Below are 72,089 nucleotides of genomic sequence, written 5' to 3' on the forward strand. Positions count from 1 at the left end.
TCTCTTCTTGCTTACTTGTGCTTGTTGTTGCCTCTTGAACCTTGAGAGAACACTCCCAAGAGCCTTCAAGAATTGGCGGTGAAGATCGGAGAAAGTCACTGAAGATCGTTGTAAGCTCGTAGGAAACAAATCGCAAAAGATCTGCAGAGAAAACGCTCCGCCCAGGCTTTAAATAGTGCTCTCAATCGATCCAATTCATCCCCAATCGATTGCCATGTCAGCACCGCTTCATCGCAGTCGTCCATCACCTGCATCCTGTGCAACGATCACTTCCCAATCGATCGACCGATCGATTCAGAACCTTTCTGTGCTCTCACGATCGTGCGAGAGCTTCTGCTGCCCAATTGATCGATCGATCGATTGGCAACTCCCAATCGATTGTCCGATCGATCGGGAACGCCTCTGTGCTCACGATTTCACATCCCAATCGATCGACCGATTGATTGGGCCTTCCCACAATCACAGCACAGTCCGAATCGATCACTCGATCGATTCGGACCCTGTTCAATCGATCACCCGATCGATTGAACACTCTAAACTTGACTCAAACTCAAGTCCAAAGCCCCAAACCCAATTTCTGATCAACCGTGACCTGTTGGGTCTCCATGCCTAGCATTTGGTCACACCCGACCAACCTCGAACTAGCCTTCTAGCCTCCTCCATCAGCCTTGCGTCCCTCGGATATCTCCTCATCCTTCATGGCTTGCCTTCAGGAGCTTCCTACGGCCTCATCCTAGTTGTTGGGTCTTCCTTGCCAAATCATACCAGGACTTACCTTGCCAAGACCATATGCTTGGACTTACACCCTTTGCCAAGATCACACTTGGACTTTCCAATTGCCTGGCTCCTCACCAGGACTTTCTCCTTTGCCAAGATCACAATTGGACTTTCCAACTGCCTGGCTCCTCACCAAGACTTTCCAATTGTCTGTCTCCTCACCAGGACTTTCTCCTTTGCCAAGATCACACTTGGACTTTCCAATTGCCTAGCTCCTCATCAGGACTTTCCACTTGCCTAGCTCCTCACCAGGACTTTCCAATTTCCTGGCTCCTCACCAAGACTTTCCCGTTGCCTGGCTCCTCACCAGGACTTTCCCTTGCCTAGCTCCTCACTAGGACTTTCCAAATGTCTGGCTCCTCACCAGGACTTTCCCGTTGCCTGGCTCCTCACCAAGACTTTCCCTTGCCTAGCTCCTCACTAGGACTTTCTAAATGCTTAACATCCAGTTAGGACTTTCCCAGTCAAGTCTCCTGTCAAGCTTGACCTACTTGACTTGTATTCTCATCAACCTGGTCAACCCTTTGTCCATCTCCATAACCGGACGATTGCTCCAGCAATCTCCTTATATTGTCAAACATCAAAAACTCAAATCCTAACTCAAGCTCGACTCGACTCAAGCTTAGTCAAACTGGTCAACCTTGACCTAGGAAAATTACCCCAACAATCTCCCTCTTTTTGATGTTTGACAATACCTCTAAGTTAGGCTAAATCCCATAGCCTTAACCTCTTTTTTATCACAAGGCTAAATCTCATAACCTTAACCTCTTCTTTATCACAAGGTTAAATCTCATATCCTTAACCCTTTCATGACAAGGCATGAATGAAGGTTTCCTTCATTTTCTCCCTTTCCTAGAAGGAAAACTCCCCCTACTTGGGATGAAGGCCTAACTTAACCTTCCATTCTCCCCCTTTGTCACACATCAAACCAGAAAACACACTCTTTGCCATAAGAGTTAACTCTACGTTGTTTACAACCTCACATGTTGTTAACAACCCCACAATGAAGATCTCATACTCTTCATTACCGCCAAAGCTCCCCCTTGAGCTCTACTTCACTTCAAAATGCTCATCCCAGAGCATGCATTAACTTCCCAATGAAAATCACATTCATTGTATTCAATGCTCCCCCTTGAGCAGTAATCTTCTCCTTAATGCTCATCCAAAAGCATTTTTCACTTTACCAATGAAGGTCCGATCCCCTTCATTAATCCAATGCTCCCCCTTGAGAAGTAGCCTACTCCACAACGCTCATCCGAGAGCATTTATCATCCTAGCAATGAAGATAACCAATCTTCCATTGTTCCTAATACTCGACCCTGAGTATTATCCATCACGAAGGTTTAACCCCCTTCCAGGGTCCTTAAAAGTAAATTTCATGCATTCAAGGAGTAACTCCCCCTAAAAACATGATCAAACTTCTGTCATTGCACCAACAATAATTTGGAGTTCCTAAACAATTAGGAAAACCAAAACTTGAAGTTTTGAGGTTCAAAATTCAATAATGAAATTAAACCCCAACCTAAACTTCACCTAAATCTACCTTAACCAATCCATACTTGCTTTCATCATGAAAGCTCCCCCGAAATATATACAAGTGTATTCCAAAGGGTTAGGAATGGTTAATAACCCTTGAAAATCAAAACTTAAAGTTTTGAGGTTCTAAAATTCAAAATTGAAACTAAACCCCATCCTAAACTTCACTTTGATTTATCTTAACTAATCCATACTTGTTTTCATCAAGAAAACTCTCCCAAAATATATACAAATATATTCCAAGGGGTTAGGAATGATTATTGGGACTCAAAGTGATTTGAAGTGCAGAAATCAGGCTTTTCCAGCCAAAATCAGACTTTCTAATCAATTGAAGTTGGGACTCAATAGATTGAAATCACTTCAATCGATCCATTGATCGATTCCGCAAGCTACTGCTTGCAAAGATTCCCTTTGAATCGATCGACTGATTGATCCATCCTGGGTCAATCGATCGGCTGATCGATTCACAGACCTTCTGTTCATGGGAATTGGCTTCCCAATCGATCGACTAATCGATTGAACCACCCCAATCGATTGGCTAATCGATTGGGTTTCTGATTTCCTGAAATTTAATTTCAGTGAAATTCAGAAACTCCCCAAAAATTTTACACAACTCTAAAAATCATGAAACTTCATGTAGACATTATTTAGAATATACTTTATCAAGGAAAAATAGTTTTCTATGAAAATACTACCTAATTTCAAAGATTGACACAAACTTGAAAAGTCTTGAAAACTTCAATGTTTTCTCCTAGTTTGTGTCTAATTTTCTAATGATGATTACTATCAAAAGATAGTCTTCACCAAGGTTTTCCAAAAGTATTTTAAAATCATTTTCAAAACCAATATCCAACCATATTCTTTGGACTCAATGCACATGACTTGTACATTAGCTTTCCCAATGATTGGAAATCACATGACTATGTGCTTTGATGAATCTAAAACTCAACAAGATGTACTAAATCAACATCTTGAGTTTTGTTCGCCATCCTAACATCTCACTTGCATCTAATGTGTATCAAAACACATACAAGTCACTTTATGATCCTTTGTGAGATGTATATTTGGGTTTTCCCTAAACTAAGGGATCATGCATCTCTATCTAGGCATTGTGAAAATCATGATTATCCATCTAGGATATCACTTGATATGATCCCACTTGTTGGGACACTTCCATTCATAATAAATGTCTTTTGTCCTTAATTACAAGGAAATTGACATAATTCATGATGATTAATGGCATACATCAAAATAAGCAATTTTCAAAATAAAATGATGTTATAGCTACATGATGTATGTATGGCATGACATGACATTTTTTTGTGTTTTTCATAATAAAAATGAATGTAATGCATGATGCCATGACATATTATAAGCAATCAATCATGGCATTTTAGCATAAATAAAATATACCTAGATAGGCTATCTAAGTATCCTGAATCCTATGCTAAACCTTAAAGTTTAATCCTAGATTGCCCATGATTTCCCACAAAAATGTCAAAACCCAATTTTGTCATTTCTTTTCCCTTTCTAAATTTATGTCATTTTAAATTAAACAAATTTCTCAAAGTATAGCACATTTTACTCTTTCAAAAAGTAAATGAAATCAAATTAAGGCTTATATTCGCCTTTAACCTTCTAAGAAAATGTCAAAACCCCAACTTGGCATTTCTTATCCTTTTCTAAATGTGTCAATTTAAATTAAGTTCAAATACTCAAAGTTTGACACATTTTACTCTTCCAAAGAGTAAACATCTTACATTAGGACCTATATTTTCCTTTAATTACCCTACGAAAATATCAAAACCCCAATTTGGTATTTCTTATGTTTTCCCAATTGTGCCAAGTTAAATTAAATCCAATTTTCTTAGGTTTTGGTACATTTTAATCCTTCTAAGGATTAATCTTTGAGACTTAAGACTTAGATTTACTCTTAGTTCTTAAAGAAGTTATCCAAGTCCCAACTTGACATTTCTTTTGCTTTCCCAAGTGTGCCAATTTATCCTAATTTCAAATCCTCAACACTTGGCACCTTTTTGCCCTTCAAGGCTTAACCCCATTTGATTAAAGCATGGTTTTCTCTTAATTCCTTAAGAAAGTATCAAAATTCTAACTCAATTTTTCTTATACTTTTCTTAAGTATGTCAATTTAGATTAAGTTCAGCTCTTCAAATTTTGGCACATATATCACTCTTTCAAAGAGTAACCCAATAATCTTTTTCATTTTCAAAAGTTAACACTAACCTTGAAAATGCTCTCAAGTGTCAACTTTACCAAAGTTGGGTTAACTACCTTTCCAATTGAAGTTGACACTCTCTAAACCCATTTAGGGTGTAGAAAATATGCTCCTAGGAACCCAAAACCTACTGGTGCTCCTTGGATGCTCTAGGTACTCACTAGGGATGACTTCCCTAGATACCTTCCTAAGGACCTTTCTAGGCTTCTTAGAAGCCTTGGTCACTTCTATTAGGTCACTTCTAGGAATAACATTCCTTGTAACCTTCTTTGTGACTTTGTTTGGCCTTTTTGGAGCCTTAGTCACCTTTACTAGATCAACGTTAGGGCTGACCTCCCTTGTGACCTTCTTTGTGACTTTGTTAGACTTTTTAGAAGTCTTAGTCACATTAGTCTTGCCAAAAGTACTTTTAGGGATTCCTTCCCTAGTATCCTTGACTTGACCTCTACACCTAGGGTTGACCCCATAGCTATATGGAATCCTATGAAAGGTAGTCACATCCTTTTTAGCCTTAGGCTTATATCTCAAACCTCTATGGCCATTGAATGGCTCTTACCTAGTTCTCCCTAGATTTTGCTTATTTTGACCTCTAAGCATGTTTTCCATTCTTGCTAGGGTCCTTTCTAAATTATCAAGTCTTATCCTCAAGACTTGATTTTCACTCCATAAATCCCTAGATTTTGATTTTTCGTTGAGTCCTTGAGCATTTCTATTTTTATGGATATATCTATAATCCTTAGAGTTATTGCGTAAGTAATTATCTACCTTCCTATCCTTAGGTGTTATAAATCTAGCATGAGGAGGAATATATTTTCCTTTAACACTATCATGCTTCCTACTTTCATGATAATTTACATTAACATGATAAGAATTATTTCTAACATGCATTTTATCATGACTAAGAGGAATTGTACTACTAAAGTTTACCTTGGGTTTGCTCTTAATAGCTCCCCCTTGACTCATGCTTCCTCCTTTGACTTTAGTTGTTTTCTTCCCTTTTGGACATTGGCTTCGATAATGTTCATTTTGGTTGCACAAGAAACACACAATGTGTTCCTTGCTCTTTTTTGTTGTGGGGATTGTCTCTTTGGGCTTCTCCTTACCCTTGGGTGCTACTTGGCCCTTCTTCTTGGCCAATTTGGGACACTTACTCTTGTAGTGCCCATGCTCCCTACACTCAAAACAAGTGATATGATTTTTATTATTTACAATGCAAATTTATATACCTTTGCTTGTAGGGGTAGCACTCAATCCTCCATTTGATTTATCTTGTGTTGTGGAGGTGGCATCATCTTCTAATTCTTCTTCTCTTGAGAGTGTGGGTTGTAACAACCCAAATTTCCTCATTATGAGTCCTAATAGTGCTTAAAAATAATTAGAAATATTCTAGAGATTTTTAGGAATTTTTAGAGTATTTTTATGTAATTTTTGGAGTTTGTTTGGTATTTTTACAAAAGGAAGAAGTTTCAAATAAATAAGAGGTTCGGCCGAGGTTCGAACCCGCGACCTCCGACCCGGTCCAAGACTTAAGCGAACCGCGATAGCCAAGCATTCAACAGGTGTTTCGTGAACAAATCAATAACGAATTGGTCTTAAGCCATAACAGAATCGGAAAATACCCTAGTTATAAAAAGGGATAAGTTAGGAGAAGGTTTTATTTTTTTTTCTCTCATGACCTAAGCCCCCTTCTCCCGAGTTCGAGCGGCGTCCCTGTTTGGGCGGAAACGAAGAAGAAGCTAGGCTTCATCTCCGGCAGCCGGCCAAGGACCCATCTGAAGGTTTCTTCACATCCTCACATTCCTATCGGTGAGAAGAACGCGTAGGCGCGAGGAGTTGTCGGAAACTTGAGCTTCTCCGAAACCCTAGGGGCTTTCTTCTTCGGTGGTGAGTCCAAGAACGCAAGGGTAAGTTGCTTCACACCAGCGGTAGGAGTGGTTTCAGATCTTTTTCTCCTTGAATTCAAAGCATGTTGTAAGATTTTTAGTTTTGAAATTTCTGCCGTGAGTTTCAAAGGAAGAACATGAAAAGGATAAGTATGTGGAGTATTTTGCTTCTTTTAGTTTTCTACCATGAGTTTCAAAGGAAGAACATGAAAAGGATAAGTATATGGAGTATTTTGCTTCTTTTAGTTTTCTGTCGTGGCACTGAACAGGAGAAATTATTTGTGGTTTCGGTTTGTATGGAAACTAGGAATTTTTCGGTTTTTCTTTTGTTGCCGTGGCACATAGCATGAAGAAGAAATGATGTTTTACTTCTCAGTAGTAAATCTTTGTAGCATTGAGCATGAAGAATTGATACTTTCTCTTTAGTTCCTAGTAGCAAATTCTTCCTCTAGTTGCATTTTGTATAACTGCTATATACATATGATGATATGCATGTGTACAGATTTAATGTATTTTTTTTTAGCATGAAGAATTGATATGCATGTGTACAGAATTGAGCATGAGGAATTGATTTGCATTTTGGTTCGGTTTGGTTATGCTTCCTTGCTACATTCATTCAAGTGTACAGATTTAAGTCTCTTTATTCTAACATGTGGCTTAGATATGCTTCCTTGTTACCACTCATTCTAAGATCCAGATTTGAGTTCCTTTATTCTTGCACGTGGTTTAGATATGCTTCTTTGCTACCATTCATTTAAGCATACAGATTTAAGTTTCCTTGTTACCTCGATATGCATGAATGATTTTACTTATAAGCATGCAGTTTTTGATATCTCAGTTTGTACGAGCCATTCTTTTATTAGAAGTACTAATAAGAACAAGTACTTTATTTGAAGAGGCTCGTACTGGACTTTCGAGATTGTCGTTAAACAAATCCAGGTGACCAATTCCGAAGTCTTGGCCCTGGTAAGACCGAGGTCTTTACCCTCGTTGGACTGGTGGCTCGCTACCTCAGTTCTATTAGGGAGCGCGCAATAGTACTAAGCCTGGGCCCAAGAAAAGATTATTATTTTAAAGTATAAAAGTATAAGATTTTAAACAAGTGAAATAAGCTTCACATGAGTTTAAAGTTCAGCAAGTTTAGTTTATGATATGCTAGCATGTTGTTTAGATTTTCATACTGTTGTTAGATGAGCATGAGCAGCTTTACATGTTTAGCATTTCAGTATGTTTGATTTCTCTATCATCAGATGAGCATGTGTAGTAGTTCCGTTAAAGCATTCAGTTTCAGATTTATTCTTATTCACGTGCATATTCGAGTTTTTGTGAGTTAGATAGTGCTTACTAAGCAATTTTGCTTATAGTTGCATTTTCCTCTTATTGCAGATAAAGGAAAGGAAAAGCTAAAGCAAAGGAAGACGACAAGGAGGTGCAGATGGATGTGTGATGCCTGGACTATAGAAGCCTTGGGACTCAGTTTAGAAATTTATTAAGATTACTTTGTATTTAGACTATTGAAATTGTTTATTCATGTTGATGATTTTATTATCAGAGTGACTTTATGTAATTAGAATCCTTTCTTTTAATTGCCATGTACAATAGTTCCATTGTTTGAATTGTAGTATTATTGCATGCATGTTCTGATTATTAGATATGTTTTTAGCATGTATACACAGATTGATATGTTTTAGTTGGTATCTATGCTGAAGTAGAATGTAGAGATAAGCTATTCATGTTTCCGCTGTCACTAATTGCATGTCTAGAGAGTTTTATATATTGATAATTACACGTGAACAACTCTAAATAAGTATAGTTAGTAGTCCAGTAGCGCTCCACCCTCACAGACTAGTAGTGAGGAGGGTGGGGTGTTACAAGTTGGTATCAGAGCAGTTCCTATTCTCCAGCATCACACATCAGCACCAACCTTGCCGTTTTCAAGTAAGAAAGTATTTAAAATTCTTTCATTAGTATGCTTTTCCTTATTATTTACAGTAAAGAGAAAGTTTAGAAGTATTTGATTATATGTGCAGATTTCTTTTGTGTTCTATGCATGATTGTGTGTTACCTAGTTAGTTTCACTTATAGATGCATATGGAAAAAAAATACCCTATCAGTATTTTGAGTTTAAGAAAAGTATAAGAAAGATAAAGAAAAGAAAGAAAAAGGGCAAGGCCTTAAGTAGATCCCAAAGTCAAGACTTTAGGGATTTTGGCACACAATGTGTTTATTAAAATGCCAAGGCATTTAAAGAAGAAGTAATTAAGATATTTTACTTTGAAAGGCCAGAAATAGCACTTAACGTGAGTAGTGGGACTCACCGACAACAGACTGGTGAAGAGCTGGTCAGCAGGGTATTAGTCGCTGAGCATTATCGGAACAGCATCAAGGCACAACAAATGCAATTCAAGCTAGTCAAGATGGAGGACAAGACAACAGGGAGTCAGAAACCCCAGGCAAGCAAGCAGAACTGGAAGGGCAAAGATAACAAGAGGAAACGGTGGAATACAGGAGGAAGCCAAAAGGGAGGTTCTACAGACGAGCAGGCCAAGTTCCCTCCCTCCCCTAAATGTGGGAGACTACATCCAGGAGCCTGTCTTTTGGGTATAACTGGAAGTTATTCGTGCGGTCAAGAAGGACATCTGGCTAAAGTGTGTCCTAACAAGTTTAAGGTGTTGGATCGAGATCGCGCTAGAGGGGGGGGGGGGTGAATAGCGCTCGCGGCTATTTTTGTCGTATCGGAAACGTAAAACTACCAAAGTAAATATACGCAGCGGAAGTAAAGAATGCAATCACAGAAAGACACAGATAGTTTTACTTCGTTCGGAGCCTAGGTCGACTCCTACTCGAAGGCCCGCGATCCTTGATCGCTTTCGGTGGGCAACACTTATAAGTACGAAAAAGAGTACAAGATTTACAATCAGTACAGTAATTAAAAACAAGTTTACCGACGACAGAATCGTAGACTCGAAGCTCCTGGTCGTCGTGGACTTGTAACAGCACTTCAGGGTCGTTGAATGAGCAGCACGCAGCACAAGGATTGCTTGGAAGTTCTATTTTGAAGCTGCTGGTCGAGACCCCTTATAAAGGGGGTTCAAGGCGCCTTATTCACCAAGGCGCCTTGAACGAGCCGAGTCACCCGCGTGGATCAGCACGGACCTGGTCGAACTCTATCTGGTTTAAGGCGCCTTCAGCCTATCCAAGGCGCCTTCAACCTCCGGTTCAAGGCGCCTTGAACCCTATTCAAGGCGCCTCCAGTCTGCTGCGCTGGCCTCTTCCTGGCTCGCACCCGAGGCGCCTCCAAGCTCCATGGAGGCGCCTCGGACACTGTTCATCCGAGTCCTTCTTTGTGATTTTGGTACCTGCAAGTATGTTAATCCAAAGATACCTGCAACACAAAGTTAACACAACATAATAGTATGAATATGAAACTATGACAGTCTCCGGACTGTCCGGGTCTGACTTCGGGTTTCTAACCGGAAACCCTAGGTCGACCCGACGCCTACTATTCCCTCTACGGGGAACGCGTCCTCACCTACTCCTCTCAGGAGATTTTACCTGTTGCCAGTGCGATCCTCCAGATCGACTGGACTTTTGCTCGGCACTCGATGCTCCCGGACTTTCTGCTGAACATCCGCTTCACCGGCCAGTTCAGACTTTCACCTGGTTTTCCACCTAGGGTTACCACCCCCTAGGACTTTTGCCTGAAGCCATCGACCTGCCAAGACTTTCCGCATAGGGTTACCACCCCCTATGACCTAGGGTTACCACCCCCTAGGGTTTTACCTTGCCTAACCGCAGTTAGGACTTTCCTGAAACACTCAGCAAAAGCTGTCAGATAACAAAGCACCTTAACTTTGAATCCTTTTCCATTATCAAAACTTAGGTTCGATCGTCGGATGCTTCCCGCACCAACAATCTCCCCCTTTTTGATTATGGCAACACGTAATTCAAAGTTAAGAAAAACAACATATGTAATAACTGCATAAAGTTAACCAAGCTTAAGTAAATAAACTTCAAATGCAATAGAGGTTAAGCTGGAAACTTTGAACTTTGACATATTAGACTCCCCCTTAATAAAAGCCCTCCTTTTATCAAATACTTTGAATTTAACTTTAATTTACCTACTCTCTGCTTTTATTAAATACTTTGATTTTTCCATTAACTTTAAATCTACTCTCCCCCTTTGCCATATATCAAAAAATAAACTAGTTTGAAAGTAGATTTGTATTTTTCTGAAGGAAAATTTTCAAAAGAGGGAAAAAGAACAAAAAACGATTTAGCTTTTTGAGTTTTGGGATTTTCTAAATTTGAAAATACTTAGCTATATATTCAGCTTCAAAATGATTTGTATTGAGAAAATATTTTGCCAAATGCAATCAAACTAAGTGTAGTAAACTTATTCTTAAAATTTAACTAAGTTTGAAGATATGAGTATTTGAATTTTCAATAAAAAAAATTTTGCTTAGAAGTTATAAAATTTGAGGTCACTTTAAAATGTTATAATTAGTTTACTAGATTTGAAAAATAGTTGAATATTCAATTTCATGGTCAAGTTTTTGAAAAAACTGTAAATGAGTTTTGAATACTCATTGTGAACAACATATTTATTTTTAGGGCAGAGGGAGTAGTAGGAGTTTGTTTTCAGTCCAAGCATGAGTCAAATTAAATTATTAAGTTTAAATTGATTAAGTATCAGAGCCCTAAAATAATCAGGTAAAGAAATTTGATTAGAACCGTAAAGTATAATCATGCTTAAATTGAAACACATTTTTCCAACTGTCTAACCTTTAGCTACTTGCTGATTGCCTAGAGGGCAGTAGCTTTCACATGGTTAGTCAAATTAAGTCCATTTGGTCCAGTTAGATTTGTCTAGAGCTGGAAGACTTAACTTGATTAATATTTATGATGTGTTTAACGCCCAGACTCATATTGATGCACAAATATAAGCATTCCTGAGTCCAGGCTGTACCCTATGCATCTCACGCCATTCTAAGTTTTTCAAACACAAGCAAGGTAGACCTAGGTGTTTGTGAGATGCTCTGGCTTTAATCTAGGGGAACATGATTTCTAGGGGAAAACTTAGGCTAGTTCCAAATGTTGAAAATTCTAAGAAATTAGAATTTTGAAATAAGTATTTTCCTAGAAATTTAAAAGCAAATGATAACCAAACATTGTCTATTCTACCCGAGACATTCCTATTTGTCTTCTAAGTGAGCTGAACTCAAGTTCAGGTACGGGTTTTGTGAAGATGTCAGCTAGATTTGATTTTGACTCAACATAGTTGAGTATAATATCACCCTTAGCTACATGATCTCTTACAAAATGGTGCTTCACTTCTATATGTTTAGTCCTTGAGTGATGAATTGGGTTTTTTGTTAAATTTATGGAACTTATATTATCAATTGAGATTTTTGTGTTATGATAGTTCAGTTGATAGTCTTTAAGAGTGTGCATCATCCAAAGCAATTGAGATGTGCATTCACCTAAACCATTTTGTTGGGGGGGTTCTAGGACATGAAAATTCATGTTGATATCCATTTATTTTACAAAATTGGGTAAATTTATGATTTTCAAATTCCCCTCCGTGATCACTTCTTATCCTTTTAATTCCAGTCGGAGTAGCCAAGAAGGTCAAAGGTGCAAGTTCTAGGGTACCAGAGTCCTATATTTAGAGTACCTTTAATGTACCTAAGTATTCTTTTAACATAGGTTAAATGTGACTCTTTTGCACAAGACTGGTATCTTGCGCACATACCAACTGCAAATAATATGTCGGGTCGGCTTGCAGTTAGGTAAAGCAGGCTTCCTATGGCACTCCTATAGTACTTTGGGTCTACTGGTTTGCCTTCAGGGTCAGAGTCTATGTTAATGTTGGTTGCCATGGGTGTATTTATTATTTTTGAATTTTCCATGCAGAATTTTTTAATTAATTCCTTTGCATATTTAGTTTGATAAATATATATTCCATCTTTAGTTTGTTTTATTTGTAGGCCTAAGAAAAAATTAAGTTCACCAACCATGCTCATTTCGAATTCATTTTCCATTAATTTAGTGAATTCTTTTAAAAATTTAGAGTTATTTGATCTAAAAATTATATCATCAACGTAGATTTGAGCTATGAAGATGTCTTTGTCTACAGTTTTTACAAATAGAGTTGGATCTATTTGACCTTGGTTGAAACCTTTGGATATTAAGTGATTTGACAATCGTTCATACCATGCCCTAGGGGCTTGTTTAAGTCCGTACAAGGCCTTTTTTAACCTAAATACATGATTAGGATATCCTAAGTCCTCAAATCCTGGGGGTTGGCTTACATATACTTCCTCCTTAATAAATCCATTTAAGAATGCTGACTTGACATCCATTTGGTATAGTTTAAATCCTTTGTTTGCTGCATAGGCTAACAACATTCTAATGGATTCTAGTCTAGCTACTGGGGCATAGGTTTCATCATAGTCCAAACCTTCAACTTGGCTGAATCCTTTAGCTACAAGCCTAGCCTTATTTCTAATTATTTCGCCTTGATCATCTAGCTTGTTTCTAAATACCTATTTTGTATCGATTATTGATTTATTTGAGGGTTTAGATACAAGTTCCCAGACTTGATTTCTCTCAAATTGGGCTAACTCTTCCTGCATAGCTATGATCCAGTCCGGGTCAGGTAGTGCTTCTTCTATTGTTTTTGGTTCAATTTTAGAAATTAGGGCAATTTGACTGTGAATTCTGTAGGAGGATCTAGTTCTTACCCCTAGATTTGGATCACCCAAAATTTGATCAGATGGGTGAGAGGTACTGACCCTAGTTAGTCTTGTAAGTGGGTCAGGGGCTGGTTCCTCTGGTTTATGAAGACTTGGTTGAATTTCATCATCTTCTATATTTCTTGGATCAATATCAACATTCTCATTTATATTTGGTAGATTATTTTCTTCATCAAATATTATATTAGTTGTTTCTTCAACTTTTAGGGTGTTTTGATTGTAGACTCTATAGGCTCGACTGTTTGAGGAGTATCCTAAAAATATTCCTTTGTTAGATTTGGGTGTGAATTTTCTTAAATAATCTTTAGTGTTTAAAATGTGAACTTTACATCCAAATACTTTTAAATAATGTAAGTTAGGAATTTTATGATAATATAGTTCATAAGGGGTTTTCTTGTGAAATTTGTTGATCAAAATTCGGTTTTGAATATGATTTGCAGTATTTATTGCTTCTGCCCAGAATTGGTGATTTAAGTTATATTCATTTAACATGGTTCTAGCGGCTTCTTGTAGGGTTCTATTTTTACGTTCCACCAGACCATTTTGTTGGGGGGTTCTAGGACATGAAAATTCATGTTGATATCCATTTATTTTACAAAATTGGGTAAATTTATGATTTTCAAATTCCCCTCCGTGATCACTTCTTATTCTTTTAATTTTAGTATCTTTTTCATTTTCTATTAATTTACAAAAGTTACTAAATATTTCATAGGTTTCATCTTTAGTTTTTAGGAATTTTACCCATGAAAATCTAGAGTAGTCATCAATTATTACTAAGCAATACTGGTTCTTGCTTAGTGACTTAGCTCCATGTGAATCAAATAAGTCAAGGTGAAGGAGCTCAAGTAAGGAGCTGGTTCTTTCAAGATTTGTTGATTTGTGTGTTGACTTAGTTTGTTTTCCTTGTTGACAAGCATTACAGATTGAATTTTCAATGAATTTTAGGTTTGGTAAACCTTTAACTAGACCATTTTGACTCATTTTTGAAATGAGTCTAGTGTGAGTGTGACACAATCTTCTGTGCCACAAAGCAGTTTCCTCTTCTTGTGTTAGAAAACACTTTGTTGAGGATGTTGGTAGATTAATGGAATACATATTATTTATCCTAAGTCCCTTAAGTAAGATTTCAGGATTTTCAATGTTTTTAACTAAACACCTGGTTTTGTCAAAAGTTACTAAGTATCCGTTATCACACAATTGACTTATACTTAGTAAATTAAACTTGAAATTTTCAACTAAAAGGACTTTTCGAATAATAAAATCGGAGTTGAGTTCGATATTACCTCTTCCGATTACCTTAAGTTGACCTTCGTTACCGAATGCAACTGATCCTAAGTTGTTGTATGTGAGTTTAGTAAACTTCAATTTATCTCCAGTCATGTGTCTGGAGCAGCCACTATCCAACATCCATTGATCCAATTCCTACATAGGAAGTGGTTGAATTGTTTTAATGGATTGCACGATAGTTAAGTTGAAGTAAACTTGTTAGAGATAAATTTTGAAGGAGTTTTGAAATTGAAAATAATTTTGAAATTGAGTTTTAAAATTAAGTTTTAAAATAATTTTGAAATTGAGTTTTAGAATAATTTTGAAATTGAGTTTTTTAAAATAACTTTTGAAATTAAGTTTTAAAATAATTTTGAAATTGAGTTTTAAAATAATTTTGAAATTGAGTTTTTAAAATAACTTTTGAAATTAAGTTTTAAAATAATTTTGAAATTGAGTTTTTTAAATAACTTTTAAAATAATTTTGAAATTAAGTTTTTGAAATAATTTTGAAATTGAGTTTTAGAATAATTTTGAAATTGAGTTTTAAAATAATTTTGATATTAAGTTTTTAAAATAATTTTGAAATTGAGTTTTAGAATAATTTTGAAATTAAGTTTTAAAATTAAGTTTTAAAATAATTTTGAAATTAAGTTTTTTTTTTAAAATAATTTTGAAATTGAGTTTTAAAATTAAGTTTTAAAATAATTTTGAAATTGAGTTTTAAAATAATTTTGAAATTAAGTTTTAAAATAATTTTGAAAAGATTTTTCAAATTGTTTCAGTTTTGAAAATAATTCAAGTTAAAATAACTTGATTTAAGTTAAGTCAATTTAAATAATTTAAATTCCTAATCATCTCACCCGATCTAAAATTGTCAATCAGGGAACCCTATAATTGTTGTGAGATGAATTATAATTCAACTTTAAGGTTTGGGTTAACTTTGTGTTAGATTCAGGTTTGGCTTTGGGTTCAACAAGTAAGCATTCTTTGGATAAACTTCTGGGCTATGGTGAGTCACAAGGAGCTCATTAAAGTAACCATGCCTTCGAGGTTTTCCAAATAGTCCTACCCATTGATCTTAATACCAATCCTTGGTCTAACTAGTCAGGATTCATTTAAGGGTAGCTTCGGTCAGTTCCACTTGGCCAATTGCACCAGTTGAAGCCATATCTTCCTAGACATGCGATGCCCAAGCTTCCCTAACGTACTATCATCCAAAATTTCACCAGTATCGTGGATCAAGTTAAACCTAGCCTGTTTTAATCTAACCTTAATTACCCTGCCGGGTAATCTACTCTTGTTTACCCATCTCGGGTAGATTAGGTTTAGTTACCCTGCCGGGTAGTTTAGTTGGGGGTGCCAGCGAGTCTGGATCCTCCATTTTTATTTTCAGTGTTAACTAAATTTCGACTCTTGAATATCTTAACTTGATTTTAACTTTGAGTTTTGAATTGATAATTTAATTTTGAATTTTGAATTTAATTTTTGGTGTTAAATTTCGAATTTTGAATTTAATTTTTAATTTTGAATTTCGAATTTTGAGTTTAATTTTAGTTTTAAATTTTGAATTTTGAATTTAATTTATAATTTTGAATTTCGAATTTTGAATTTTAATTTTTAATTTTAAATTTCGAATTTTGAGTTTAATTTTAGTTTTAAATTTTGAATTTTGAATTTAATTTTTAATTTTAAATTTTGAATTTTAAATTTTTAGGATTGTTTTTCGTTTTGCTCCCCCTGAATCATGGCCTCGATATGGTCTATCGAGGTAGTATATTTGATCCTTTGGAACCCAGTATTGGTCAGGTCTAACTTGATTGACCAAGTTAGACTTGGAGACCCATGCTTGGACTGATTTAACACTTTGTTTGTTTATTAATGAAAAATAAGATCTATATTTACTTTTGTATCCCAGCCCAGTTCTGTTGTAGACGGCTCTTTGTGTCCCAAGAATCAAGTCCAAATTCTTGGAGCCCAAAGTAAACCGTTCTAAGGTATTTTCTAAATTTTTAACCCGATTTGTTAGACTTGAATTTTCTTCCTCAAGTTTTTGAACTTGAGTTGGAAATTCAGTCTGACTCTGGTCAGGTAAGGGTTTAGCCACTTCTTTAAGGACACTTACTTCCTTTAGAAGTGACTTAACCTTCAGGTTTGACTTAGCTAATTTGCGCAATAAATAGCTAACTAAAGTGTTCAACCGGGAGATACTTACAGCGGGGTCTGGTCCTTCGGAAACGGATACGGATCCGTGGCTTTGCTCGGACTCTGCCTCAGACTCGCTCTCGCATCCGGATTCGACGACTTGGTCCCGGGCCATTAATGCAAGTAGACTCGTTTGTTCGAGCTCGTTGTCGTCGTCCTCCGATGAAGATTCGTCCCATGTTGCCTTAAGGACCTTTTTCCTTCTTTGCTTTTTGACCTCCTTCAGGTTAGGGCAGTTGGTTTTGATGTGCCCTTTTTGGTTACACCCGTAGCATGTAACTTCAAACTTCATCTTTGTATTTTGTGGGCCTTCCTTTGATTTCACTGCCTTCTTTAGATCTCTTTTGTCGAATCCTTTCGTCTTGTAGAGCTTCTTCACGAGATTTACCAGCTCGGTTGTAATGTCACCTTCTTCATCATCAGAGTCTGGTTCAGCTTCCGATCTGGTTCGGTTCTCGTCGAGGTCTCGGTTCCCGGGTTCGGCTTGTACCTGCAACCAACGCAATACCTTTCTCAGTTGGCTGTGCATTAGTTCAAATTCACTAAAAAGTTCATCTAGTTTTAAAGAAGATAAATCCTTGGAAACTTTGTAGGCATCTACCATTGATGCCCACAATGTATTCCTTGGAAACGAGTTTAGGGCATACCTTATTACGTCCCGATTTTCTATCTTCTGGCCAATTCCGTGAAGAGAGTTAAGGATGTCTTGTATTCTTGCGTGAAGAGAACTCGCTGTTTCGCCTTCCTGCATTTTTAGATTATATAATTTATTAAGTAAAAGATCTCTTTTACTTACCTTGGTGTCGTCAGTGCCTTCGTGGAGTTCGATGAGCTTTTCCCAGAGTTCTTTTGCGGAGGAGAATGGACCGACTCTGTTGAGCTCTTCTTTGGTAAGACCACATTGGATGGTGCAGGTGGCTTTTGCGTCAGCTTCCACCTTTTTGATAAATGCTGGCTCCCAATTTTCACAGGGTGTAGGCTTACCGTCGGTACCAGTTGGCAGTTCCAGTCCTGTTTTGATGATCATCCAGGTGTCTCCATTCGCCCTTCCAATACCGAAGTCTTCTCCGGAAAATAGTGGGGGACGAACGGTGCTATATCCTTCTTGTTGGGCCATTTTAGATCTAAAAGAACGAAACAACAAAATCTATTCCAAGACCGAGTCTTGGATTAGTAATCGTGAGGGATAATAAAACGAACTCGAGTGGTGTTGCACCTACTTGAGCAAAAGTCGATTCGAGGAAAAAATTAGAATATAGCTATAAGGCTAAATTCTAATTTGACTCCAAAAAAAATGCGAAAAATTTGTTTTGAAAGGTGGTTGCACCAATTCAAAACGACCCCTCGATACCAATTGTTGGATCGAGATCGCGCTAGAGGGGTGAATAGCGCATGTTGCTTTGTATCGGAAACGTAAAACTACCAAAGTAAATATACGCAGCGGAAGTAAAGAATGCAATCACAGAAAGACACAGATAGTTTTACTTCGTTCGGAGCCTAGGTCCTTGATCGCTTTCGGTGGGCAACACTTATAAGTACGAAAAAGAGTACAAGATTTACAATCAGTACGATAATTAAAACAAGTTTACCGACGACGGAATCGTAGACTCGAAGCTCCTGGTCGTCGTGGACTTGTAACAACACTTCAGGTCGTTGAATGAGCAGCACGCAGCACAAGGATTGCTTGGAAGTTCTATTTTGAAGCTGCTGGTCGAGACCTTCTTATATAAGGGGTTCAAGGCGCCTCTAAGCCTGTCCAAGGCGCCTCTAGGCAGCCGAGTTGCACGCGTGGATCAGCACAGGACTGGTCGAACCTTATCTGGTTTAAGGCGCCTTCAAGCCTCTTCAAGGAGCCTTCAAGCCTTGGTCCAATGCGCCTTCAGTCCCAATGAAGGCGCCTCCAGCTCCTCTGGATAGCTGGCTTCGGCTGGCACCCGAGGCGCCTCCAAGCTCCATGGAGGCGCCTCGGACACTGTTCATCCGAGTCCTTCTTTGTGATTTTGGTACCTGCAAGTATGTTAATCCAAAGATACCTGCAACACAAAGTTAACACAACATAATAGTATGAATATGAAATTATGACAGTCTCCGGACTGTCCGGGTCTGACTTCGGGTTTCTAACCGGAAACCCTAGGTCGACCCGACGCCTACTGTTCCCTCTACGGGGAACGCGTCCTCACCTACTCCTCTCAGGAGATTTTACCTGTTGCCAGTGCGATCCTCCAGATCGACTAGACTTTTGCTCGGCACTCGATGCTCCCGGACTTTCTGCTGAACATCCGCTTCACCGGCCAGTTCAGACTTTCACCTGGTTCGCGATACCAGGACTTTCCACCTAGGGTTACCACCCCCTAGGACTTTTGCCTGAAGCCATCGACCTGCCAAGACTTTCCGCATAGGGTTACCACCCCCTATGACCTAGGGTTACCACCCCCTAGGGTTTTACCTTGCCTAACCGCAGTTAGGACTTTCCTGAAACACTCAGCAAAAGCTGTCAGATAACAAAGCACCTTAACTTTGAATCCTTTGCCATTATCAAAACTTAGGTTCGATCGTCGGATGCTTCCCGCACCAACATAAGGCACCTCAGCAACAGGCAGAGCCATACGGGAGCAAGCCTCAGTTACACTACATGCCTGTAACTCTGGACGGACCTCAGCTCAGTCAAGGGAGGTTGGAAGCCCCACCAGTACCAGCCAGTGCCAAAGTATTCTCCCTCACTAAAGAGGAAGCTGCTAGTGCCTCCACGGTCGTAACAGGTCAAGTAGTTATCTTTCAGCATTTAGCTACTGTACTGTTTGATACCGGGGTGACCCATTATTTTATATCAGTACTCTTTGCCAAAGAATTTCAGATGCCTTCAGAGAGTATGAACTCCAAGTTCTTGACGACCCTACCATCTGGGGAAGTCATGGAGTCCAACCAGTGGCTTCGGGCTGTACCAGTCAGAATTTCAGACCGAGAGCTATATGTGGATCTAGTAGTCCTTGCGATGCAAGATTTCGATGTCATTCTGGATATGGATTTCCTCAGCAAGTACAGTGCTTCGGTGGACTGCCATAGAAGGAAAGTGATTTTCAGCCCAGAAGGTGAACCATCCTTTGAGTTCACGGGAGTGCCGAAGAGGAAGACTCAGAAATTCCTCTCTTCCCTCATAGCTCACCAGATGTTAGCTAAAGGGTGTACTGGTATTCTTGTGTACATTGTGAATGCAGAAGAACAAGAAAGACCCAAGCAGGAAGATGTTCAGGTAGTTTGTGAGTATCCAGAGGTATTCCCAGAAGAGCTACCTAGACTACCTCCCAACAGAGAAGTGGAGTTTGAAATTGAGTTGGTTCCTGGTACTGGTCCAATTTTAAAAGCTCCATACCGGATGTCTCCAGCAAAACTAAAAGAACTACAAGAACAACTCCAGGAGCTACTTGACAAGGGTTTCATCCGCCCTAGTCATTCACCATGGGGAGCTCCAGTGTTGTTCATTAAGAAGAAAGATGGATCTATGCGGATGTGCATAGATTATAGAGCGCTGAATAAAGTGATGGTTAAGAATAAGTACCCTCTTCCCAGAATAGATGATCTATTTGATCAGTTAAAGGGGGCAACAGTGTTCTCTAAGATAGATCTATGCTCTGGGTACCATTAGTTAAAAGTGAAAGAAAGTGATATACCCAGAACAGCTTTCAGGACCAGATATGGACACTACGAGTTTGTAGTCATGCCTTTTGGAGTGACTAATGCACCTGAGGTCTTCATGGACTTAATGAACAGAGTGTTCAGAGAATACCTTGACAAATTTGTCATCGTGTTCATCGACGACATTTTGATCTATTCAAGAACCCCAGAGGAGCATGACACGTACTTGAGGATAGTACTGCATGTTGGTGCGGTTTGCACTAACGATTTAACCCAGGTTTTGATGAATGACAAATCAGGTTAAGTTAGCTTGTTGTTGTCTAACACTCTGATCGAGTGTGCAGGAAAAGTCCAGACAGGTCGACGGGCTGACCAGATGTCTGGCACGAAGCCCAGCTAGGTCGACGGGCTGACCAGATAGCTGGCGAGAAGTCCAAGCGGGTCGACGGGCTGACCGGACGCTTGGCGAGAAGTCCAGCTAGGTCGACGGGCTGATCGGATAGCTGGTGAGAAGTCCAGACGGGTCGAAGGGATGACCGGACGTCTGGCAGGTAAGTAAGGTAAGTCACTGGAGGGGAGTGACTGTGAGGACGCGTTCCCGGGAAGGGAACATTAGGTGTCGATCCGGCTTAAATCCATTTCGGATATCTAAGTTGAGATCGTGACTAGATTCCGGTCTCGGAAAGACGAAATCTAAGTCATACCCGTTTTTATTAATTTGTTGAACTTTAACTGTGCTAACAATCTGTTTTACAGGATATATATTTGCCTCGGACTAACTCTATTTTGCAGGAGAAGGAATTCCTGGAAATAGGAGGTCCGGGCGCCCGGAAGGGATCCGAGCGCCCGGAGGTCCAGGCGCCCGGAAGGGATCCGGGCGCCCGGAGGTAAGTTTTATCCAAACTCGCGCGTCGCCACATGGAGCTTGATGGTTGGACCTGTCACGTCCCACCAGGGCGCCCGGAAGGGATCCGGGGCGCCCCGAGCTTCATATAAAAGAAGGGTCAGAGGGAAGCTTCAGAATATCATCAGAAAGAAAGTCTTCTACTGCTTGCTCTACTGCTCTGCGCTCCTGCGACGCTAACAAAGATCCGACAATACGCTTCTTTCTTTTTCTTTAATTTCTGTCGGTATTTTTCTAGCATTTCTGTACTATTAAAGTGTAATCATTTTCGAACTGCTAGTGATTGCCCAACGAAAGTACTCACGGAGTACGGGCCTTTGAGTAGGAGTCGTCACAAGCTCCGAACGAAGTAAAAAACACCGTGTTCAGTTTGTCTCAGTTTTTATTATTCCGCTGCGCTTAACTCTTTTATACTCGTTGTTTTTCGAATAGATATTCACCCCCCCTCTATCGACGTTTCACGATCCAACAAGTGGTATTAGAGCAGGTACTGCTCTGATTTGGTGCAACCACCAATCAGACAGGGGTGAAAATATTTTTTTTCTTTTTTGCTTTACGCTTAATTCTAAGTTGATATTATTATTAATTTAGGAATTTTTCTTCTCGTTGCAATTAAGTCTAAATTGGTGCAACACCAATTTAGATACAACTATTATTTTTTCCCGCACTACTAATCCAAGACCAAGTCTTGGAATATTTTTGTTGTTGTTTACTTGTGTGCAGGATGTCTCAATTAGAAGGCTTTAGCACAGTACGTCCTCCCCTATTCAACGGGGACGACTTCTCGTATTGGAAGAAAAGAATAGAGGTATACCTAAAGACAGACTACGATCAATGATTCAGCGTTATAAAGGCGTACCGAACTCCAGTCGACAACTCCGGAAATCCACTAGACCCGGAACAGTGGACTCCGGACATGAGGAAAAATGCATCAACAGAAAACAAGGCAATCAACACGCTACATTGCGGCCTAACACGAGAAGAGCTGAATCGTGTCGGACCACATCAAAATGCTAAAGAATTGTGGGACAAACTGATCGAGTTGCACGAAGGAACGAGCGACGCGAAGGTAACAAAAAGAGACCTACTTTTAAATAAAATATTTAATATAAAAATGCAGGAAGGGGAAACGGCAAGTCAACTGTATGCAAGAATCAAGGACGTCCTCAACGGACTCCACGCGATAGGCCACCAGATGAAAACAGAGATTTAATAAGGTACGCACTAAATGCCTTTCCTCGTAATAGCTTGTGGGCATCAATCATAGATGCCTACAAAATTTCGAAAAATCTATCTAAGTTAAAATTAGACGAGCTTTTCTGTGAGTTAGAATTACATGAACAAACTAATGCTGGAGCTGAGAAAGGTATTGCTTTATTTGCAGGTTCATCCAAAGAAAAGAAGAACAAGCCTGAATCTGAAGAAGATTCTGATCAAGATACCGAAGACGAAGAACACCAGGTGTACCTGGTAAGAAAAATGTTCACCAGGAGAAAAAGAAGCTTCGGCAAAAAGGACCTCCAAAAGATCAGTTCTCCCGCGGAACAGAAGAACATAACGTGCTTCGGATGCAATAAAAAGGGGCACTATAAGAACGAATGCCCAAGACTAAAGTTCGACAAACCGAAGCCAACCAAAAAGAAGGCCCTCAAAGCAACGTGGGACGACTCCTCGGACGAATTGGAGGCAGAAGAGTAGAAACACCAGAGCCATCTCGCGTTGATGGCCCGCGAAGCTGAAACAAAAGACGAGTCGGAAGATGAAGACGGATCTGAACCCGAATCAAGCCACGAGTCCGTACTCGTTTCCGAAGGCCCGGATGAGGTACAGTTTAATTTAAACAAAAAGTTTTTTAAAATTATTTCCTGCTTAAATAGTAAGTTAATTAAAATAGAAAATGAAAACAAATCACTCCTTGAGGAAAATCAAGACCTCAAGGAACAAATAAAAAATTTAAATCCAACTCAAGATCTAATACTTGAAGAGAATTCATCATTAAAATCAGAAATTAATAACTTAAAAGAAATACTAGAAAAATTCACTACAAGATCAAAAAATCTAGACTTAATCCTGAACAATCAAAAAACATGTTATAATAAAACCGGACTAGGATACAAGTCGAACTCAAATAAAACCTTTAAGTCATTACTAACCCAATACAAATCAACTAATCAAGTTTGGGTTCCGAAAGCGTGTTTGACCACGCAGTAGGAATGAATCAATATTACATACCTAAAGAAAAAATATATTATATAAACTCAAATAAACTAAATCAAAAACCAAAACACAAATCAAAATTTAAACATATTAAAACTCAACAAAATATAAATTATCACCAAGTTAATTATAATTATAAAAGAAATCGACACAAACCTAAAATGAAAATATTAAAGGCCAATAATTCAGGGGGAGGCTCCAGAATAGCTGGCACCTTCAAAACTAACTTACCCGACAGGGTAACTGATAAGCCTAATATACTCTACGTGTCACGAATGGTCTTATCAAATTAACACAATGTTTGAAAACCCTTAACTACTCACAGATATGACATAGCATAGGGCCCAAGTCGATTTTCTCCAGGGTCTAGTTGGTGAGTGTTTGATTCAGATCCAAATCTCTTCTTGGGTTCTTTTTGGGTTTTCTTCTTAAAAGTGGGGTTGTGGGTTTTGAACTAAATCCTAAATTAAAATCAAAATGCAAACCAATAAAAGAGATGTTAATTATCTAAATCTAAATACAGCAGAATTTAAATTCAACAAGAAAGCTAAATTCCTTAACAAGGTAAGGTTACTTACTCTAAAGTAATTAGAAGATCAACTAAGCTTAAAGACCAACACAACTCAACTTGAATTTGCAAAAGAAATTGCAGAAACACGCAGCAGAATTGAAAGGCGGATCAAACACTTAGAATCACAATTTTCACAAACAAAATTTGCTAAATTAAGTAGGGAATAAAATGCAGAATTGAAACTTGTAAAAACTGAATTGCAGCTATTTTGCAGAATCTAGTCTACTGTGCAGGACAGAAATTTCAGTAACAAGTTTGCAGGAAAAAGATGATTAAAGAACTAAATTGCAATAACAAAAATTAAAGAGTACAAGTGCAGTAGCAAAAATTTGGAAACAGGAATTGAAGAAACAAAATTGCAGGAACGAAATACTTAATCTAAATTGCAGAAATAAAACTAGCCAAACTTAATCTCAATCAATTCTCAACACCAAACTCCTTGCCGTCACACAAGGCCAGAATTGAAATCTTCAACTCCGGAAATCAGAGATGAAGCAAAGACAGCTGCTAAAATTGGTTCCACACTGCAGTTGAAGTCTCAATTGAAGAAATCCTCACCAACGTTGACTCCAAGAGCAGATCTGAAACTGTAAGTACAGGAAAATTCTGGAAATCGCAAATCTGAAACTGTACAGAACAATGGGAAGCTGTTGGTGGGCGAATGATCGACGGAGACCACCAGAGAACCCCTCCGATGATCTTTGATGAAGAATGGATTGTGAATTTGCTCCCTCCACAGTTTCCAGCACTCACAGCAGCAAGGAAGCTTCAGACGTAGAGAACTCACAATAGAAACCATCTTGGCGAGATTCCAGCTACCTGAGGTCTGCCCAGCAGTCGCCTTAGTCTTCTACACCAACATTGACGCTTGAGAAGTTGATCGGATGAAGATTTGGGGGCTGCGATGCGAAGAAAATGGATGCAGGAATTCTTTGGCACGATGAACAGTAGGCGCAGCCACTATTCATCCGCGAGTTTCCTGGACTTTATACCTTGGTCCAATTGAACCGGAATTAGGGTAAATCTTGATCTGGTTTAGGGAGAATTTAGGGATTTGGTGTGAGGGTTGAACTTAGGTCAAGAGCAATGGGTTGGCTTAATAAATTTGGTTGGAGTCAAATTAAATGTGAACCTTCTCCACTTGGTTGAACTCCTCCTCTTGAGTTGATTAGGCTTCACTTGAATCATGTATCAATTCCTATATCCTACAAGAGCCAATTCAAATAGTGAGGAATATATCATGATTTAAGAAATGAAATGACATTTAGCTCCAAACAATTCTCAATTGACAAATAATCTAAATTGTGTCAAGTAGCAAGTAAAATTAGCTAAAAAAATCCCCATATCAACCAAGAAAATTATCCCAAATAAGTGAGTTATCAAATCCCCCACACTTATTCTTGTGCGTCTCGTACAAGTAAACCAAACTAAGGAAATAATTACTGTTGTATCCCCTAACAATTCTCATTCATGTTAGAAAATGATTAAAGCAAGCTACCTAGGATATTAAGTTTCAACAACTCAAGCTATCATGAACTCCATTCTTACCTTGGTCAAACACATAATAATTTCATCCATCAGGAATAAAATGATAATGATAACACATCTAATCCTCACAAGATAATTTTTAGTGGCTCTCATCCTAACCTCAATTCTTAGCAATGGTAGAGATCACTCAAGCTACTCATGGCAAAAGCACTACCATATGCTTGCTTCTCATCTAATTTTCACCACCATCATAGATATCAAGATGCACAATTATGAAGGTTTATAACAATTGTAAAGGGAAGCAAAATCAAATGTAAATGAAAGAGTTAGTGTTGGAAAAGCAATAAAGAAGACAAAGTTTCAAGTATAAGTGGAAGACATGGTAATAGGAAGCTATGTGATGATGACTTTTGACCCAGGCAGCAATCTTATGGCACAAAATTCATCTCCCCAGTTAACAGATATTCAGCTTCAATAAGTGTTCAAACTGATTTGAGTCATGAGTATAATTTTCACTTGAGCTCCCTTGTCTCATGTAGCAACTGATTCTTATATTTCTGCATTTCAGGGTTCAGATGCAACTTAATAGTGCAAGACTAAATCAGAAATCCACCTTGTTTAACCAGAAATTCTAATTGGCATATTACTTCAAAAGTTAGGCAGCTAATGGAATGAATTACAGCCAAATACTCATCAAAATTTGCCCAAACAGAATTTTAATATAGGCCTGCAATTTCAATTTTGAATCTGTAGTTAAGTTTCCAAATTCTGATACAAGATCATTTCCACAAAATTTCCAGCCAATTGAGCATTAGAAGATAGTTCATTTGATATTGAATCATGAGGACCATGGATTTCATTCATTTCAAATTAGAAATAGCAAGTAAACTCAGCCCAAATCTGTATTTTGAAAATCAGAATCCAATTCATGAATTGATGAGTTTCAGCTCCTCATCTATCATTTTTACATCCTCCATTTCTGAAACTTTTTTTTTCACAGCAAGACCTAACTATATTCAGCTTGAATTATACCTTCATTAACTGCAGATTCAGAAATCTAACCCAACTGTAGAATGGGCAGATTCAATTCCTTGTTTTCAGCTTCAAGTTTCCAGCTTGTGTCACTGTTTTGTATCAAATTCTTAGCCAAGAATTCAGTTAAACTATGGAAATGCAAGCTCTTCATTTATCAACACTTAAAAAGCAGCTAACTTCCAATTTTTCCAGTGAACAAATGGCTTTTAGCTCCAGTTAGCACAGCAAAGTGCAGATCTGAATTTCCTATACAGCATTCTGACTTTATGTCAACTATGCATCATTTATCCACCAAAAAAATCTCAATTCCTTTTCATCTCGCTTCTTAAGATCCCTATCGATGCATACTTCAAATATTTCCAGATTTACACAATTCTAACTTGTCATAGCTCATTTTCCAAAATGGCACAGAGATTCCTCATTAGCAGAAATTCTTTTTTTTCTTTTTTTTTTCTGATCTTATTTGAATTTCCGGGCAAACATTGAAAAACACTCTAAAAACATCCCTGTCAGCCCTTTGCAGATTTCTGCATTTTGCATATTTCAGCAAACTCAATAACTCCTTTGCCTTCCAGCAATTCTTGATGAAAGATGTCATTAGCAATTCAATGGTGTTCCAAATTTAGTGATCTTCATTAGCTTTCCATTCTTGCAAGGCACAATTATTCAAATTTGAGCATGTTTTTGTAGATTTGAGCATCATTATGTTGTGCACAAATTCCAGCTACCAAAACTTCAATTCCATTTAGCACTGTAAATCAGAATTACTGAAAGTATTAAGGTTTGAATCATAAAGAGTTGGCCTCAAGGAAGGAATTCATTTGACATTAAATTTATTTGAACTTGAATCCAAGTGTTGTAATTTTGAAACAGCATAAAGGCTTGGCACAATTCATCCTTCCATTTCTGATTTCTAGAATTTTTTCCTGCACTCCCTGCCAAAGTTCCAATCTGATTTCCTTGAATACCATTTCTTCCTGATTTTTTTTCTGATTCCAACTTCAAACTCAATACCATACTTTTGATTTCAATTTCCAAACAGATTGCCACAGATTTCTATATTTTTCTGCATTGTACAACCATTCCTACAAATTTCTGCAAATTCCAGATTCAGTAATGTTTCCAAAACTCAGTAATCTTCATTAGCCTGTCATTTGTACAATTTCCAAAATCATTTCCAAATTGCAACCTGCATTTCACATTTAATGTCCATTGCCCTAAATCTTTTTTTAAGTTCATCTTGTAACACATTGAATTTCCGAAGAATAAGCCAAAGCTCAAAACACTAAGCATTTAACACTTCCCCCACACTTATTCTTTTGTCCATCTCGGCCAAAATAAAATCATCACATAACATCCCAAGTTACCACATCCAAAGAAATAAAACATTAGGATAGATAAAAGATATGATGATTCATGCAAAGAAAAACAGCAAAGACAATTTGTGGGAAATGTGAAAATTGAATAACCTTCATAAAGATGACTCAATCTCTAGTCAAGTGGCCTTTAAAAGACTTAAGCAAGTTCTAGAGTGACAAAAACCACAAGTGCATCACAAAATTAGGCTCAAACCTCACTAGGTAAGCAAAAGTTATCATTTCACTTCATCAATCTAGAATCCATCACTAAGTATTAACCTCATGCAATCCTAGAATCCATTCAAGCAACAAAGTCCCAAAACTTAACACTCAAATTTAACTTGCTTTTAAAATCTCTAACATGATGTCAAGAAGTGTAAAGGGGGTACAATTTATTCCTAAACCTAAAACTTCTTTGCGGAAATGAAATGAAAATGACCAAGTAATGATATCTACAATGAAGGATTTATTCTTAAAAACTGAAATGAACATCATCAAAAACATAAAACCAAGGAGTTATTCCAGCAAGGTAAAGGAAATGATATCTACAAATGGCAAGTAAAAGGTAAAATGGAACACACTCCCCTTCAAGTTGGGTAAATGGCGTCAATATGGTCCAATCTTTCCACCTCTAGCACATTCACTCCCTCATGAAATTTCTTGAGTCGGTGACCATTCACTTTGAACGTTTGACCAGTAACAACTTCCTGTATCTCAATCACACCATAGGGAAAAATATTAGTAACACAAAAAGGTCCCTCCCATCTGGATCTCAACTTACCCTTAATCAATTTCAGGCGTGACTTGTACAAAAGCACTTTATCACCAATTTTGAATTCTTTTACCACAATGTGCTTGTCATGAACGTTCTTAGTCTTTTCCTTGTAAATCCGTGAATTCTCAAAGGCTTCCAGTCTAATCTCCTCAAGTTCTTGAAGTTGCAATTTCCTTTCCTCTTCAGAAGTGCTAATATCGAAGTTACATGCTTTAACTGCCCAATATGCCCTATGCTCAATCTCCACTGGTAGATGACAAGCTTTTCCATACACAATTCTGAATGGAGACATTCCTATAGGGGTCTTGAAAGCAGTTCTATAAGCCCATAATGCATCATCAAGCCTTTTGCTCCAGTCCTTCCTATCTGGTCCCACGGTCTTTTCAAGAATTAATTTAACTTCCCTATTAGACACTTCAGCTTGCCCATTTGTCTGAGGGTGGTAGGGAGTAGAAATCTTGTGCACAACCCCATATTTGCTCAGCAAAGCTTTCATATGTCTGCTACAAAAATGAGACCCTTGATCGCTGATGATCGCCCTGGGTACTCCAAACCTGCAAAAGATGTGTGACCTGACAAAACTAACAACCACTGAAGAATCATCAGTCCTGGTGGGAATGGCCTCCACCCATTTGGAAACATAATCAACTGCCAATAAAATGTATAGAAATCCATAAGAGACAGGAAATGGACCCATAAAATCAATTCCCCAAACATCAAAGATTTCACAAAACAACATAGTTTGTTGGGGCATTTCATTCCTAGGGCCTATGTTTCCAGTTCGCTGACACCTATTACATGATTTATAAAAAACATATGCATCGCGAAACAAGGTGGGCCAATATAATCCACACTCTAACACTTTCCTAGCAGTTCTTTGGGGTCCAAAATGCCCACCACATGCTAATGAATGACAAAAAGTAAGTACAGAATGAAACTCATAATCAGGAATGCACCTCCTAATGATCTGATCACTACAAAACTTCCACAAGTAAGGATCATCCCACACATAGAATTTTGAATCACTTTTTAATTTATCTTTTTGAGCTTTTGAAAATTGTGTGGGATAAACACGTGCTACTATAAAATTAACCAGATCCGCATACCATGGAGTCTCCCCGTGTAGCTGTAGGAGGTGCTCATCTGGAAACTCATCAGCAATATCCGTGTGGTCAATTTCTCCCTCGATCCTGCTCAGGTGATCTGCCACTAGGTTATCCCTTCCACTCCTATCGCGTATCTCCACGTCGAATTCTTGGAGCAGAAGCATCCATCTGATCAACCTAGGTTTCGCATCGGGCTTCTTGAGGAGGTATTTCAGAGCAGAAGTAGATTCAAATGCAAACATATTATATCACAATCTTTGCCTGTTGATTGGTATTTTTCTTTTTCGTCAGGTATAGCAAGAAGTCTGATCAGGACAGCATAACAGGTGGTGCTCGCAAGACAGAAATGAGGTATGCTGATAGTTCAAGCATCGCACATCAACTCAAAAGGAAGGCTCCAATCTGGTGGGCTAATAATGGGTGCTGTAACAAGGGCTTCTTTCAGCTTCTCAAAAGCCTCTTTGCACTTCTGATCAAAATGAAAAGTTACATCCTTCTGTAGTAGCTGAGTCAAGGGAAGAGCAATTTTACTGAAATCACGTATGAATCTCCTATAGAAACCTGCATGTCCAAGAAAAGCTCGAACCTCCCGCACGCATGCGGGGTAAGATAAAGAAGATATAACATTAATCTTAGCAGGATCTACTTTAATACCTTCCCTAGAAATGACATATCCCAAAACAATACCATGCTCAACCATGAAATGACATTTTTCAAAATTTAAAACCAGATCTGTCTCAATACAACGATTCAAAACTCGAGATAAATTTTCCAAACATGCATCAAAAGATGAACCGTAAACCGAAAAGTCATCCATAAAAACCTCCATGCAATGCTCTAATAACTCACCAAAAATGCTTACCATACATCGCTGGAAGGTCCCTGGTGCGTTGCAAAGTCCGAAAGGCATACGTCTGTAAGCGAATGTACCAAAGGGGCAAGTGAAGGTGGTCTTCTCTTGATCCTCAGGAGCGATGCAAATCTGAAAATAACCTGTGTATCCATCTAGGAAACAATAATGGGACTTCCCCGCCAATCTCTCCAACATCTGATCAATAAAAGGCAATGGGTAGTGGTCCTTTCTGCTTGCTTGATTCAGTTTCCTATAGTCTATACAAACTCTCCATGAATTCTGAATTCTGGTAGGCACCAACTCATTGTCCTCATTAGCTACCACTGTAATGCCTGACTTCTTGGGAACCACATGAATTGGACTTACCCATTTGCTATCAGAAATCGGGTAAATAATACCAGCCTGTAAAAGTCGAGTCACCTCTTTCTTTACAACGTCGAGTATCAATGGGTTAAGTCTTCTCTGTGGTTGCCTCACTGGTTTCACATCCTCCTCTAAATAAATCCGATGCATACAAATCGAAGGACTGATACCAGGAATATCAGCAAGTGTCCACCCAATAGCTTTCCTATGCTGTCTCAAAATTCCCAATAATCTTTGTTCTTGCTCTGGCTCTAAATTTTGAGCTATAATAACGGGTAGCTGCTGTCCTTCTCCCAAAAATGCATACTTAAGGTGTTCAGGAAGAGGCTTCAACTCTGGCTGCTGTGCATCAATAACTGACTGTAGTGATTCTTGGGGTATTGCTCCTTCTGTGCAATCCCCTACACTTACATATTCACCTTTTCCTGATTCAGGTGACACTTCAATCAAAATATGTGATTCTTGGGGTATTGCTTCCTCTGTGCAATCCCCTATACTTAAATATTCACCTTCCAATGAACTTGAACTACCAACGAGCTCCACATCAATTGCTCCCACATTACCTTCACTTTCAGTAGAAACCTTAGAATCATATAGGCACTCCTCACCCTCAAAAATTTCCAGCCGAGACTCAAGGCCAAAAGTCAAATCTATGCTAATCAACTCATCTGCTATGTCAATGCTAAGAATAGAGTGGTCCTCTGACGGGTGCTTCATAGCATCAAATAAACTAAACTGAACCACTGTATCTGCAAACTCCATGGATAGTGTTCCAGCGTGCACATCAATCTTCGTTCTTGCAGTCTTTAGAAATGGCCTACCAAGAATGAGTGGAGATCTATTCGCAAGTAAATCTCCCTCCATATCCAGAATGTAGAAATCAGCAGGAAAAATAAGCTCTCTCACCTGTTGGGATCTTTCGTACTCGGCTAGAGAGGGGGGTGTGAATAGCCGACCCCAAATTCGCTTTCTTTCTACAAATCGAGTTAGCACAGCGGAAAATACAAAGAAATGAAAGAGAAGAAAACCAAACCTTAACACAAGGATGTAACGAGGTTCGGAGATTAGGGCTCCTACTCCTCGGCGTGTCCGTAAGGTGGACGAGTCCAGTCAATCCGTCGGTGGATGAGCCCCCGGAAAACCGGCTAATAGATACTCCTTGTGGGTGGAGAAACCTCGCCACAATAACTCGCAACAGCAAGATAGAATACAAGGAATACAAGAAGTAAATACAATGAATGTAACAATACAAGCTTGCCTTCTTGTCGTCGACTGAAGTCCTGGAAGCAACAACTTCACGGACGAATGCCAACAAGCAGCTCAGCCGAAAGAAGCTCACGCGGGGCTTCGGAAGTGAGCACAACAAAGCTCAGTCGAAGCTCAAACTTCAGCAATCTAAGAAGGAAAAAGAAAGAGAGAGTTCTCACGAAGATGCCTCGCCTCCTTATACCGCCAAGAAGAACAATAAGAAACTAGTCGTCTACACAACGGCTAGAACCTCGATCGCCCGCGACCGATCAGACATCCCGACGGCTCCGCATCGATCGTGAAGAAGCTCGCTTATTCCGTCTCGATCGGTCCACGGACCGATCAGAATCTCCGATCGTCCACGACCGATCAGGAACTCCCGATCGGCCCGGGACCGATCAGTTATCCGATCGTCCCCGCACCGATCGCCTCTCGCGCCGCCCCTGCTCGCTGATCGACCGATCGGTCACCGCATCGACCGCTATCACACGCAGTTATCGATGTAGTTATCGATCGGCCACCGCATCGATCGGAATATTCGAGTATCACCGATCGATCACCGATCGATCTAGCATCGTTTTCGCCAAACCAAGTCCAAACCAACATCCGGTCAATCTCGACTTGTTGGTACTTCATTCCTAAGATCGGTCACTCGACCTGCTAGAATTCTCCGCCAAGTGTCCGATCAACCTTTAACCTACTTGGACTTTCTCAACACCAGATGTCCCTCGCCTCGGCTCCACTCACCCGACTTTCACCGGCTTCACTCACTGTGATTTCACACCGCCAACATCCCGCCAGACTTTTTCACCGCCTCGCTTCACTCACGGACTTTCCAACCGCCTAACGTCCTGCTAGATTTTCCACCGCTCGCTTCACCACTGTGACTTTCCACACCGCCTAGCATCCTGCCAGATTTTCCCACCGCCGCTTCACTCACTGTGACTTTCCACACCGCCTAACATCCTGCTAGACTTTCTCGCCAAGCTCCCCGCTGATTTTCCGCGCCAAGCTACCGCTGACTTTTCCCCTGCCAAGTCTCCGTGATTGATTTTTCGCGCGCCAAGCTCCCCGCTGACTTTTCGAATCACGGCCAACCGTGTCAACTCACCCAAGGTCGCACCTACAATCTCCCAAACACCTATTCTCACAAACATCAAGAATACAACTCTTCTCGTCAAACATCGCCAAACATCAAAACACAACTCGAGTCAGTCAACTCGAGTCAGTCAACCAGTCAACCTTGACCTAAGATCGCACCAACAATCTCACCCTTTGATGTTCGACAAAATCCAAAATCAAGTTAGTTAACCCGATAACCTAACTTAGGTTTTCCAACGTTCTTCCTCGAACATTCTTCCAAAACCTACACTCTCCCCTTGGCCCCTTTTTGACACACATCAAAAGAGGGAATCAAGGTCAAGAGTTTCTTCCCAATGAAAGTCCCATACCTTCATTGAAACCCTTAATTTCCCCCTCGAAACTAAACTCAACACTCAATTTAGTGATAATCCCATATCACTAATCCTCGAAAGTCTTAAGGAGTAAAACTCCCCTAAAAGTCAACTCCCTCGACAATTAGGTAAAACCCCAAAGGTCAACTCCCCTTGACCATTGCACCAACAATGTCTTGGAGAGTTTCAACCCTTAGAAACCCGAAACTCACTCCCAAAACTGAAATTTCAGACACCTTGTCTGAACATCGAGCCACCGATCGGTCCTCGGACCGATCAAGCCCCACGGATCGGTCCCGCATCGATCCACGCCATCGATCGTGATCGATTGCCACCGACGGCCACCGCATCGATCCTCGATCGGTCCTAGACCGATCCAATCGAATCGAGATTTCTGATTTTCCCGGAGAAGTTCGAAACTCACGTAAAATTACGTAAAATTCCAAAATTACTAAACTTTGAGGATACATTCCTCATATCATACACTATCAAGGAAAATAGTTTTCTATGAAAATTTCCATTTTTCAATCTTGATACAAAGTTCAAAAACTTTGAAATAGTTCAAGTTTAACTCAACTTCGTATCACAATGCTCAATGATGAATGCTATCACTAGGAAAGCTTCATCAAGGTTTTTCAAATCAATTTTAAAATGCTTTTAAACCCTTTAATTTGGGACCACAATCTTAGGGCTAAATATACATGACTTGTACACAAGCTTTCCCTATGATCCCCATTTTAATTAGGCTCATCTAGGTACAAGAACCATGACCTTGATCCTAACTCATCATCCTAATATCTCACACACATCTAAGGTGTATCAAACACATTCAAGTCAATTTTGATGTGAGATATGGGTTTAGGTTAGCTTAATCTAAGTTCTCATGCATTTTCTAACAACAAGTCGATCTCCATATCAAATTGTGTTTTATCCTTAGATCAATTTCATTGATTATAAATGCAAGAAATGATGACATGGCGTAAAATGATATCATACGTAATAACACGTGACAATGTCATGATGTCATGCATAAAGTATGAAACTTTAACTAAGGCATGACATATAACTAACCTAAGCATTATCATGACATTTTAAATGATCATAAAATAAATATGATGTCATGACATGGCATATGGCAAACAATACATGGCAAATAGCATATAAAGGTATAGAAAATACCTAATTCTAGTCTTAGTTGCAATTTTTGATAATTTTGATCATTTTGCCATAAATTCTATATTCCTAAGTGTAATGGACCTAAAATCAAATACAAAAGATTTTTAGATCACTATGTGCCAATTAGATTGACTCTAGAAAACTCCTTAATTGAGATTGGCACATCCTAATCACCTTTAGGAATAATTTTCCATTTCATTTTCAAGGCTTGATTACACCTTGAAAATTCCTCAAATGCCACCTTTTGCTATGAATAGATTAACTATTTATCCAAATAAGGTTGGCACACTCTAATCCATCTAGCGTGATGACTCCTAGAACCCAATACCTATTCGAGCTCATTGGGTTCACTAAATATTCACTAGGGATGACTTCCCTAGCAACCTCCTAACGACCCTCCCAGGCTTTAAAGCCTTGGTCATTGGGGACTCATCAAGATCAACTCTAGGGTGACTCCCTTGTGACCTAGGTGCTAGCTCTAGATTTTGTTCCATAATCGAATGGAACATTATGATAAGTGGGCTTGACCACTGGGACTTGGGTTCATGACCCAAACCTTTCGTCTCGATATTGGTTTTCACCCTTAAACCCTAGAGACGACTTCTCCAAGTTCTTAAGAGCCTTTTCCAAAGTATCAGTCTTAACCTCAAGACTGATTCTCCTTCTCTAATACCTCAAACTTTAATTTATCATTTTTTCGAGGTATTCCTAGGCATATGCCTAGATGATTTGGGATTTCTACCCAGTTATCCTTAACCTTAGATTGAGTTGATCCTAGGGTTGGCTTTCCTAGTGTTATCCTTATCTAGGCTCATGTTTGGCACCTAAGCATGTGTATCGATTTTTATAATTATCATGCTTATCATTATTGTCAATTGCAATCAAACCACTAGCACGATCTTACTAGTATTGCAATAACGAGCCTTAAAGGTTACCTTAGGGTTTGCCTTAGCCTCCCGTCGATGCCTCGTCTTCTCGTCCTCGCGAGGTTGCTCCCCTGACATCGACCCGATAATGTCCCCTTCACAGATCGAAGCACACCACGTCCTCCTCGCCTCATGCGGGACCCGACTTCCTCGACCTCGCCCAGGAGTCTTCCCAACCTCCTGGACACTTACTCAGTAATGTCCATACTCCCTACACTCAAAGCACATTATACGTAATTTACAAGAAATTAAATCGCTTGAGTTACCTAGGTTGAGGATGGTCAACGCCTCCTTCATCCTTCCTGAGGTGGTTTCTTCTTCGCTCCAAACTCAAGAAGAACTCTCCTCCTCTTCATCCTGTATGTCGAGTGACCCTCAACCCCAAATCCATGCCCACGATGTGAGCGACTGACTCACTGACTTCTTCACGGTCATGAGTTCTCCTCACGGAACTTAGCCAAGTTGTTCCACAACTCCTTGGCATCGTTGTATCCACCTATCCTACACAAAACATCATTAGGTAAAGAAAATTCAAAATTTTCAATACCTCATCGTTGACGGTTGATTGGTGCTCCTTCGTCCACTTCTTTTTCTCCAAAAGTTCTCCTTCTTTATCCAACGGAGGAGTAAAACCTAATTGAACACAACTCCAATTCTCAAGGTTAGTCATAAGAAAATATCTCATTCTTACCTTCCAAAACGCCGATCGTAGAAGGGTGGAATCGTGATGTCTTCTCCGAGTCGATCCATCTCTAGCTTAGGCTCCCTGATGTTAATCCCACGGCGCGACTGCCTGATACCACTTGTCGGATCATTCAGATCTGCCAGAGAGGGGTGAATAATGACCCCAAATTCGCTTTTCTACAAATCGAAGCAAGACAATGAAAATACAAAGAAACGAAGAGAAGAAAACCAAACCTTAACACAAGGATGTAACGAGGTTCGAGATTAGGGCCTACTCCTCGGCGTGTCCGTAAGGTGGACGAGTCCAACAATCCGTCATGGACGAGCCCTGAAAACCGGCTATAGATACTCCTCAGGGTGGAGAAACTCGCCACAATAACTCGCAATAGAAGATGGAATACAAGGAATACAAGAAGTAAATACAATGAATGTAATAATACAAGCTTGCTTCTTCGATGAAGTCCTGAAGCAACAACTTCACGGACGAATGCCAACAAGCAACACAGTAGACACGCGGGCTTCGGAAGCGAGCTCAACAAAGCTCATCGAAGCTCAAACTTCAGCAGCAGAACAGAAGTTCTAAGAAAAATAAAGAGAGAGTTCTCACAAGATGCCCTCGCCTCCTTATACTGCGAAGAAGAAACAATGAAGAAACTAGCCGCTAGGCCACAACGCTAGAACTCGACGGCCCGCGGACCGATCAGTAACATCTCGACGGCCCGCAACCGATCGTGAAGAAGTCGATTCGTTCGCCCTCGATCGGTCCACGGACCGATCAGGAACCTCCTCGATCGTCCACGCATCGATCGTGGAACTTCGACGGTTCCGGGACCGATCAGCCAGGTCCGATCGGTCCCCGCACCGATCGCCCCTCGCGCCGTCCCTGCTCGCTCGACGACTCGATCGGTCACCGATCGACCGCCATCACACGAGCTATCGATGTAGCATCGATCGGCCACCGCACCGATCGTAATATTCGAGGTATCACCGATCGATCACCGATCGATCTAGTTCACGGTTTTCGCCCAAACCAAGTCCAAACCAACATCCGCAATCTCGACTTGTTGGTACTTCATTCCTAGATCCGTCACCCTCGACTCTACTTGTAATTCTCCGCCAAGTGTCCCCAATCCTTCGACCTACTGACTTTCCTCAACACCGATGTCCTCGCTCTGCTTCACTCACCCGGACTTTCACCGGCTTCACTCACCAGATTTCCACCGCCTAACATCCTGCCAGACTTTTCACCGCCTGCTTCACTCACTGTGACTTTCCAACCGCCTAACGTCACTTGCCAGACTTTCCCAACCGCTGCTTCACTCACTGTGACTTTCCATCGCCTAGATTCACTGCCAGAACTTCCCCGCCTGGCTTCACTCACCAGACTTTCCACACCGCCTAACGTCCCTGCCAGATTTTCCCACCGCTCGCTTCACTCACCGTGACTTTCCCACCGCCTAGCATCCCGCCAGGACTTTCCCACCGCCTCGCTTCACTCACCAGGACTTTCCACACCGCCAACATCCCGCCAGACTTTCTCGCGCAAGCTCCCGCTGACTTTTCCGCAAGCTACCGCTGATTTTTCCTGCCAAGTCTCCGTGATTGATTTTCGCGCCAAGCCCCTCGCTTGGACTTTTTCCTCGAATCACGGCCAACCAGTCAATCTTGACCTAAGGTTGCACCTACAATCTCCCAAACACCTATTCTTGTCAAACATCAAGAATACAACTCTCTTCTCGTCAAACATCGTCAAACATCAAAACACAACTCGAGTCAGGTCAACTCGAGTCAGGTCAACCAGGTCAACCTTGACCTAAGATTGCACCAACATCACCTTCACCAACACATCTTCAATCACTCCGGCTGGATGAGCTCGGTCAGCTAGCTGAATAACAACTCCGGTCTGCTGTAGAGGACCAATTCCAAGTGTCTGAAAGACTGATTTTGGCATCACATTGATTGATGCTCCTAAATCCAACATGGCATCTTCAAAAACACAACTTCCAATCTCACAAGGCACAGTGAACACTCCAGGATCTTCACATTTTTTTGGAACTGGTTGAATAAGGGCTGAAACATTCTTCCCCATGCTTATCAATTCATTCCCCTTCAATTTCTTTTTGTGAACACATAGATCCTTGAGAAATTTAGCATATTTCGGAATTTGCTTAGCCATTGTCAACAAAGGCACATTCACCTCCACTTTGCTGAATAAATTTACAAGGTCTTGAAATTCTCTAGCTTTCTCTTCCTCTACATTCTTTCTTTGCTGGACTTTTCTTTGAGGAAAAGGCAAAGGGATGTGAATATCGGCACCTTGCTGTTGTGAATTACTGTCCAAATCCTGAGCTGCTGTTGCTACTTTTCCTGAGCCATCAAATTGAGTAAAATCTGATAATATTGGTTGTGTATAATCCGGTTGAACAACACCAACATTTCCAGGAAATGCAGAATCTGTTTGGGCTGAAGATGCTGGAAAATTCCGAAGCTGGTTTGCAGTAGAATCTAACTTATTTTGAACAAAATCTGGAGGTTGCACAACATTTGTTGAAACTGGAATTGAACCTGATGAAACTAGATTTGATCCACCTGGAGCATTCCGCACTAATTCTGAAGTTGTCTTACCACTTCGAAGAGTCAATGCACTAACATTTCCCTTAGGATTTGGAGTTGTTTGTGAAGGCAATTGACTTGATCCTTGGGCTTGCATCTGATTTATGTTGCTTGCTAATTGGCCAATTTGTCTCTCAATGTTTTGCAAAGCAGAATCAGTCCTCTGTTGATGTTGCTGCTGCTGTAAAACTAAGTGCTGTTGTTGCAAAATCTGCTGCATCATATCCTCCATCTTTTGCTGCTGCTGTGTACTTGCTGCATTTGAATTGTTATTACCACTTTGATTTGAATAAGACCTTGGTTGAGAAGAAAAAGAAGAATTTGGTTGCTGCCAATTCTGAATAGATTGCTGGAAATTCTGTGTTGGCTGGAAATTCTGTGCAGGTTGCTGGAAATTTTGAATTTGCTGCTGAAAATTTGGATGCTGATTTTGTGGATGGAAAGAGGCATATGATTGCTGTTGGAACTGATTAGGATGCTGAAATTGCTGATTTTGATGTTGGAATTGGTTTGGAACAGCAAGTGGCTGAAATTGCTGATATTGAAACTGATTTGGAGTGTTGGATTGCTGATATTGCTGAAAATTCTGCACATTCTGATTTTGAGGTGGTTGTTGGTAGAAGGAATTCCCGTACTTCAAATTTGGATGATCCTTCCAACCTGGATTATAGGTGGAAGAATTTGGATCATATCTTTGCTGAAATTGTGGTCTTGATATAGCCGCCATTGATTCATCTTGATGGAGATTTGGACATAATTCCGAAGTGTGCTCTTGACTCGAACAAATGCCACAAACTCTCATCGTTTGGACTGGAAAAGATGAAACTTGGCTAGCACTATTCAACGCCATTTGTTTGACCAAAGATGTCAACTCCAACAATGAACTTTTGATCTCCTTTTGCTCATTTGATACCGTTTGAACTTCACCAACTCCTCTAGTAGTAAGTGCCCTACTCCCAAATTGTTGAGAATTTTCTGCCATATTTGCAATGAGCTCCCTTGCTTGTTCTGGAGTCTTGTTAACCAAAGCACCTCCAGCTGCAGCATCAATCATGCTCCTATCCATAGGTAACAAACCTTCATAAAAATATTGAACAAGTAACTGGTCACTAATTTGATGTTGAGGACAGCTTGAACACAATTTCTTGAACCTCTCCCAGTAATCATAAAGAGTTTCTCCCACAACTTGTTGAATACCACAGATGTTCTTCCTTATAGTTGTGGTTCTAGAAGCTGGGAAGTATTTCTCTAAAAATGCCCTCTTCATGTCAATCCAACTCGTAATGAATCCCGCTGGAAGATAGTACAACCATTCCTTTGCTGATCCTGACAATGAAAATGGGAAGGCTCTCAACTTGATATCCTCCTCTAAAATGCCTTGTGGTTTCATAGTAGAGCAAACCACATGGAACTCATGCAAATGTCTATTAGGATCTTCCCCTGAAAAACCTTGAAACTTAGGAAGCAAATGAATTAAACCCGATCTGAGCTCGAAATCCACTGACAAGTCTGGATAAGTAATGCAAGAATACTTGTAAGCCGTATCAGGAGCAGCAAGTTCCTTCATAGTTCTGTTGTTTTCTGCCATCGAAGTATCCAAAACATGAAAATTACATTCAAAAATTTCTGGTGTTCTCTCTTGAATTCTCAAAGCTCTAAAAGTCCTCTCTATCTCCGGATCAAGCTCAAACAATTTATCGCGTGACGACCTGGTCATAAACCACAATCAACAAGTAGAAACAAATAGATAAGCAATAAAATCAAGACAATGAAAATGAAGAAGAGATAACACTCTGCATAATCTAAAATCAAACAAACAATACTAGTTTTTGGGTCCCCGGCAACGGCGCCAAAATTTGATAAGCCTAATATACTCTACGTGTCACGAATGGTCTTATCAAATTAACACAATGTTTGAAAACCCTTAACTACTCACAAATATGACATAGCATAGGGCCCAAGTCGATTTTCTCCAGGGTCTAGTTGGTGAGTGTTTGATTCAGATCCAAATCTCTTCTTGGGTTCTTTTTGGGTTTTCTTCTTAAAAGTGGGGTTGTGGGTTTTGAACTAAATCCTAAATTAAAATCAAAATGCAAACCAATAAAAGAGATGTTAATTATCTAAATCTAAATACAGCAGAATTTAAATTCAACAAGAAAGCTAAATTCCTTAACAAGGTAAGGTTACTTACTCTAAAGTAATTAGAAGATCAACTAAGCTTAAAGACCAACACAACTCAACTTGAATTTGCAAAAGAAATTGCAGAAACACGCAGCAGAATTGAAAGGCGGATCAAACACTTAGAATCACAATTTTCACAAACAAAATTTGCTAAATTAAGTAGGGAATAAAATGCAGAATTGAAACTTGTAAAAACTGAATTGCAGCTATTTTGCAGAATCTAGTCTACTGTGCAGGATAGAAATTTCAGTAACAAGTTTGCAGGAAAAAGATGATTAAAGAACTAAATTGCAATAACAAAAATTAAAGAGTACAAGTGCAGTAGCAAAAATTTGGAAACAGGAATTGAAGAAACAAAAATTGCAGGAACGAAATACTTAATCTAAATTGCAGAAATAAAACTAGCCAAACTTAATCTCAATCAATTCTCAACACCAAACTCCTTGCCGTCACACAAGGCCAGAATTGAAATCTTCAACTCCGGAAATCAGAGATGAAGCGAAGACAGCTGCTAAAATTGGTTCCACACTGCAGTTGAAGTCTCAATTGAAGAAATCCTCACCGACGTTGACTCCAAGAGCAGATCTGAAACTGTAAGTACAGGAAAATTCTGGAAATCGCAAATCTGAAATTGTACAGAACAATGGGAAGCTGTTGGTTGGCGAATGATCGACGGAGACCACCAGAGAACCCCTCCGATGATCGTTGATGAAGAATGGATTGTGAATTTGCTCCCTCCACAGTTTCCAGCACTCACAGCAGCAAGGAAGCTTCAGACGCAGAGAACTCACAATAGAAACCCTCTTGGCGAGATTCCAGCTACCTGAGGTCTGCCCAGCAGTTGCCTTAGTCTTCTACACCAACATTGACGCTTGAGAAGTTGATCGGATGAAGATTTGGGGGCTGCGATGCGAAGAAAATGGATGCAGGAATTCTTTGGCACGATGAACAGTAGGCGCAGCCACTGTTCATCCGCGAGTTTCCTGGACTTTATACCTTGGTCCAATTGAACCGGAATTAGGGTAAATCTTGATCTGGTTTAGGGAGAACTTAGGGATTTGGTGTGAGGGTTGAACTTAGGTCAAGAGCAATGGGTTGGCTTAATAAATTTGGTTGGAGTCAAATTAAATGTGAACCTTCTCCACTTGGTTGAACTCCTCCTCTTGAGTTGATTAGGCTTCACTTGAATCATGTATCAATTCCTATATCCTACAAGACCCAATTCAAATAGTGAGGAATATATCATGATTTAAGAAATGAAATGACATTTAGCTCCAAACAATTCTCAATTGACAAATAATCTAAATTGTGTCAAGTAGCAAGTAAAATTAGCTAAAAAAATCCCCATATCAACCAAGAAAATTATCCCAAATAAGTGAGTTATCAGTAACCTAAACAAACTAACCCGACAGGGTAATTAGGATTAGTTAAAAAGAGACAAAGTTTAACTCGAATCATGGTACTGGTGAAGTTTTGGATGATAGTACGTTAGGGAAGCTTGGGCATCGCATGTCTAGAAAGATATGGTTTCGATCAGGTGCATTTGGCCAAGTGGAACTGACCGAAGCTACCCTTAAATGGATCCTAACTAGTTAGACCAAGATTTAGTACTAAGCTGTAACGCCCGAAAATTCTCAAAAATATTTTTATAAATATTCTATGATTTTTCTGGAATTTTAGAATATTTTTATGGAATTTTTAGAGTAGCGAAAGTAGCAAAAATAAATAGAAAACGAAAATAGCTTAAGCGGGAATTGAACCCGAGACCTATGGGTCCTATGACTTATGGTGAACCTTAGTAACCAGGTGAACCCAGCAGGGTCGTGCTGAAAGGAAAGGGAATCAATTAAATTTATATTAGAGATGGGCGAAAATTTACCACTTAATATAAATAGGAAATAATTAAGTGAAGGGTTATTTGGATCGTAAGTTTTTCCTCTCCTCAAACCCTCACCGCCGAACCTCCCTTCTCCTCTCCCTCTCTCGGCGCCAACCACAAGAACAAGCAAGGGTTCCGTTCTAAGGGTTCCAAGGGCAATTCCAGCGATGACTTCGACACGTGGACATTCCCCTCGGTAGAAGAACGCATAGACGCGAGAAGATCGTCGAAAGGATCGTCTCCTCCAGAAATCTAGCGATTAGAATCGTAAGAAAATTTGAACTCGAGGTAGGAAACCCCTCACCTACAGTATAAGTAGCTTTTCGTATGATAGAATGCTTTTAAATTAGCTAGATGTAGATTTTTCGACGCATAGGGTGTATTTAACCCTCCTCGCAGATTTAGGGATCTAGTTAAGCACCGCTAGATGGGCCAGACACGTTTTCTCCTTTCAGTTGGAGATTTTAGACGTTGTCGGGTGCCTAGAGGTGGTCTCCCTAATAGAGGGGAGAGTTGGAGCACACTAAGTGTTCGACAAAATGCTTAGCTCAGTAAAATGCTACAGTAGGCATTTTTAATAGCTCAGTAATGCAATAGAAGCATTTAAAATAGCTTAGTTAGTCTTGCTATAGCATATATGGGACTACGGTCCAATGGGTGGGCATCCACAGTCGCCTCTAGGTTCAGATAACCTAGTAAAAGCAAGATAAATTAATTAGCTATAATCCAGTATTTTACTTTCAGTAGGGCCCACTGTACAGGATTAGATATCCATTGGGCTGGGCTCCCATAGTCGGTCCCTAGGTTTAGATAACCTAGTAAACCTTACTAAATTCGGGATTTGCAACCCCGGGTCTAGTTAAGGATGCGCGCATAGCATGTACAGTTGCCGGGCCCATTAGCAGTATGATTATGTATTTTGACCTATTATGATAATAGCTTTCCAAACTCACAATCAGTCATGAGATTATGTTTTGAAATCAATTCTAGTTCAGCTTTAGTTTAATTCAGTTATGTTTCAGTTTAGTCCTTTCTTATTGATACTGCAGTTATTGCCATGATTAGCTTTTGGTTTCTATGTTTTGTATGATAGTATGCCATGCCTAGCATTCTCCATCATGTTTTCAATCAGCATCTTTCAAAGCATGAACTTATCGTGTGCATGTTTTAGTGAGTTAGATGGTTTCTTACTAAGCGAAAGCTTATAGATACTTTCTTTTCCTTGTACTGCAGATAAAGGTAAGGGAAAGATGGACTAGCGGAGGCTGGAGGACAATGCTACGAAGATGTGTGTGGGCAGGAACTTGGAATAGAGATCTTAGGGAACTTTAGCAAGCTTTGTTTAAACATTAGAACTTTTCAGTGTTTTAGCATTTCGTACTTTAGCATGTTAATCGCTATGAATTAGTTAACCATGCACTCTATTATGCTTAGAACACTATTTTTATGATGTGAGAATGTTATTTGTTATTGGTAGAGTGTTTCCTAGTCATTTTAGAACTTGTAATGTGATTGAGGCACGAAACAGTGCTGAAATCAGAGCTTAGCTACAAAATCAGCAACCTCAATCGATCGGTGGATCGATTGGGCAATCTGTTCCGCGAACAGTAGGCTTCTTGATCGATCAGTCGATCGATCCAGCAATTTCTGTCACGAACAGAGAGCTCTGGGATCGATCACTGGATCGATTGACCAGCCTGGATCGATCAGCCGATCGATCCAAAATATTGCCCCGAGCACAGTAGCGTGCTGGATCGATCACTGGATCGATCCGACATTCCAATCGATCAATGGATCGATTGGGAGGTCTGATATCAGCGGGAAAATGTCTAAGTTCAGTTCCTTGGCCATGGGGAAGGTAAAACATGTTATGAATAGTTAGTTTACATCCCTTAGTATGTATAGAACCAAGAAATGTTAGTAGTTTAGCAAAATTTCGACTAGTACAGCTTCCGCACTTAGGTTTATTGGTGGTCAGGGAATAGTTTAGCACAGCACCATGTGACAATCGGCCTCACAGTCTAGTTAGTAGAAGGCGGGTCGTTACAGAGTGGTATCAAAGCAGCTTCCATACTTCCTACACACACATCAGCATTGAACCTGCAGCTTCCAAGTAAGAATACCTCTCACTCTATTTACTTTTCTTGTTTTTTGCTTATAGCTCATGTTTATAGATAACTAGAACACATTTATATAAGATAGCATCTGACATGATTGTAGTAGTTATTATGTAAACATGATGTTAGCAGTTATGAATGCCCTTTGTTCCTTTAGAGATGGCACGTGGACGCCCAGCTAGGAGGGCACCATCCACTGAGCCCCAGCATGAGGCAGACAGTTCAGTGCCTCCCCCAGACCTGACAGCATTAGTGGCTCAGTTACAGCAGCAGCTAGCTGAACAGCAGCAGGAGATAGCCACCTTAAAGGCTAGTCAGCAGAATACCCCCACAGTCACTCCAGAACCAAACTTAGCATCACCAGTAGTCTTAGAGGTTCCCCCAGTCCAGCCTGCAGCACCGGTAGCTCCAGCAGCAGGAACACAGAGAGAAGCCTATCTAATCCAGTGGCAGAGAGTCAAGCCAGAGAATTTCTCAGGCACCAGCGAACCATGGGATGCTCAAGCCTGGTTCAAAACACTGGGGAGTACGATGGAGCTTCTGGACTGGCCAGAACATGAGAAGGTGAAGTGCGCCTCCTTCTATCTGACAGGAGATGCACACATGTGGTGGGAGAGAACTAGAGCGAAGCGCCCAGTAAACCAGATGACATGGGCAGACTTCGAGAAAGAATTCTTTGAGGAGTTCTTTCACATGCGGGTCACCAACCGCCACTACGACGAGTTCACTGGGTTTCGCCAGGGCAACCTATCAGTGGAGGAAGCCGTGAAGAAATTCAACAGATTGACTCATCTATGCCCTGAACTAGTTAGCACAGAGAAAGAACGAGTCCGGTTGATGCTCAAGATGCTGAGGCCGGAAATAGCAATGAACGTGGCTGGCGGCATTCACAGGCTGCAAACCACTGAAGAACTAGTCAGTAGCGCCCTGACCACTGAGCACTATCAGAACAGTATCAAGCAGCAGAAGCAAGTTTTCTCAGAATCCAAAGGTCAAGGAGGCTCAGGTACTCAGAAGCAGCAGGGTCACGGCTCTTACTGGAAAGGGAACTCCAGCAACAAGCGCAAACCAGGGAGTTACCCAAAAGGAGGACCAGCTAGCAAGCAGCCCAGTTATCCAAAGTGTGCTACTTGTGGGAAATTCCATCCTGGAGTTTGTCGTAAGGGCACACGAGGATGCTTTGAATGCGGACAGGAAGGGCATATGGCCAAGCAGTGTCCGAACAAGACCAGCTTTCCTCCACCACAGCCGATCCAGTACAAAGCCAAGCTAGCACAGTTGCATCAGATGCAGGCTGCCTTAGATGGTCCACACATCAGCTAGGGCAGGTTAGAAGCCCCTCCAGCTACGACCAATGCACGGATCTACTCACTGACCAGAGAGGACGTAGCAAATGCCTCGACAGTTGTTACAGGTCAGATTAGTATTTTACAGCAAAGTACAACTGTCTTATTCGATACTGGGGCAACCCATTCATATATATCCAGGGCATTTGCCGAGAGTTAGCAATACCTCCAGAGGTACTCAGTAGTCAGTTTCTGACGACGCTGCCTTCAGGAGGAATTATGGCATCCACGCACTGGCTCAGAGCAGTGCCAGTCGTTATAGCAGACAGAGAGCTCTTTTGTGATCTGATAGTGCTAAATATGACTGACTATGATGTCATCTTTGGAATGGACTTCCTGATCAGATACGGCGCTTCTATAGAGTGTCGTAAATAGAAAGTCATATTCCAACCTGAAGAAGAAGCATAGTTCGAGTTCGTCGGAGAACCAAAGAGAAATGCCAAGAAGTTTCTCTCAGCTCTAAAAGCACAGAAATTAATGGATACAGGATGTACGGGATTTTTAGCACACGTAGTCAATACTAGTCAGGACAAGGACCAACAGCTAGCAGAGGTCCGAGTCGTGTGTGACTACCCAGCAGTCTTCCCTGAGGAGTTACCAGGACTAGCACCAGACAGGGAGATTGAATTTGAGATAGAGCTCCTTCCCGGTACAAATCCTATTTCCAAAGCACCGTACCGCATGGCTCCAGCAGAACTAAAGGAACTTCATGAGCAACTACAGGAGCTGCTTGACAAAGGCTTCATACGCCCTAGTCACTCACTATGGGGAGCGCCTGTATTGTTCGTGAAGAAGAAGGACGGAAGCATGCGCCTGTGCATAGATTACAAAGCACTGAACCAAGTCACCATCAAGAACAGGTATCCTCTTCCCAGAATTGATGACCTGTTCGATTAGCTAAAGGGAGCAGCAGTGTTCTCTAAGATAGACCTCAGATTAGGTTATCATCAGGTGAAGGTCAAAGAAGGGGATATACCCAAGACAGCATTCAGGACTAGATACGGACATTACGAGTTCGTAGTCATGCCCTTTGGCGTGACAAATGCTCCAGCTACTTTCATGGACCTCATGAACAGAGTATTCAGAGAATACTTAGATAAGTTCGTTATCGTATTCATTGATGACATTCTTATCTATTCAGGAACTCAGGAAGAACACGCCGAGCACCTGAAAATAGTATTGCAGACACTTCAGCAGAATCAGCTGTACGCCAAGTTCACAAAATGTGAATTTTGGTTAGATCGGGTGTCCTTCCTGGGTCACATCATCTCAAAGGATGGTATTATGGTAGACCCCAGTAAGATAGAAGCTGTGAGTAACTGGAAAAGACCCAAGAACGCTAGCGAGATCAGAAGTTTTCTGGGATTAGCAAGTAATTACCGGAAATTTGTAGAGGACTTCTCCAGGATAGCCTCCCCACTGACAGCTCTTACCAGAAAGAACAGAAAGTATCAGTGGACAGAGGACTGTGAGAACAGTTTTAGCGAGCTGAAAAGGAGATTGACCAGTGCACCTATTTTGACTCTACCAGAGAACGCAGACCGCTTTGACATTTATAGTGATGCCTCTAAGTTGGGACTAGGAGCAGTGCAGATGCAAGATGGTAAGGTAATCGCCTACGCCTCCAGACAACTTAAGGATTATGAGAAGAACTATCCTACTCATGATCTTGAGCTTGCAGCAGTAGTGTTCGCTCTTAAAATTTGGAGACATTACTTGTATGGAGCTCAGTGCAGAGCGTATACAGATCATCAGAGTCTGAAGTACTTCTTCACTCAGAAGGATCTGAATATGCGACAGCGCAGATGGCTAGAGCTGGTCAAAGACTACGATATAGACATCCTCTACCACCCAGGAAAAGCAAATAGGTAGCAGATGCACTCAGCAGAAAGTCCAGTGCTGCCCTATTATCTCTAGCAGCCATGTCACCGCCTCTACAGAAAGAGATCACAGATTTCGGTCTCGAACTCATAGTCGGACAGCTCTCTGCCATGACATTAGAGTCTACCTTGCTTGGTGACATCCAGACAGCTCAGGAGCAGGATCCTGAAATTCAGAGAATCAAGCAAGGTTTAGCAGAATCAGAAAGTGGAGAGTTCAGAATATCAGATAGTGGGGTTTTGTATTTTGGTGACAGGCTATGTGTTCTAGATCAGGAGGAACTCAAAAAGAAGGTTTTAGATGAGGCTCACAAGACTCCCTATGCGATGCATCCTGGCTCCACCAAAATGTACCAGGACTTGAAGAAACAATTTTGGTGGCCTGGGATGAAGAGAGACATCGCTCGATATGTCAGCACCTGCCTAACCTGTCAGAGGGTTAAGGCAGAGCATCAGAGACCAGGAGAAGTCTTGCAGCCTATTCAGATCCCAGAATGGAAGTGGGAAGACATTTCTATGGATTTCATCGTGGGATTACCCAGAACCACGAATGGTTTTGATACCATCTGGGTAATAGTCGACAGATTAACTAAATCAGCCCACTTCTTAGCTATCAGGATATCCTACTCCATGGAACAGCTAGCTCAGTTGTATCTCAAGGAGATCGTTAGATTATATGGAGTCCCACGAACCATTATTTCAGACAGAGACAGTAGATTCATATCACACTTCTGGGAGTGTGTACAGTCAGCTTTGGGCACGAAGTTAAAGTTCAGCACAGCTTTCCATCCTCAGACAGATGGACAGACAGAGCGAGTAAATCAGGTACTCGAAGATATGCTCCGAGCATGTGCCCTAGATTTCAAAGGGAGTTGGTGCAAATATCTGAGTCTAGCAGAATTTGCATACAACAACAGCTATCAGGCCACTATCGGTATGGCACCTTATGAGGCTCTCTATGGGTGGAGGTGTAGATCTCCAATCTGCTGGTATGAGAGTGGTGAACAGAAAGAGCTAGAACTTCAGACAGATCTAGTGGTAGATACCACAGCAGCTATACAGCAGATCCGCCAGAGGATAGAGACAGCTCAGAGCCGCCAGAAAAGCTATGCTGATATACGGCGCAGACCTTTAGAGTTTTCAGTTGGGGATTCAGTGTTCCTCAGAGTAGCTCCCATGAAGGGAGTAATGTGTTTTGGGAAGAAGGGCAAGCTAAGTCCCCAATATGTGGGACCATACCTTATCAGTAGAAGAGTGGGCAAAGTAGCATATGAGCTAGAGCTACCCCAGGAAATGTCAGTTGTCCACAACGTATTTCATGTCTCTATGCTGAAGAAACATACCCCAGATGCCACCCAGGTGATTGAGCCCCAGTTGGTACAGATCCGCGAAGACCTCAGCTATGACAGTCGGCCTATTCAGATAATAGACCGAGCAGTTAAGAAATTGTGGAACAAGGAAGTACCATTAGTCAAAGTCATTTGGCACAGTCACACAGCAGAAGAGGCAACTTGGGAGACAGAAGCCAGTATGAGACAGAAGTACCCAGAGTTATTCTAAGTTCGAGGATGAACTTTTTATAAGGTATAGGGGATTGTAATGACCGAAAATTCTCAAAACTATTTTTACAAATATTCTATGATTTTTCTGGAATTTTAGAATATTTTTATGGAATTTTTAGAGTAGCAGAAGTAGCAAAAATAAATAGAAAGCGAAAATAGCTTAAGCGGGAATTGAACCCGAGACCTATGGGTCCTATGACTTATGGTGAACCTTAGTAACCAGGTGAACCCAGCAGGGCCGTGCTGAAAGGAAAGGGAATCAATTAAATTTATATTAGAGATGGGCGGAAATTTACCACTTAATATAAATAGGAAATAATTAAGTGAGGGGTTATTTGGATCGTAAGTTTTTCCTCTCCTCAAACCCTCACCGCCGAACCTCCCTTCTCCTCTCCCTCTCTCGGCGCCAACCACAAGAACAAGCAAGGGTTCCGTTCTAAGGGTTCCAAGGGCAATTCCGGCGACGACTTCGACACGTGGACGTTCCCCTCCGCGAGAAGAATGCATAGACACGAGAAGATCGTCGAAAGGATCGTCTCCTCCAGAAATCTAGCGATTAAAATCGTAAGAAAATTCGAACTCGAGGTAAGAAACCCCTTACCTGCAGTATAAGTAGCTTTTCGTACGATAGAATGCTTTTAAATTAGCTAGATGTAGATTTTTCTACGCATAGGGTGTATTTAACCCTCCTCGCAGATTTAGGGATCTAGTTGAGCACCGCTAGATGGGCCGGACACGTTTTCTCCTTTCAGTTGGAGATTTTAGACGTTGTCGGGTGCCTAGAGGTGGTCTCCCTAATAGAGGGGAGAGTTGGAGCACACTAAGTGTTCGACAAAATACTTAGCTCAGTAAAATGCTACAGTAGGCATTTTTAATAGCTCAGTAATGCAATAGAAGCATTTAAAATAGCTTAGTTAGTCTTGCTATAGCATATATGGGACTACGGTCCAATGGGTGGGCACCCACAGTGTAACGCCCCAAATTTCCTCAATTAGAGTCCTAAAAGTAATTTAAAAATATTTAAAAATGCTATAGAAATATTCTAGGGATTTTTATAAATTTTTAGAGTATTTTTATGTAATTTTTGGAGGTCGTTTGGTATTTTTACAAAACGAAGGAAGTTTCGACAAAAAAATGTCCAAGCCGAGAATTGAACCCATGACCTTTGACTCGGTCAAAACCCGACTGACCAGGTGTGCAAACAGATTTTTCTGTTTAGAAAAGGTAGCAAATTTATTTAAGATAGTTAACAGAATATTGGATTATAAAAGGGATAAGTTAATCTTGGATTTGTTTGTTTTGAAAAGGTAGCGAATTTATTTAAGATAGTTAACAGAATATTGGATTATAAAAGGGATAAGTTGATGTTGGATTTGTTTGTTTAGAAAAAGTAGCAAATTTAATTAAGATAATTAACAGAATATTGGATTATAAAAGGGGATAAGTTGATGCTCTATTTTCCCGGGACTTAAACCATTCTCTCCTTCTCTTCTGCGTACGATGGCGGAGCCCGGGCAGAAAACGAAAGGGAGTTAGGGCATCGTCTCCGGCGGCCGGCCAAGGTCCTAGAAGCCCTTTTTGTTCGGTTGTGAGTCCAAGAATCAAGGTAAGTGCTTCTCACCTGCAGTAGGAGTAGTTTCGGACCTTTGTTCTTCTTGAATTCGAAGCATAAGAAGCGCTTATAGTGCAGAATTTTAATTAAGCCTATAGTGCAGATTTTAATTAAGCTTATAATGCAGATTTTTATGTAGAGCTTATATTGCAGATTTTAATTAAGCCTTATAGTGCAGATTTTTAATTAAGCCTATAGTGCAGATTTTAATTAAGCTTATAATGCAGATTTTTAAGTAGAGCTTATATTGCAGATTTTAATTAAGCCTTATAGTGCAGATTTTTAATTAAGCCTATAGTACAGATTTTAATTAAGCTTATAGTGCAGATTTTTATGTAGGCTTATAGTGCAGATTTCAATTAAGCTTATAGTGCAGATTTTATGTTTGCATAGTATGCAGAAATAGTGAAGCATAGAATGCAGAATCTTGATTAGAATAGTATGCAGAATTTTGATTAGCATAATATGCAGATTTTTGTTTATGCATTTCAAAGTTAGAATTTGTTTAAACATTTCAGTTTTTAAAGAAGCATTCTTTTATTAAAGGTATTAACAAGTATAAGAAAGATAAAGAAAAGAAAGAAGAAGGCCAAGGCCTTAAGTAGATCCCAAAGTCAAGACTTTAGGGATTTTGGCACGCAAGGTGCTTATTAAAATGCCAAGACATTATATATTAGAAGTATTAAAAGTTAACAAGTATTTTACTTTTATCAGTGGCACTGTAGTCCTTGGGCTGGGCTCCCATAGTCGGTCCCTAGGTTTAGATAACCTAGTATGCAGGACTCTCAGTAGTCCTTGGGCTGGGCTCCCATAGTCGGTCCCTAGGTTTAGATAACCTAGTATACAGGACTCTCAGTAGTCCTTGGGCTAGGCTCCCATAGTCGGTCCCTAGGTTTAGATAACCTAGCAAATCCTACTAGATTCGGGACCAGCTATCTCAGGTCTAGTTAGGGATGCGCGCATAGTAAGTACAGTTGCCGGACCCAAGAAGAAATTGATTATTATTTTGAAGTATTATAAGTATAAGTTTTTGAACAAACAAAACGAGTTTTATATAAACATAAAGTATTAAAGATTAAGTTAGAACAAATGAAATAAGTTTCATACAGTTCTAAAAATCAGTAAGTTTAGTTCTTTATTCTGCCATGTTATCTAGTTGATGAGTAGTTTTTCATGTTTACCTATTAGATGAGCAGCATGATTAACTATTAGAATTACAAGAGTAGATTCCTTAGCTTTTCTTTGCTATTAGTTTGACATGAGCAGTTATGTTTATGCTTTATTTCTTTTTAGAGCATATAGTTTCTAGTTCTTTTCGTATACATGCACATTCGTGATTTTGTGAGTTAGATAGCGCTTACTAAGCAAATTTTGCTTATAGATTGCACTTCCTCTTACTGCAGATACAGGAAAGGAAAAGTTATAGCAAAGGAAGGCGACAAGGAGGTGCGAATGGATGTGTGATGCCTGGACTATAGAAGCCTTGGGATTTAGCATAAGAATTTATTAACAAAGAGTTGAGTAGAATGTATTAGATGAGTCATTTAATCTTCCGCTACTAGTTAATTGTATGTTTTGAGTTTCTCCGAGAGTTTTAGGAATTTCTATCAACATGTGAACAAGGATAGTTAAGTAAAGTTAGTAGTCCAGTAGAGCTCCGCCCTCACAGACCAGTAGTGAGGAGGGTGGGGTGCACCCACAGTCGCCTCTAGGTTCAGATAACCTAGTAAAAGCAAGATAAATTAATTAGCTATGATCTAGTATTTTACTTTCAGTAGGGGCACTGTACAGGATTAGATATCCATTGGGCTGGGCTCCCATAGTCGGTCCCTAGGTTTAGATAACCTAGTAAACCTTACTAAATTCGGGATTTGTAACCCCGGGTCTAGTTAAGGATGCGCGCATAGCATGTACAGTTGCCGAGCCCATTAGCAGTATGATTATGTATTTTGAACTATTATGATAATAGCTTTCCAAACTCACAATCAGTCATGAGATTATGTTTTGAAATCAATTCTAGTTCAGCTTTAGTTTAATTCAGTTATGTTTCAGTTTAGTCCTTTCTTGTTGATACTGCAGTTATTGCCATGATTAACTTTTGGTTTCTATGTTTTGTATGATAGTATGCCATGCCTAGCATTCTCCATCATGTTTTCAATCAGCATCTTTCAAAGCATGAACTTATCGTGTGCATGTTTTAGTGAGTTAGATGGTTTCTTACTAAGCGAAAGCTTATAGATACTTTCTTTTCCTTGTACTGTAGATAAAGGTAAGGGAAAGATGGACTAGCGGAGGCTGGAGGACAATGCTACGAAGATGTGTGTGGGCAGGAACTTGGAATAGAGATCTTAGGGAACTTTAGCAAGCTTTGTCTAAACATTAGAACTTTTCAGTGTTTTAGCATTTCATATTTTAGCATGTTAATCGCTATGAATTAGTTAACCATGCACTCTATTATGATTAGAACACTATTTTTATGATGTGAGAATGTTATTTGTTATTGGTAGAGTGTTTCCTAGTCATTTTAGAACTTGTAATGTGATTGAGGCACGAAACAGTGCTGAAATCAGAGCTTAGCTGCAAAATCAGCAACCTCAATCGATCGGTGGATTGATTGGGGGTTCCCAATCGATCAGCTGATCGATTGGGCAATCTGTTCCACGAACAGTAGGCTTCTGGATCGATCAGCCAATCGATCCAGCAATTTCTGTCGCGAACAGAGAGCTCTGGTATCGATCACTAGATCGATTGACCAGCCTAGATCGATCAGCCGATCGATCCAAAATATTGCCCCGAGCACAGTAGCGTGCTGGATCGATCACTGGATCGATCCGACATTCCAATCGATCAATGGATCGATTGGGAGGTCTGATATCAGCGGGAAAATGTCTAAGTTCAGTTCCTTGGCCATGGGGAAGGTAAAACATGTTATGAATAGTTAGTTTACATCCCTTAGTATGTATAGAACCAAGAAATGTTAGTAGTTTAGCAAAATTTCGACTAGTACAGCTTCCGCACCTAGGTTTATTGGTGGTCAGGGAATAGTTTAGCACAGCACCATGTGACGATCGGCCTCACAACCTAGTTAGTAGAAGGCGGGTCGTTACATAAGCTCTGTGGATAGGACTATTCGGAAAACCTCGAAAGGTTGGTTACTTCTAATGACGTCCATGTGACTCACCAAGTTTAGAAGTTTATCCGAACAATGCCTATTTGTAGAGACCAAAGCTAAACCTGAATCTAACACAAGTTGAACCAAACTCCATAATTAAAATCCAACCCATCTCACAAAATTATAGGTTTCCCTGATTGAAAACTTAAATCGGGTGAGATGACTAAGGATCAAAATTAAATTTCGAATGAATTAAAATTTTTGAATTTTAAATTAAATCAAAATTAAATTTAGAATTTTAAATTAAATTTCAAATTAAATTAAATTAAAATTCAAATTCAAATTTCAAATTTAAATTAAATTTCGAATTCAAACTAAATTTCTTTTAAATTCATTTTAAACTTTAAAAATTATTTTAACTTTTAAAATTATTAAATCAACTTTAAAAATAAAAGACTAACCTTAATTCCTACTCATTGTAGGAAACCAAGTGGATTTTGGACAGTGGTTGCTCCAAACACATGACTGGAGATCACACCAAGTTCACTCAACTCACTTACAAAAGCTTAGGAACAGTTGCCTTTGGAAACAACGGCAAACTCAAGGTAACCGGAATAGGTAATATTGAATTAAAAATAGATTTCATAATTACAAATGTTCTACTTGTCAAGAATTTTAAATACAATCTCCTGAGTATAAGTCAATTGTGTGATACTAGGTATAAGGTTAAATTTCTATCCACAGAGTGTTTAATCAAACATCTAGATAATCCTACTATAAGTCTAAAAGGTTTTAGAAAAGACAACATCTATGCGATCAACTTAACCACCTCTTCAATTAAGTATTATTTAACACAAAAAGAAGAAACATGGTTATGGCATAGGAGAATGTCTCACACCAACTTTAGAAATATAAGTAAATTAAATGGACTAGTGAGAGGCTTACCGAAATTACCTAACCTAGATTCAACCATATGTAATGCTTGTCAACAAGGTAAACAAACAAAATCCACTCACAAACCAACCAATCAACCACAAACCAATTCGATATTAGAACTTCTACATTTAGATCTTTTTGACTCCCATGGAGTCAAATCCATAAATGGAAACTTATACTGCTTAGTAATAATAGATGACTATTCTAGATTTACTTGGGTTAAATTCTTAAAACATAAAGACGAAACTTTTGAAATCTTTGTAAACTTTTGCAAACAAATTGAAAACGAAAAAGATATTAAAATTAAAAGAATTAGGAGTGACAACGGGGGAGAATTTAAAAATCATAATTTCAACAAGTTCTGTCTTGAGAATGGCTACCATCACGAATTCTCGTGTCCTAAAACCCCTCAACAAAATGGAATTGTAGAAAGAAAAAATAGAACTTTATTAGAAGCCTCTAGAACTATGTTAAATGAGTATAACTTACCTAAATATTTTTGGGCAGAAGCTGTTAGTACAACCTGCTATGTACAAAACAGAACAACATTAAATAAAAGACATAATAAAACTTTCTTTGAAATATTTTATAACAAACAACCCAACATAAAATATTTTAAAGTATTTGGGTGTCCAGCCAACATCTTAAATACTAGAGAACACTTAGGAAAATTTACCTCTAAAGTAGAAAATGGAATTTTTGTAGGATATTCTCTAAATAGTAGGGGTTACAGAATATATAATAAAATTACATTAAAAATCGAGGAAACTACAAACTTAAAATTTGAAGAAACCCAAGGACAAAATCAACTTCAACCTATTGAAAATAATAATTCTGAAGAAACCAATCAATCCCTAAATCATGAAGAAGATGAACACACTCAAGCAAATCAACCTCCAAGAATTATAAGAATCAATCCTAACCATCCAACTGATCAAATAATTGGTGACTCAGACCTAAGGGTTCAGACCAGATCATCCTTTAGGAACCTAAGTCAAATTTCCCTGATTTCAAAAATTGAGCCCAAAACAGTAGCCGAATCCCTACTTGATCCAGATTGGATCATCGCTATGCAAGAGGAACTAGCTCAATTTGAGCGTAATGAAGTTTGGGATCTAGTACCACCACCTAAAGATAAGAAAATAATAGAAACAAAATGGGTATTTAGAAACAAATTAAGTGAATCTGGGGAAATTACTAGAAATAAGGCTAGGCTAGTTGCCAAGGGGTTCAGTCAAGTTGAAGGACTTGATTACGATGAAACCTATGCCCCAGTAGCCAGATTAGAATCCATTAGAATGCTACTAAGTTATGCAACCCATAAGGGATTCAAACTATATCAAATGGATGTTAAGTCAGCCTTTCTCAATGGACTGATAAAAGAAGAAGTTTATGTAGGTCAGCCTCCTGGATTTAAAAATCTAGAACATCCTGGTTATGTCTTTAAATTAAAGAAATCATTATATGGACTTAAACAAGCACCCAGGGCATGGTATGAAAGGCTAACATCTTACTTAACATCCAAAGGATTCAACCAAGGTCAAATTGACCCAACCTTGTTTGTTAAATTACTAAAGAATGACATATTTATAGCACAAATATATGTAGATGATATAATATTTGGTTCAACTAACTCAGACTTTCTAGAAGAATTTATCAACCTAATGGAAGAAGAATTTGAAATGAGTTTAGTAGGAAAATTGACATATTTTCTAGGATTACAAATTAAACAAACAAATGAAGGAAATTACATTTATCAACATAAATACACTAAAGAATTACTTAAAAAATTCGGAATGGAAAATACAAAAGAAATAAAAACACCCATGGCAGTAAACACAATCTTAGACAATGACCCAAATGGAAAACCATTGGATCTAAAGTATTATAGAAGTGCAATAGGTAGTCTACTTTACTTAATTGCAAGCCGACCTGATATCTTATTTGCAGTTAGTTTGTGTGCTAGATACCAAACCTGTGCTAAAGAATCTCATTTGACTCAAGTCAAAAGGATCTTTAGATATCTTAAGGGAACAACAAACGTAGGAATTTGGTATCCTAGGACCAATGACTTTGAATTAATAGGATATTCTAATTCAGATTATGCTGGATGCAAATTAGACCGCAAAAGCACAAGTGGTGGATGCCAACTACTAGGCCCCTCACTTGTTAGCTGTTTTAGTAGAAAGCAACATTGTGTTGCACTATCTACAACTGAGTCAGAATACATAGCCATAGGAGAATGTGTAGCACAATTATTATGGATGATGCACACTTTAAAAGATTTCAACTTAAAAATCACAAATGTCAAAGTTTTAATTGACAATATTAGCTCAATAAACTTAACAAAAAATCCAGTGCATCATTCAAGAACCAAACACATTGAAATTAGGCACCACTTTATCAGGGATCATATTACTAAGGGTGACATTGAACTCAAATACGTTGAGTCCAAGTCAAACTTAGCTGACATATTCACTAAACCACTCCCTGAAAATAAATTTAGCAATTTGCGGAGAAAACTAGGAATTTGCTTCATAGACTAGGAGTTTCAAATTTCAAAAATATTTTTCAAAAATGGTTATTCTCAAATTATAGGTCAAAACATGTTTCATTTTTAAAACCTTCCTATTTTTAGATTTTTAAATGAATTTTTAGCCTTAGACTAGGTTAAAATCCTTAGAAAGCATGTACCCATAGGAATAGTTTTGAGCATCTCACCAAAACCCTAGGCTTACCTTGCTTGTGTTTGACAAACATAGAAAGGGGTGAGATGTATAGGCCACTTGCCTAAGACTTAAGATGCTTATTTCAGTGCATCGATATAAGTCTGGGCATTAAATACAAAATATACATTAATCAAGTTAAGGTTGAATTTAACTTGACTAACCAAGTGAAAGCTGCTATCTTCTAATAAGTCAGTCGGTAACAAACTGGTTAGACATTTGATTTAATGTCAAGTTCAGGGGGAGAAATAAAACTACTTCAGTTTTTCAAATTGAACTTTAAACTTATTTTTGAAAATCTAAACTCAACTTGGTTAAAAATGTGCAAATTTTTTGTGAAAAGTTGATTCTATAAAAGAATTTTACAAAATTATTTTGAAAACTCCCTTGTCTACTTTGAATATTTTTAGCAAATACTTTCAACATTTTATGTTAGTATTTGAAAAATGTTTTCTTGGAAAAATTCATTAAAACTATGTTTGCAAACTAACTCTTATACAACCAAGTTGTTTTGGATTTTACTTTTTATTGAAAATTGATTTTGAAAATTAGATTTAACTTGGTTTTGAAAATTAAATTTAAAAATCTAGTTCTCAAAATTTGATTTTACTTAATTTTGACAATTTAATTTGAAAGTTAAATTTTGTAAAAATTAGTTTTAAAAATTGCTTTGTTATTGAAAATTGTGGAAATTAGATTTTTCAAAAACTTAAGTTTACAAATTAAGCTTCTCAAAATCACTTTCCTTAATTGAATCTTTTACAAACTTAGTGTTGAAAAATAAATTTCAATCAGTTTTGAAACATAAACTTTTTCAAACTCAGTTTTGGAATTTTTGAAAACTTATTTGAAAAGCATTTCAAAATTGAAACTTGTTTTGAAAACTTGTGTTTGAGATTTTGTCTATCAAAACTTAGCTATTTTTCTAAAAGCTAATGCTTTAAACAAGTTTTCAAAAGTTTCAAAAGTCCAGACGGGTCGAAGGACTGACCGGACATCTGGCAGGTAAGTAAGGTAAGTCACTGGAGGGGAGTGGCTGCGAGGACGCGTTCTCAGGAAGGGAACATTAGGCGTCGATCTGGCTTAGATCCATTTCGGATATCTAAGTCGAGATCGTGACTAGATTCCGGTCTCGGAAAGACGGAATCTAAGTCATACCCGTTTTTATTAATTTGTTGAAATTTAACTGTGCTAACAATCTGTTTTACAGGATATATATTTGCCTCGGACTAACTCTATTTTGCAGGAGAAGGAGTTCCTGGAAATAGGAGGTCCGGGCGCCCGGAGGTAAGTTTTATCCAAACTTGCGCGTCGCCACGTGGAGCTTGATGGTTGGACCTGCCACGTCCCACCAGGGCGCCCGGAAGGGATTCGGGGCACCCCGAGCTTCATATAAAATAAGGGTCAGAGGGAAGCTTCAGAATATCATCAGAAAGAAAGTCTTCTACTGCTTGCTCTACTGCTCTGCGCTCCAGCGACGCTAACACTACAACAAAAACCTTCATAGACATCGGTTTTCCACCGGTGTCTATTTCATTTTCGACCGATGTCTATGAAGCTGATGTTAAAAGTCTGCCATTTTAGACATCGGGTTAAAACCGATGTAGTATCACTTAACGACACCGGTCTTCGAAACGGTTATTAACCGGTGTAGTATCACTTAATGATTCATCAACGGTGTAAAACCAATGTAATATTGTATGTTAATAATACCAGTTTTGGCAGCGGTAAATGACCGATGTAATATTAGTTAATAACACCGGTTTTGCAGCGGTGGAAAACCGATGTAATATGTATATTTTTTATAGCACAAATTTGATTTCCGAAACAATGAAAAATCGACAATAACAAAAAAAAATACAAATATTCACAAATTATACAAATATTCTTCATTCAATAATATCCATAAAATACACAAATATTCACAAATTATATAAATAATCTTCTTACAACAATATCCATAAAATACCCAAACATTCTTTTTACATCAAAAGCTAGCTAATAGATATCAAAATCAAGGTAGAACATTCTTTTAACACATCAAGGTAGAACCGCACTTCAAATGCAATCTAGCATGCATTCAGCCCACTCGAACCGCACTTCGTCAATTTCAACTCTGGAGTACTTGAGATTTGTAAACTGTAAAAACACATAAATCCACCATATGTCAAATAACTAAAACAAATGTGTATATGTATCAAATAAAATATAATACTGAGTTTTTAAAGGCTGCTGTGGAAGATAACGAATATAACATAGAATTTAAAACTTTCATATATGACACTTAGTATATGCTGGTTAGAATATAACATAGATAATTTGCTCCTTCTAATTCAAGTGTACAGATTGATAAGAACCGACAGCATCATACAACAAATTACTAGGCATGTTAATGGTTGAACAAAGAAATATGACTACACAACAAATCCAATGAAAGAAGCATAGAAGAACAAAGCTACCTCTGATGAAGAGATCTACTATTTATTGTACTACCTCTGATGTCATCTTGGTATCCTGAATATCCTGCACTAAGCCCCCTATTTTCTGTGATTTCTGCTACCAACCAGAAGAACTTCATTGTGATTTCTGTGATTTATTGTACTATTTATTGTACTACCTCTGATGTCATCTTGTTCCCTCTATTGACAAGACCATCAGTAGCAGTCTGCGAAGAACTTCATTGTAACAGGCTATCGCTTCTGCATAATTTCCCTGGTGTAATACAAGAGAACTATCAATTTCCAACTAGGGGCAAAGACAGCAAAGAAGATGATAGACAAATTATATGACTTTCTTCCATTAAATGAGGCAATATGCAGTAACTCTCAAACTAGCAATGAAAAAGGCAGATATAGTACTCTACCTGTTGCTTGTATATAATAGCCAAGTTGTTGAAGGGCGTAGATATCCCTGTTATAACTGCTAAAGTTGCCTTATAGAATGATGCAGCAACACTCATCATGTTGCTGCATGAAGAGAAGTTTCATTAAGAAACAAAAATAAAGTATCCGCACAGTTGTCATCAAACATTTCTAAAGCTTACCAATCCATGTATATGTTGCCAAGGCTTGACAATGCTTGTGTCATTGCCAATAGTTCACTCCATTCATAACATTATGAACTTAATCTTCTCATTCCAGACACTCAGAGATAAAATATTCAAATTAGACATGAAAACAATCTCAATAAGTGCATTGCCAATAGTTCTTAAAATATTACCAAGGAGGAGAAAATAAGGAAAACATTCTTACGAAGTGTTCTTTTGTTTTAGCAAACTAATTTAGCGAAATGCAAGGAACAAAATGTTAAGTAAACAATGAATTGTGAGATAAATTCTTTCCTTAGAACAACATTAACGGCAATACACGAACTATTTTAGAAGACAACACTAGCATAGATAGTTCCACGGCTGCACCACATTGTTAGCAACACAAAATAATCAGATAAAGACAGTATCAGTGGAAGAAATGTTATGTTAATTATCTATTCTGAACCTAATCACAGGATTAAATCAATGTGCCCACATCCGTACCTACACAGAAACTTCAACTGGTCCAAGCTTTTCTAATTAGAAAGAAGACACTTCATCAAAGGGGGAAAAAAATCAGCAAGCAGTAGAAGATGAGGATGATTTGGACCTGCGAAGCTCTTCTTGGCGATAAACAACCTGCATTACCAATGAATGACTTTTAAGCATCTGAAAGTTATTTATTCCCTCTTTAACTTGTTAAATAGATATTAGATCAAAGTGCAAGTTGTTTGAATAAATCAACATTTGCGGACTTACCATCATCCTCAACCATAGGATGATAAGGTGTTTTAGGTTCAGTTATTTTCTGCCTCACTGGTTTATTGGCTTCAATTTCATACAAGTTGTCTTCATTCCATCTCACTTGAGGCCTACTAAAAGATATACATAATATGCAACTCTTAAGGTTTATATTATCCAACATGGAGAAATACATAAGTCAGTTTCAGGGAAAAAAAAAGTGACACCTATCGTTTTTTTAAAAAAAAATCTACAGAATTTCTAAATTCTGAATCTAGTCATATGTAAAATCAATTTTTCTATGAATGATCACTTAGTCAAATTCCTTCTAAAACAGACAAGCATCCTCTGTACAAATAAAAGAAAAGCTAAAAGGTCCTGAACTATGGAATTTGTGAATTTTCAGGCCAGTTGCAATAGCGTCAACTAATTTACGAAAATAATTTTTTGAAATTTTGTTTAAACAGACAACATCTAGCAAGGCCAAGACAAAAGAAAAGGTAAATATCACGCATTACTAGTACTAACCTCATTGTCCAAAATAACAGATCTTAGCTACCAGTGAAATTCCTGATTATGTTTTTCCTGTGTATAGAAATACACATGATAAAAGTGTTAACTTCGAACATAATTTAGCAGCAAAAAACTAAATATTTACAGATAGCACAAGCTTAAATTCTAAACCATTTGTTCAGGAATGCATATAGGGAGGTACAAATACAATGATGATTTCATCAGGGGGAAAAAAATTGAAGCACACTTCTCCAAAAAGAAATGGCAATACAATATATAGATAGCAGACAATAAATAATCAAACAAAGTTCACAAACTTCTAGAGGTAAATTGGAACATACAAGTAACACAGAAATGAAGCATATTATAATTCAATTATAATCAATTTAAATATGTTTGATGGTGTTAGTCAATAGTTCCCCCAATTATTTGATCTAGGGCAACACCAACTTGTGCCACTATGGTAAATGCCAACATCCTCCGCATCTACACATCTGACGGGAGTAGAATGGAAGGGGCTCCCAAAATCTGAGCATTCACTAGCTTTAACTCAGAGCAAACAATATGAAGGCACATAATAGTGAAGACCTTGTCAGAACTATTCTAAATGACCTTGACAATTGAAGTGATTTATAAAATACTACAGTCAACTCAAAAATCTAAAGTCAACCAATGTGAGTAACTATCCCAATGTCTTATCTTAATTGGAAGAGATCGCCGATTACATCATGAACCACAAACCAAACTCAAACTATTGCAGCACGCAAAGCGTAGTTCTTTCCTTTCAATTTCTTCATAGTAATAGTAATGGACACAACGGGGCTTGAAAGATCAGTAATAGGAGACATTAAGGAGGTAGTCAAAGAGTTTGACTTTTTACCATGTATCAGTAAGGTTCACATCATAGATTAACCTCATATCAGTAAGGTTCAATCCAGTTATCAGTCACATAACATCTATGCATACACTAATATATTTTTGTTAACCATGGATATACTTGCACTTCCAATCCTCTGGATAAAGTTAGCTTCTTTCAATGGCGAGTTAGTAGTTGCACAATATGCAAATAAATCAAACTAAATTAATATAACAAATCTCTTGAACACTTCCATGGTTTGTGTAATCACATAACTGAGTAACAAACACTCTTCATGGTTTACTATACAACTTACGAAGAAGACTTAATGAGAGTTCCTTCAAGAAAAACTGGATAGAAGTGGGATCAAACAGGTTTCAATACTCTTCATTTCAAAGATGCTATAACTAGATTGAATGCACAGGCAAATAAGTAAAATACAGATTACAAGCAAGAAATCAGCATTATCTCTTTATGAATTAGAACTAATTACTTCTTTATAGTCGTCCATAACACATTTCTAGGAAGGTACTAAAAACAACAATAAAAACCCCCTAATCTTTGGATTAAAAATTAAAAAAAAGGAAGTGTGACTAAGTATAGGAAGCCATAATGCTAATAGATTAAACGAGCTTCAACTGAAGGATTACAAGACCAATTCAGCAAGAAAGTTCACGCATTTTAGAATTATCCACTGATGAAAGAGAATTAATCCATGGGTTTAAAAAGAAACAATTTTTTTGATTCCATATGAGGCACAAACACGAAGAACCAGCCAAACCAGAAATCTACCCAGATTAATTTGGCCATTTTTTTTCTTGCCAAAAAAATAAAAATAAAATAATCAACCAAATAACTTTGTTCCAGCACATGAATCCAAACAAAACCTAACCATTAGTGATTCCCTAAGGAAACAGAAGACAATAAGGCAAGAATCCAATAAAGAAAAGAGGGGAAATTACCAGAGCGACGATGAAGATTCAACGCAGGACCAGGATGGCTTGCTGCTGGATGGTAATGGTGGTACTATTTTTTCCCAACCAGGATTTGGACCGCGGCGCTTCTGCTAGGGCTCGCAGAGAGGGTCGTGGCTTGTGACGAGGAAGGTGTCTGGCCGCTGCTGCTTGGGCTTGCGGTGAGGAGACTGCTCGCGGAGAGGAAGGTGGCTCGTGGAGAGGAATAGGGTTCGCGGAGAGCTCCAGCTCGCGGATGCTCGCGGCGAGGAAGGTGCGGTGGCTCGCGGCGAGGAAGGTGGCTGGTCGCGAAGAGGAGCTCGCTCGTGGAGAGGGCGGTGGCTCGCGGAGAGGAGCTCGCTCACGGAGAGGAAGGTGGCTAGGGCTAGCGGAGAGGAGCTCGCTCGCGGGCGGTGCTTTTTTTTATGCGACGCGACTTTTTTTTTTCTTCTTCCGCGGACTGGACCAACAAAAAAAACAAGCGAGACTGCGAGCAACGTGGCCGAGGTTTCACAACGCAGACGGAGAAGCAAGGGCGTCGATCTAGGAAGGAGAAGAGGCAGATGAGGTTGAGAGAGATGGTCGGAGGTTTAGGTTTAGGTTTAGACGAGAGAGATGGTCGCGTGAGGAAGGGGCGCGATATAGATTTAGGTTTGGAGGGAACTTCACAGTGTTGCAAATTTTGGCTGTGGGAATATTAAAATATTTTATTTTGGTTCATTAACATCGGATTTTAAAAACGGCAGTTAAAATCGGTGTCTATTAACGAAAAAAAAGGCGCTCATAGACATCGCCTAAAAAACCGATGTCTATAAGCTAAAATATGTGCTCATAGACACCGATTTTTGAAAAAACCGGTGTAAAATACTCAAAGACATCGATTTTTGCTTAAAACTGTTGTTGTTCCACTGATGTCTATGAGGGTTTTTGTTGTAGTGTAACAAAGATCCGACAATACGTTTCTTTCTTTTTCTTTAATTCCTGTCGGTATTTTTCTTTATTTTTCTAGCATTTCTGTACTATTAAAGTGTAATCATTTTCGAACTGCTAGTGATTGCCCAACGAAAGTACTCACGGAGTACGGGCTTTCGAGTAGGAGTCGTCACAGGCTCCGAATGAAGTAAAAAAACACCGTGTTCAGTTTGTCTCAGTTTTTATTATTCCGCTGCACTTAACTCTTTTATACTCGTTGTTTTTCGAATCAAAATTCACCCCCCCCCTCTATCGACGTTTCACGATCCAACACTGCAGACTCTTCAGCAAAAGCAGCTTTATGCTAAATTCTCAAAGTACGAGTTCTGGTTAGAGCATGTGGCGTTTCTAGGTGTCACGCCCCAGAGGAGTCTCTGTCCGAAGAAATTTCGGCAGCATCTCCCCTGTACGGCGGACAATATGAAACTTTCTACATATCACATATACATCAGCCACAGGCGGCTGGAATGATAACAATAAATAAAAACAAACACCACGCAGTTTATAAAGATATTCAGCCTCTGGCTGTCACAACCACGCAGTTAATAATAGTAATTAATAACAATAGGACTCTGACTCAAAATCCACCCTACTCCACTACACTCGTAAAGCTCAAATCCAACGAACTCACCTCTTCTGCCATCCAGGCAGGTACGTAGTAGAATGAAATCCAATACCATATCAAAAATCCATAAAAAGGTGTCAATCCATACAATATCTATAGGAAAAATCCAAAGACAATACTAAAACAAAGTCTGATATAGAAAAAGGCCAAAATAAAACCAATAACGAACTAGTAGAGAACTAGCTCTACGTGCATATGGGGGCTAGCGACTGGAACTGCTCCGGACAGCCTCAACCTGAAAATATCAACAATGGAGGCGGGGTGAGTCCAACACTCAGCAGGTACAACTGATATGCATAATAAAATAAATAACAGACAACACTAATCATGCGTACAGTCTCCTGAATACGAGAAGGAATAAATGCAACTGAAACGAAATCGGGAGATAACCGAAATCAAGTACAAATGCAGACCGAAGAAATCATAATCCTGTATGCATGTCAATCAAATGCATCCATACAAATGCAGCATATAAGTGCAGCAATCACAACAATAAAATGCAATAAATGCATATGGTGACCGTGCACTCGGACATCACTGCTCCTGACAGTGACTGAGTGGACGGAATGCTGTCGGAGTACTGTCCTCTGGCCCCAAATCATAAATGGGGGAGCTCAATGCTCTCATCTCCCGGTACGACGGGGAGGAAATCTCTGCCGGCTACCACGCTGAGTCACCACGGAGCCAAACCGAGTCCACCATCTGCCGGCTACCACGCTGCTACCCTAAATGCCAGGAGCCAAGCAGGCGGAGCCGGCGCCCGGCTACCACTGAGTCCTCGGACCAGCAGGCCAAGCAATGAGCTCACACACCCGGATATACAACTAATCCATGGGTGGTGTGTGCAGTACATGTAACTGGCGATGGGCTCAACCAAAGTGAAGCCGACAATCGCACAGCATGCAAACATGATGCATGATACTAAGCATGGCAATCTCATGAATAGCATAGCAAGATCCATACATAAATAAAAGGTGTACCACAAATCAATGTATCAGATGGAAGGTACACAAACAGATAGGGTATCATATAAACCCTAGGTCCTGAACATGATGTATCACATGGTTGGGTCACTACCGAAAGCATGTATGGTCAGGTCAATAATAACATGCAGTGCATAATAAATAAACAAACAACATGTAACAGATCATGTAGTGACCAACCGAATCAAAAGGATAACACAATCATTGCTATATGTTAAACACTTTATTATGCATATCAAAAGACATAAGTCAAAGTACCCGCCTCCAATAAGAAAGGTCCGAATAAATCCTCGTCGAGACACCGTCTCGAATCAAAGTCCTGTAACACATGGTATCCAAATTTAGCTAAATACATATAAATAAATTAGCTAAATCAAATCCTCAAGAAGCTAATATAAACTCAGATCCAATTATAAACCCTAATTGAATCATTTAACTCCTCAATTGTTTCTAATCCATTCGAATTAGGACTTGTAATAAACATGGTTAATCATAGCATCTTACCCGATTTAGTCCTAATTCGACAATTATATCAACCAATCAAATAATCCAAATTTATTTTGATCTACATCCAAAACCAGTTACATACTCCTTACCTCAATTCACAATCAAGTGACCGCTGGTGGGATACGGCCCGAGGGCGTCACCGCCGAAGCGGGATCATCGGAACTGTGGATCACTCAAAATCAATGTTGTCCGAAGCTAAAAGTGATCCAACTAGCATGACATATGATACGAACAGTACATACCCAAATCTGCCGTACCTACAATAGTGCCAATCATTTTCCCTCAGCCGCTGATAACTGATCCCTAAATCAAAATACCCAAAAATCAGCACTTGCCGTAATCCAAGAGGCTCAAGTGCTACTGATTGAATCTGTAACCCAACCTCAACTCGGAAGAGTACTACAATCAGTGATCTAATACATAGGAACAACAAAGACAAGCTGCTCACCTCACCACTGTCTGGTTTGAATCCGGCAGAACAAGAAAATCTAGGGCACAGCACAGAGGAACAACACGGTGACCGGCAACAAGGCTGAGGAGTGCAAAGCAGTGGCCGGAAGATGAAGGGAAATCGGCTGTCGGCAAGGGATCTGCATCCCTTGTGCTCGCACGGCCGGAGGAGGAAGGAAATCTTCGGCCGGCGCCCAGGAACCAGACCTAGGGTTCAAATGCTCGATTTCCGACGGCCCCTGGTGTCCGCAAAGAGATGGAAGCAGGCTCGGTTGGCGGTCGCTCGATGAAGAATGGCTCGAGTTGGCGTCGGGCAGAGGAGAGGAAATCGATCGGCCTCGGGAAGAAGAGGAATAGGTGGTCGGCGCCGAGAGGAAGGAGAAGAGGTGGGATCGGCGTCGGGAGAAAAGAGAAGAGAAGGAAACCGCAGCCGAGCGGTTAGGGCTTTTCGGCGCCGGGGTCGAGAATGAGGGAGAAGAGAGGCACGGGTGAGGGCACGGGGAAGAAAGGCATCGGGTGCGCGAGGGGAAGAAACGGAGAGGAAATAAAGAAAAATATAAAGAAAAAGAAAAAGAAAAGGAAAAGGAAAAGAAAATAAATCTTTTCCTCATTAAAACAGGGTAACCTAAACAGGGCTTTCCCGGACCCTGTTTTTGTCCCCGTTAACTTGTCCATACGAGCTCCGAAAAATTCCCGAAAAATGTCCAAAAATTCCGAAAAATCCCCTTATTAAAAATCGTCATTTTTCCGGTATTTTACACTAGGTCACATCATTTCTAAAGAAGATATCCAGGTGGATCCAGCCAAAATAGAAGCGGTCAACAACTGGAGTAGACCCAAGAACGCCAGGGAGATCAGAAGCTTCCTTGGTTTAGCAGGGTACTACAGGAAATTTGTGGAGGACTTTTCCAGGATAGCCTCTCCACTAACGGCCTTAACCAGGAAGAACAAGAAGTTTGAGTGGTCAGATAAATGTGAGCAAAGTTTCCAATCATTGAAGAAAAGACTGACCAGTGCTCCTATTCTGACTGTTCCAGAGAGTGACAAGAGTTTTGACATCTACAGTGATGCTTCCAAGATGGGCCTTGGAGCTGTTCTCATGCAAGAAGGGAAGGTTATAGCTTATGCTTCCAGACAACTCAAAGATTATGAGAAGAACTACCCCACTCATGATCTTGAGTTGGCAGCTGTAGTCTTTCCACTAAAACTCTGGCGATATTATTTGTATGGAGTTCAGTGCAGAATTTTCACAGACCATCAGAGCTTGAAGTATTTCTTTACCCAGAAGGATTTAAACATGAGACAGCGCAGGTGGCTAGAGTTGGTTAAAGATTATGACTGTGAAATCCTCTACCACCCAGGTAAACCTAACAAAGTGGCGGATGCACTAAGTCGAAAGTCCGGTGCAACTCTGATGCACTTATCATCATTAGCACTGCCACTGCAGAAGGAACTATTAGATTTTGGAGTCGAAATTGTTTATGGTCAACTCTCTGCATTGACCTTAGAGTCTACCTTGCTTGAGGATATTTCAGAGAAAGCAAAGTGAAGATCCAGATATCCAAAAGATCAAGCAAGGGATACAGAAAGAAGAAAATTCAGAGTTTCGGGTATCAGACAGTGGAGTTCTTTATTAGGGGAGCCGCCTTTGTGTTCCCAATGATGAGGAATTGAGAAAGAAGAAGCTCATAGCACACCATACTCCATGCATCCTGGTTCCACCAAGATGTATCAAGATTTGAAGCAGAGATTCTGGTGGTCTGGACTCAAGAGAGATGTTGCTAAATATGTCAGTACCTGTTTGACATGCCAGAGAGTCAAAGCAGAGCACCAGAGACCAGGAGGAGTTCTACAGCCTCTCCCAATACCAGAGTGGAAATGGGAAGAAATATCCATGGACTTCATAACAGGCCTTCCAAGAACTACTAATGGATATGATACGATATGGGTGATAGTGGACAGATTGACCAAGTCTGCCCATTTTCTAGCCATCAAGGTGTCCCACTCAATAGAGCAGTAGGCACAGCTATATGTTAAGGAAGTGATCAGACTTCATGGAGTCCCGAAGTCGATTATTTCTGATAGAGATGGGCGCTTCACCTCTCATTTTTGGGAGTGTGTTCAGAATGCATTAGGCACCAAACTCAAGTTCAGCACAGCCTTCCATCCCTGGACTGATGGACAGACAGAACGAGTAAATCAAATTTTAGAAGACATGCTCAGGGCTTGTGCATTAGATTTTAAAGGCAGTTGGTGCAAGTATCTGTACTTAGCTGAATTCGCCTACAACAATAGCTACCAGGCCAATATCAAGATGGCACCTTACGAGGCACTGTATGGTCGAAAGTGCAGATCACCCATATGCTGGTTGGAGGCTGGTGAAAGAAAAGAGATGGAATCAAAACTAGGCAGACAAACCGAGATGATAGATGAGACCACTCAGGCTATTCAGAAGATCAGACAAAGAATTGAGACAGCTCAGAGTAGGCAGAAAAGTTATGCTGATACACGCCGTAGACCACTTGAATTCCATGTAGTGGATTCAGTCTTTCTCAAAGTTGCTCCTATGAAGGGAGTGATGAGATTTGGCAAAAAGGGCAAGTTAAGTCCTCGCTATGTAGGACCCTACCTGATCATAGAGAGGATTGGGAAAGTAGCTTACAAGTTGGACTTACCTCAAGACATGTCAGCAATACATAATGTGTTTCATGTCTCCATGCTAAAGAAGTGTCTCCACGACCCTAGCCAAGTGATTCAGACTCAGTCAGTGCAGATCCAGGAGGATATTAGCTATGAGAGCAGACCTACACAGATAGTGGACAGAGAAGTTAAGAGACTAAGGAACAAAGAAGTGCCACTAGTGAAGGTTATCTGGCAGAATCAGAAGCATGAGGAAGTCATTTGGGAGCGTGAGGGCAGCATGAGATAGAAATATCCAGAATTATTCTAAGTTCGAGGATGAACTTTTTATAAAGTATGGGGAATTGTAACAACCCAAATTTACTCATTATGAGTCCTAATAGTGGTTAAAAATAATTAGAAATGCTTTAGAAATATTCTAGAGATTTTTAAGAATTTTTAGAGTATTTTTATGCAATTTTTGGAGTTCGTTTGGTATTTTTACAAAAGGAAGAAGTTTCAAATAAATAAGAGGTTCGGCCAAGGTTCGAACCCGCAACCTCCGACCCGGTCCAAGACTTAAGCGAACCGTGATAGCCAAGCGTTCAACAGGTGTTTCGTGAACAAATCAATAATGAATTGGTCTTAAGCCATAACAGAATCGGAAAATACCCTAGTTATAAAAAGGGATAAGTTAGGAGAAGGTTTTATTTTTTTTTTCTCTCATGACCTAAGCCCCCTTCTCCCGAGTTCGAGCGGCATCCCTGTTTGGGCGGAAACGAAGAAGAAGCTAGGCTTCATCTCCGGCGGCCGGCCAAGGACCCATCCGAAGGTTTCTTCACATCCTCACGTTCCTATCGGCGAGGAGAATGTGTAGGCGCGAGGAGTCATCGGAAACTCGAGCTTCTCCGAAACCCTAGGGGCTTTCTTCTTCGGTGGTGAGTCCAAGAACGCAAGGGTAAGTTGCTTCTCACCTGCAGTAGGAGTGGTTTCAGATCTTTTTCTCCTTGAATTCGAAGCATGTTGTAAGATTTTTAGTTTTGAAATTTCTGTCGTGAGTTTCAAAGGAAGAACATGAAAAGGATAAGTATGTGGAGTATTTTGCTTCTTTTAGTTTTCTGCCATGAGTTTCAAAGGAAGAACATGAAAAGGATAAGGATGTGGAGTATTTTACTTCTTTTAGTTTTCTGCCGTAGCACTGAACAAGAGAAATTATTTGTGGTTTCGGTTTGTATGGAAGCTAGGAATTTTTCGATTTTTCTTTTGTTGTCGTGGCACATAGCATGAAGAAGAAATGATGTTTTAGTTCTCAGTAGTAAATCTTTGTAGCATTGATCATGAAGAATTGATACTTTCTCTTTAGTTCCTAATAGCAAATTCTTCCTCTAGTTGCATTTTGTATAACTACTATATGCATATGATGATA

At 39.5% G+C, this 72,089-nt stretch overlaps 1 protein-coding gene, 2 long non-coding RNA genes and 1 other non-coding gene across 4 annotated transcripts; 1 reads left to right on the plus strand and 3 right to left on the minus strand.

Annotated features, from left to right (window-relative positions):
• Positions 1–30,112: 30,112 nt before the first annotated feature.
• LOC121996232 lies at positions 30,113–42,621 on the minus strand. Its single transcript, XM_042550125.1, has 3 exons — positions 41,809–42,621; positions 38,287–40,774; positions 30,113–31,870 (listed from the first exon to the last, which is right to left on the minus strand). Exons 2-3 carry the CDS (start codon positions 40,651–40,653, stop codon positions 30,113–30,115), a joined length of 4,125 nt encoding a protein of 1,374 aa, XP_042406059.1. The 5' UTR covers positions 40,654–40,774; positions 41,809–42,621.
• LOC122039353 lies at positions 40,178–40,284 on the plus strand. Its single transcript, XR_006128185.1, has one exon. It is a non-coding gene; the product is annotated as a small nucleolar RNA R71 (small nucleolar RNA).
• Positions 42,622–62,261: 19,640 nt separating the features above from the next.
• On the minus strand, positions 62,262–64,593 carry LOC121999376. The gene is made up of 3 exons (XR_006116801.1): positions 64,517–64,593; positions 62,714–62,770; positions 62,262–62,319 (listed from the first exon to the last, which is right to left on the minus strand). It is a non-coding gene; the product is annotated as an uncharacterized LOC121999376 (long non-coding RNA).
• Positions 64,594–67,363: 2,770 nt separating this feature from the next.
• On the minus strand, positions 67,364–67,874 carry LOC121999381. The gene is made up of 3 exons (XR_006116802.1): positions 67,837–67,874; positions 67,684–67,756; positions 67,364–67,406 (listed from the first exon to the last, which is right to left on the minus strand). It is a non-coding gene; the product is annotated as an uncharacterized LOC121999381 (long non-coding RNA).
• Between the last annotated feature and the right edge of the window lie 4,215 nt (positions 67,875–72,089).

This window comes from Zingiber officinale, chromosome 1A (genome assembly GCF_018446385.1).
Source record: "Zingiber officinale cultivar Zhangliang chromosome 1A, Zo_v1.1, whole genome shotgun sequence".
Taxonomy (NCBI): Eukaryota; Viridiplantae; Streptophyta; class Magnoliopsida; order Zingiberales; family Zingiberaceae; genus Zingiber; species Zingiber officinale.

What these genes read in the sequence shown, in the direction of transcription:
- LOC121996232 (XM_042550125.1), bottom strand. Translation starts at nt 40,653, where the DNA reads ATGGCAGAAAACAACAGAACTATGAAGGAACTTGCTGCTCCTGATACG. An exon ending in TTGAAGATGTGTTGGTGAAG is followed by an intron (nt 31,871 to 38,286) that starts GTGATGTTGGTG and finishes AGATCCCAACAG; the next exon opens with GTGAGAGAGCTTATTTTTCC.